The sequence below is a fragment of the Mus musculus genome, chromosome 7, assembly GCF_000001635.26.
Source record: "Mus musculus strain C57BL/6J chromosome 7, GRCm38.p6 C57BL/6J".
In the NCBI taxonomy this organism is placed as follows: Eukaryota; Metazoa; Chordata; class Mammalia; order Rodentia; family Muridae; genus Mus; species Mus musculus.
The window spans coordinates 41,818,612-41,890,700 of NC_000073.6; the positions used below are offsets into that span (position 1 = coordinate 41,818,612).

General features: G+C 38.3%; 1 protein-coding gene across 1 annotated transcript; it reads right to left on the minus strand.

The window, feature by feature from the left end:
• Positions 1-18,269: 18,269 nt before the first annotated feature.
• On the minus strand, positions 18,270-54,059 carry Vmn2r58 (vomeronasal 2, receptor 58). The gene is made up of 6 exons (NM_001105055.1): positions 53,851-54,059; positions 46,432-46,723; positions 45,299-46,105; positions 43,231-43,458; positions 41,881-42,004; positions 18,270-19,198 (listed from the first exon to the last, which is right to left on the minus strand). The coding sequence occupies exons 1-6, from the start codon at positions 54,057-54,059 to the stop codon at positions 18,270-18,272; spliced, it is 2,589 nt and encodes an 862-aa protein (NP_001098525.1).
• Positions 54,060-72,089: the final 18,030 nt, after the last annotated feature.

A 72,089-nucleotide genomic window follows, 5' to 3' on the forward strand; every position in this document is an offset into this window, starting at 1 on the left:
TTAGCATGCAGTATTCACTTAAAACTTGGACTCCTTACATTCTCTTCATCTTTATTTTAGGTATGAGGTTTTTTTTTTTGTGGTTGCAGTTTTGTTATTGTTTTACACAGATGGTGACTAAAGAGTTAGGTTTGATTTTACTAGTACAGTTATTTAATCTCTATCACTTCTAAGTTTCTTTTGTTTTACTTATTTCATGTTATGTGATCCTTTAAATGTTTCTCTCCCTTTTATTGAATATAAATTATTTTCTCTTTCCTTTCTCTCTTTCTCTCTTTCCTTCTTTCCTTCCTTCCTTGAGTTTACCCAAAGTCTTTGATTTGCCAAGTCTCTTGTTCTTGATTTTCTCATATAGATCAGCAATTCTCCGCTCAAGAAATGAAGCAGTGAGTACTGGGACTGGGCACCATTTGTATGAGTTTTTGGTTTAAAATGTCCAGTGGAATCCTGCCTGTCAAAAACCAGGCTGTTGCTCTTCAAAAATTGACAGCAATGTCCCACTGCTCAAGATAACACCACACAACTCATCAAACATGTACTGGAAGCATATCCCTGATTCAGTTGGTGGAGGACCCAAATGAAGACTAAGCTGTACTTCAGCTACATATGTATTTGGGCCTAGGTTTATCCCATGATAAAGGAGATAAATGAGATATCTCTTTCAACCACAAAATTTTGATCTACATTTATTCCTGCCTACAGTCTCTGCAAGGATATTGGTAGTATAAACCTTGAAGGAGTAACAAACCAATGTCTGATTTGACTCCATGAGATGGAATTTTTTTCTGTCATTAAATGGACACTTCAATAGGATCACCTTCATATACTATGGAATGAATTCATTGCATCAGGGTGTCATGTTGCTCTTTCAATGTCCTCTATTTGTAGCTGTTCTGGTCATCATTTCCTCCCACAGTTTAATTTCTCCACCCATCTCCTATATGTTCATTGTATTTTCATCCTCCTTGGCTCAGTCCATCCAGAAATTCTATCTTTCAATGGATATTTTTGGGAATGCCAAGTCCTTTCCTCTATTCCTAAACACCATAGGATGTATCTTGACTATTGTCTTAGTTAGGGTTCTACTGCTGTGAACAGACACCATGACCCAGGCAAGTCTTATAAAAAAAAACAACATTTAATTGGGGCTGGCTTACACACTCAGAGGTTCAGTCCATTATCATCTAGGTGAGAGCATGGCAGTATCCAGGCAGGCATGGCACAGGCAGAGCTGACAGTCCTATGTCTTCATCCAAAGGCTGCTAGTGGAAAACTGACTTCCAGGCAACTAGGGTGAGGATCTTATGCCCACACCCAGAGTGACACACCCATTCCAACCAGGTCACTCATATTCCAACAAGGCCACACCTCCAGGTGGTGCCATTCCCTGGTTCAAGGATATACAAACCTTCACATTCCACTCCCTGGTCCCCATAGACTTTTTCAAAACATGAGTCTATGGGGGCCATACTTAAACATAGCATAATGCAAAATGCATTTAGTCTAACTCTCAAAGTCCTCATAGTCTATAGCAGTCTCAACAATGTTAAAAGTCCAAAGTTCAAGGCCTCTTCTGAGATTCTCCAATCACTTAACTGTAATCTCCAAAGAAAGACAGGAAACCAGCTGGGCAAACTGCAAACTCTGCATCTCCATAGCTGATGTCAAATCGGTCTTCACATCCCCACTCCTTTTTCCTCTTTGTTGACTGCCAACAAACTGCTTTCTCCTGAGCTGGTTCGACTCCCACTTAGTGGCTTTCCTCAGCACTTATCCCATGGCACTGGTATCTTTGCATCTTTAACATCTTTGAGTCTCCAAGGCAAGTTGATGTTACAGCTTCTTGTTTCAGTGTCTGGGATTCCATTTGATCTTTTGGACTCCCCCTAAGGGCTGGCATCACTTCTCCAGCTCTACCCTCTGTAGCACTCTAAGCTCAGGTTGATCCACTCTACTGTGGCTGCATTTCTTGGTGATCATACCATGGTACTGATATCTCCAATACACTGGGGTGTTCCACTCCAAGTAGGCTTCACCAATAGCCTTTCATAGTCTCTCTTCATGGTGCCAAGCCTCAAATCTTTTGTATAACCCCTTCAGTCTTGGGCCATCAACTGCAACTGAGGCTGCACCTTCTCCAATGGCCTTCCACGACCTCACACAGTGCCAAGCCTCAGCTCTTCTTCATGATACTTTCATGCCTTCAAAACCAGTACCACCTGGATGACTCTTACACATTACCAAGTCCAGCTGCAGCACGAGGTACAACCTTGGCTATCTCTGGAACACAGCTTCTTTGTGCTCCCAGCAAACAATTTCCATATTTCACCTCAGTGATGCTGGTCTCTTCTTAATCATTGCAAATTTCTTAGCTCCAGCTAACCAGCATCAATTGTCCCAGTAGTTCCTTCCATTCATAACTCTAGAGCCACATGGCTGAAGCTGCCAAGTTCTGCTGCTTGCAGGAACTATAACATGACCCTCTTGTGCTATTACATTGTCTCTGGTTTTCTGTTTTCCAAATCCTTCACTGCCTAAACTTGGCTATTCTGGATCTTGCTCTGTAGATTGAGCTTTAATGCAGAGATCAGCATGCCTGTCTCCTGGTATTAAGGTGTGTAACACCATGCTTTGATCTAAATTTATCTGGGTAGGATCTTGCCCCAAGGTCCCACTCCCTTAATCTGTTATCTCCTAGAACACAATATTTTGCTCCATTTCACTTCCTAGTACCCCTTTAATACCATATACTTTATATTTTCCTTTCTAAGGTTACTATGCTTGTTCAAACTTCTCTTCATAAGACTTAACCAGAGAACAAAGTCTCTGCTGGGCTTTTTTGAAACTTCCTTTGTCAATGCAATTAATCTGAGTCTCTTCACCTTAGCTTCAGGTAGACTTTTCAGGCAAGGGCAAAAAGTAGCCACATTCTTCACCAAAATACCACAAAAAGTCTTTATGCCTCATTCTGAAATTCTTCTCCTTTGAAATCTCTTGGTCCAGGTCAACACAGTTCAAATTACTCCCAGCAACAAAGACTTCCATATTCCTACTAGGATGACCCATTAAGCCCCATTTAAAGCATTCCACTGCTTTCCAAATCCAAAGTCCCCAAATCCACATTCTTTCAAATAAAAACATGGTCATGCTTATCACAGCAATACCCCACTCCCAGCACCAACTTCTGTCTTAGTTGGGTACTACTGCTGTGAACAGACACCATGACCTAGGCAAGTCTTATAAAAAAAAACAGCATTTAATTGGGGCTGGCTTACACACTCAGCGGTTCAGTCCATTATTATCAAGGTGAGAGCATGGCAGTATCCAGGCAGGCATGGCACAGGCAGAGCTGACAGTCCTATGTCTTCATCCAAAGGCTGCTAGTGGAAAACTGACTTCCAGGCAACTAGGGTGAGGATCTTATGCCCACACCCACAGTGACACACCCATTCCAATCAGGTCACACCTATTGCAACAAGGCCACACCTCCAGGTGGTGCTACTCTCTGGTTCAAGGATATACAAACCATCATAACTATAGTCTGTTTAACAGCTAATATAAAGATATAACAAAAACATATAATATTTAGCATTCTAGGATTACTGTACTTTACTCAGGATAATCTTTTCTATTTTCATTTGTCTGAAAATTTCATGATACCATTTTTAACATCTGAGTGTTAATACTCTATTATGTTAATGTATCATATTTACTGTATTCATTCTTCTTTTAGAGACCATCTAGTTTGTTTCCAGTTTCTCTTTCTTGTATGTAGAACAGCAATGAACATGTTTAATCAATTGTCCTGGAGGTAGGATGATGTATACTTTGGGTATATTCCCAAGAGAATTTAAGCTGGATCTTGAGGTAGACTGATTTCCATCTTTCTGCAGAAATATCATACTGATTTCCATCGTGACTGTACAAATTTGTTCTTCCACCAACACTGGGAGAGTGTTCTCCTTGTTTGATATCTTTGTCAGCATGAGCTGCCACTTATGTAGATATTCTTAGGCATTCTGAGAGTTTTAAGGTGGCATGTCAAAGTAGTTTTGATACATAGAATATATTTTTGTGATCTTTCATCCCTAAATTCCTTTCTAGTACTCCCTATATTGGCACCCACACAAATCCATACCCTCTCTTTCTCTATCAATAGAATATACAATGATATCTAATTATAAGGATAAAATGAAATATAATAAAAGTAAACAAAAAAGATCTCCATACAACAAAACAAAGTAAATAAAATAAATAAATAAATAAGTAAATAAATGAATAAATATTAAAATTGGAAGAATCACATGCAAACATTAACACAAACACACACACACACACAGACACACACACACACACAAACACATACACACATACATTTTCACATTGGTACATCCAATAAAAAGAAAATCAGAAACTGTAACATATACTCAAAGATTAGAAAGGTTAAAATAATAAAGCCAAGACAAAGCACTGTGAGATAATAAAATCTTATAAATTACCATTGAATTAATTTTGAATTGGCTATCAGCTACTACGCCTGGCTCTTAAGTTTTATTTGATTACTGAGTTGAAATCCATTTGAAAAAATAAAAATATGTATTTCTAGCACTTATTATTTTGGAATATTTTGTATGGTAGCAATAGGGCTTATGTGTAGTTGCTATTTCTGCAATAAAATCTTATCAGACTTATACATATGTAACAAATTTACATGCTGCCAACTCTCTGTCATTTTGTATCTTATAAATCCTTGTGTGAAAAGAAGGCTTTCTTTCAGCAATGTCTTCCCTCTTCACTCTTACAATCTTTCTTAATGCTTTCCTGCTTTTTTCCCTAAGCCCTGAAGCCAGGTACCTTTATAGAGATTCCCATTTTAGAACTGAATATTTCAGTCTGCTATTCTCTGATAGTTGTCCTTTTATGTACCACAGTTTTCATGTTTATCTAGCATAGCAGAACACTTCTCTGATGAAAACTGAGAAAAATATTGACATATGTGTACAGAAAAGTGACATTATAAGCAGATTTCATTGCTGGGTTACTGTTGTAGAACAGTAGTATTTAGATTTTCCAAAGTCTATCTTTCCCTATCCAATCTCAGGTGTTTGGCTACCTAGGCATTGTCATATCATGAAGTGGGCCTCTATTTGAATCAGATAGTGGGTTGATATTTCCACACATTTTGAACCTCTACTGTACATATGCTGAGGGCTGGTCACCATCTTAGACTGCAGCATTAAAAGCTGTTTTTTTTTTTCTTTTTTCCTCTAGTAATACACAGAATACCCCCGAATACTGTGAAATCTAGTCAATGGCAGTAAAGGCTTTAGGTAGGTGCCAGTATGAATTATCTATGCTCAGTGAATTATGAGCTGCTGTCTTGAACTATTGTGTAGAGCAACCGATCGCTTGACAATAACCTGAGTTGTAGAAATTCTCATGGATCCCCTTCGGCTAAAAATTATTTGAAACTCATTTGACAATAAAACTCTCTTTTACTGGCTAGAGATGTCTTTATGTATTTTGGTTTTACCATTATTTTACCATTATTTAGGGATTACAGTTTAATTTTCTTATACACATACAGATATACATAATACTCATACACACACACACACACACACACACACACACACACACACAAATCTTAGTAACTTCAACTGTAGTTGTTTTCAAATACAATCCCTCAAATGATCCATAGATTTAGCTCTTCATTCCCATATTCCCTTCTGTAATCAATTTTTCTTTTCATTCCTCATTTTTTTCATTCTATAACAGTCTTGCATCCCATCCATCCATAACTATACATCTGTTTTCTGCTTCCTAGTGTAATTTTTCATACTCCCTGGGAATTATTTTATACAGAACATCAGTGGCTATAGGTATTATTGCTTGCTGCATTAATACTTAATAGATAAATCCTCATGTAACTGAATAGACAACACTTTTATCTTTTTTGTCTGATTATCTCACTCAGGATAATTTTTTCTTCTAGCATCATTAATTTACCTTGTAAATTTCATAGCATGCATAAGATTCAAGATTCCCTCTAACTGTCCTGCTTCACTTCAATCAAAACAGTAAACTCAAGATCATATGATCATTCTCCAATGCAAAGATCTTCAGAAATCTGTGATGCAATGCACATAATCCCTTGGGAAATACCTGAAAATCATATTCCTGATATGACCCATTATGAATAAAATCATGTTCTTTAAATATTTTCATATATTATGTTAATTTGACAGTTGGATTTCTTATGTAATTTCAATAATGAATGTCACCGATACAGATGAAGATTTTTAAACTTAAAGAATGTCATAATTATCGAAAAAGCCCCTTCCGCTCCACTCGAGCCCAGGGCTTCCTGGCCAGCGGAGTTGCCTGACACCCGCAAGGGCCCACACAGGACTCCCCACAGGATCCTAAGACCTCTAGTGAGTGGAACACAACTTCTGCCAGGAGTCCGGTTTGAACACCAGATATCTGGGTACCTTCCCTGCAAGAAGAGAGCTTTCCTGCAGAGAATACTCTGCCCACTGAAACCAAGGAGAGTGCTACCCTCCCAGGTCTGCTTATAGAGGCTAACAGAGTCACCTGAAGTACAAGCTTTTAACAGAGACAACTATAACAGCTAGCTTCAGAGATTACCAGATGGCGAAAGGCAAACGTAAGAATCCTACTAACAGAAATCAAGACCACTCACCATCATCAGAACGCAGCACTCCCACCCCACCTAGACCTGGGCACCCCAACACAACCGAAAATCTAGACCCAGACTTAAAAACATTTTTCATGATGATGATAGAGGACATCAAGAAGGACTTTCATAAGTCACTTAAAGAATTACAGGAGAGCACTGCTAAAGAGTTACAGGCCCTTAAAGAAAAGCAGGAAAACACAGCCAAACAGGTAGAAGTCCTTAAAGAAAAACAGGAAAACACATCCAAACAAGTAATGGAAATGAACAAAACCATAATAGAACTAAAAAGGGAAGTAGACACTGTAAAGAAAACCCAAAGCGAGGCAACGCTGGAGATAGAAACCCTAGGAAAGAGATCTGGAACCATAGATGCGAGCATCAGCAACAGAATACAAGAAATGGAAGAGAGAATCTCAGGTGCAGAAGATTCCATAGAGAACATCGACACAACAGTCAAAGAAAATACAAAATGCAACAGGATCCTAACTCAAAACATCCAGGAAATCCAGGACACAATGAGAAGACCAAACCTACGGATAATAGGAATTGATGAGAATGAAGATTTTCAACTTAAAGGGCCAGCTAATATCTTCAACAAAATAATTGAAGAAAACTTCCCAAACATAAAGAAAGAGATGCCCATGATCATACAAGAAGCCTACAGAACTCCAAATAGACTGGACCAGAAAAGAAATTCCTCCCGACACATAATAATCAGAACAACAAATGCACTAAATAAAGATAGAATATTAAAAGCAGTAAGGGAGAAAGGTCAAGTAACATATAAAGGAAGGCCTATCAGAATTACACCAGACTTTTCACCAGAGACTATGAAAGCCAGAAGAGCCTGGACAGATGTTATACAGACACAAAGAGAACACAAATGCCAGCCCAGGCTACTATACCCGGCCAAACTCTCAATTACCATAGATGGAGAAACCAAAGTATTCCACGACAAAACCAAATTCACACAATATCTTTCCACGAATCCAGCCCTTCAAAGGATAATAACAGAAAAGAAGCAATACAAGGATGGAAATCACACCCTAGAACAAACAAGAAAGTAATCCCTCAACAAACCAAAAAGAAGACAGCCACAAGAACAGAATGCCAACTCTAACAACAAAAATAAAAGGAAGCAACAATTACTTTTCCTTAATATCTCTTAATATTAATGGACTCAATTCCCCAATAAAAAGACATAGACTAACAGACTGGCTACACAAACAGGACCCAACATTCTGCTGCTTACAGGAAACCCATCTCAGGGAAAAAGACAGACACTACCTCAGAGTGAAAGGCTGGAAAACAATTTTCCAAGCAAATGGTCTGAAGAAACAAGCTGGAGTAGCCATTCAAATATCGGATAAAATCGACTTCCAAACCAAAGATATCAAAAAGGACAAGGAGGGACACTTCATATTCATCAAAGGTAAAATCCTCCAAGAGGAACTCTGAATTCTGAATATCTACGCTCCAAATGCAAGGGCAGCCACATTCATTAAAGACATTTTAGTAAAGCTCAAAGCACACATTGCACCTCACACAATAATAGTGGGAGACTTCAACACACCACTTTCATCAAGGGACAGATCGTGGAAACAGAAACTAAACAGGGACACAGTGAAACTAACAGAAGTTATGAAACAAATGGACCTAACAGATATCTACAGAACATTTTATCCTAAAACAAAAGGATATACCTTCTTCTCAGCACCTCACGGGACCTTCACCAATATTGACCATATAATTGGTCACAAAACAGGCCTCAACAGATACAAAAATATTGAAATTGTCCCACGTATCCTATCAGACCACCATGGCCTAAGACTGATCTTCAATAACAACATAAATAATGGAAAGCCAACATTCACGTGGAAACTGAACAACACTCTTCTCAATGATACCTTGGTCAAGGAAGGAATAAAGAAAGAAATTAAAGACTTTTTAGAGTTTAATGAAAATGAAGCCACACATACCCAATCTTATGGGACACTATGAAAGCATTTCTAAGAGGGAAACTCATAGCTCTGAGTGCCTCCAAGAAGAAACGCGAGAGAGCACATACTAGCAGCTTGACAACACATCTAAAAGCTCTAGAAAAAAAGGAAGCAAATTCACCCAAGAGGAGTAGACGGCAGGAAATAATCAAACTCAGGGATGAAATCAACCAAGTGGAAACAAGAAGAACTATTCAAAGAATTAACCAAATGAGGAGTTGGTTCTTTGAGAAAATCAACAAGATAGATAAACCCTTAGCTAGCCTTACGAAAGGGCACAGGGACAAAATCCTAATTAACAAAATCAGAAATGAAAAGGGAGACATAACAACAGATCCTGAAGAAATCCAAAACACCATCAGATCCTTCTACAAAAGGTTATACTCAACAAAACTGGAAAACCTGGACGAAATGGACAAATTTCTGGACAGATATCAGGTACCAAAGTTGAGTCAGGATCAAGTTGACCATCTAAACAGTCCCATATCACCTAAAGAAATAGAAGCAGTTATTAATAGTCTCCCAGCCAAAAAAAAGCCCAGGACCAGACGGGTTTAGTGCAGAGTTCTATCAGACCTTCAAAGAAGATCTAATTCCAATTCTGCACAAACTATTTCACAAAATAGAAGTAGAAGGTACTCTACCCAACTCATTTTATGAAGCCACTATTACTCTGATACCTAAACCACAGAAAGATTCAACAAAGATAGAGAACTTCAGACCAATTTCTCTTATGAATATCAATGCAAAAATCCTCAATAAAATTCTTGCTAACCGAATCCAATAACATATTAAAGCAATCATCCATCCTAACCAAGTAGGTTTTATTCCAGGAATGCAGGGATGGTTTAATATACCAAAATCCATCAATGTAATCCATTATATAAACAAACTCAAAGACAAAAACCACATGATCATCTCGTTAGATGCAGAAAAAGCATTTGACAAGATTCAACACCCATTCATGATAAAAGTTTTGGAAAGATCAGGAATTCAAGGCCCATACCTAAACATGATAAAAGCAATCTACAGCAAACCAGTAGCCAACATCAAAGTAAATGGAGAGAAGCTGGAAGCAATCCCACTAAAATCAGGGACTAGACAAGGCTGCCCACTTTCTCCCTACCTTTTCAACATAGGACTTGAAGTATTAACCAGAGCAATTCGACAACAAAAGGAGATCAAGGGGATACAAATTGGAAAAGAGGAAGTCAAAGTATCACTTTTTGCAGATGATATGATAGTATATATAAGTGACCCTAAAAATTCTACCAGAGAACTCCTAAACCTGATAAGCAGCTTCGGTGAAGTAGCTGGATATAAAATAAACTCAAACAAGTCAATGGCCTTTCTCTATACAAAGAATAAACAGGCTGAGAAAGAAATTAGGGAAACAACACTCTTCTCAATAGTCACAAATAGTATAAAATATCTTGGCTTAACGCTAACTAATGAGGTGAAAGATCTGTATGATAAAAACTTCAAATCTCTGAAGAAAGAAATTAAAGAAGATCTCAGAAGATGGAAAGATCTCCCATGCTCATGGATTGGCAGGATCAACATTGTACAAATGGCTATCTTGCCAAAAGCAATCTACAGATTCAATGCAATCCCCATCAAAATTCCAACTCAATTCTTCAACGAATTAGAAGGAGCAATTTGCAAATTCATCTGGAATAACAAAAAACCTAGGATAGCAAAAAGTCTTCTCAAGGATAAAAGAACCTCTGGTGGAATCACCATGCCTGACCTAAAGCTTTACTACAGTGCAATTGTGATAAAAACTGCATGGTACTGGTATAGAAACAGAAGAGTAGACCAATGGAATAGAATTGAAGACCTAGAAATGAACTCACACACCTATGGTCACTTGATCTTCGACAAGGGAGCTAAAACCATCCAGTGGAAGAAAGACAGCATTTTCAACAATTGGTGCTGGCACAACTGGTTGTTATCATGTAGAAGAATGCGAATCGATCCATACTTATCTCCTTGTACTAAGGTCAAATCTAATTGGATCAAAGAACTTCACATAAAACCAGAGACACTGAAACTTATAGAGGAGAAAGTGGGGAAAAGCCTTGAAGATATGGGCACAGGGGAAAAATTCCTGAACAGAACAGCAATGGCATGTGCTGTAAGATCGAGAATTGACAAATGGGACCTCATGAAACTCCAAAGTTTCTGCAAGGCAAAAGACACCATCAATAAGACAAAAAGACCACCAACAGATTGGGAAAGGATCTTCACCTATCCTAAATCAGATTGGGGGCTAATATCCAACATATATAAAGAACTCAAGAAGGTGGACTTCAGAAAATCAAACAACCCCATTAAAAAATGGGGCTCAGAACTGAACAAAGAATTCTCACCTGAGGAATACCGAATGGTAGAGAAGCACCTGAAAAAATGTTCAACATCCTTAATCATCAGGGAAATGCAAATCAAAACTACCCTGAGATTCCACCTCACACAAATCAGAATGGCTAAGATCAAAAATTCAGGTGACAGCAGATGCTGGCGTGGATGTGGAGAAAGAGGAACACTCCTCCATTATTGGTGGGATTGCAGGCTTGTACAACCACTCTGGAAATCAGTCTGGCGGTTCCTCAGAAAATTGGACATAGTACTACCGGAGGATCCAGCAATACCTCTCCTCGGCATTTATCCAGAAGATGCCCCACCTGGTAAGAAGGACACATGCTCCACTATGTTCATAGCAGGCTTATTTATAATAGCCAGAAGCTGGAAAGAACCCAGATGCCCCTCAACAGAGGAATGGATACAGAAAATGTGGTACATCTACACAATGGAGTACTACTCAGCTATTAAAAAGAATGAATTTATGAAATTCCTAGCCAAATGGATGGACCTGGAGGGCATCATCCTGAGTGAGGTAACACATTCACAAAGGAACTCACACAATATGTACTCACTGATAAGTGGATATTAGCCCCAAACCTAGGATTCCCAAGATATAAGGTACAATTTGCTAAACACATGAAACTCAAGAAGAATGAAGACTGAAGTGTGGACACTATGCCCCTCCTTAGAATTGGAAACAAAACACCCATGGAAGGAGTTACAGAGACAAAGTTTGGAGCTGAGATGAAAGGATGGACCATGTAGAGACTGCCATATCCAGGGATTCACCCCATAATCAGCATCCAAACGCTGACACCATTGCATACCCTAGCAAGATTTTATTGAAAGGACCCAGATGTAGCTATGTCTTCTGAGACTATGCCGGGGCCTAGCAAACACAGAAGTGGATGCTCACAGTCAGCTAATGGATGGATCACAGGGCTCCCAATGGAGGAGCTAGAGAAAGAACCCAAGGAGCTAAAGGGATCTGCAACCCTATAGGTGGAACAACATTATGAACTAACCAGTACCCCGGAGCTCTTGACTCTAGCTGCATATGTATCAAAAGATGGCCTAGTCGGCCATCACTGGAAAGAGAGGCCCATTGGACAGGTAAACTTTGTATGCCCCAGTACAGGGGAACGCCAGGGCCAAAAAGGGGGAGTGGGTGTGTAGGGGAGTGGGGGTGGGTGGGTATGGGGGACTTTTGGTATAGCATTGGAAATGTAAATGAGCTAAATACCTAATAAAAAATGAAAAAAAATAATTATCATTAACTCATCAAGACCAATATGTCTATGATATATAAACAGTATTAACAGAATGTTTGACACTTATTACATAGATTAATATCGAATCATGTCTTGTGATAACTAAGAAAAATAAAATTATTTCATGTAAGTGCATTATTGAATGTTAGTTGAATGATAAGCTAGAGATATCTACATATACTTGATCTACTGAAACTACACATTGAAGTGAAAAAAAAATGCTAGTTCTTGGCCAGGAGGTTCACCTTAGAAAATTTTTATCAAAATGCATGTATTAAAAATAATTCTTGTACAGAGTAGATGATCCAGAGAACAAGTTGAGACAATTAAGTTAGGATATTGATAGCAATAGAGAAAAGTAAGTCAACCATGTATGACATCTAAGTCATTCATCATATTGTATAGTTAGACATGGAAAATTTTATAAAATAATATTTTTTAAAAAAATTATTTCACTTTATCTTCTCATAATTTATTATTTTATTCTTGATCTGTCTATTGAGAATTCTCTGTTTAACTCTATATCCCACTTTTTAATTGGCTTATTTTACTTGTTGGTACCTAATTTCTTGTGTTCTTTGTAAATTTTGGAGATTAGACCACTGTTGAATGTACGGTTAGTGAAGACCTTTTTCAATTCTCCATGCTGCTGTTTTAAACTATTAATGTTGGCCTTAGCTTAGCAAAGCTTTTAAGTTTTATGAGGTCAAATTTATTAATTGTTGATCTTAGTCCCTGGGCTATTGTTCTGTTCACCATGTTGTCTCTTGTACCAATGTGTTCAAGGCAGTTCTCCAATTTATCTTCTATTATATTTACTGTGTCAGGTATTATGTCGAGTTCTTTGATCCATTTGTAGGTGAGTTATATGCATGGTGATAAATATGGCTTTATTAGTCTTCTTCTACATGCAGACATCCAGTGAAACCAGCACCATTTGTTGAAGATGCTTCCTTTTTTACATTGTTTAGTTTTGACTTTGTCAAATATCAAGTGTCCTTAGATATAAAGGTTTAGTATTGAGTGTTTGATTCTATTCCACTGATCATGTGTAGGTTTTTATGCTAATACCATGAAGTTTTTACTACTATTGCTCTGTAGTATAGCTTTGAATCATGCATGGTGATACTTTTAGAAGTTCTTTTCCCACACAGGACTCTTTTACATACCCTGGTTCTTTTTTTGCACATGAAGTTGAGAACCAGTTTTTCAAGGTCTGTAAAAATTATTGTGAAATTTTGGTCTGAATTGCATTAAATCTACAAATTGCTTTTAGCAAAACGTATGTAGTTACTATGTTAACCCTCCTGATTCATAATCAGGGGAAATCATCCCAATTTCTAAATATTTATCAATTTCTTTCTTCTTCAAAGGCTTAATGTTCTTGTCATACTAGCCTTTCACTTGCTCACCTTTAATTACAGCAAGATATTTTATATTATTTGTGGCTATTGTAAAGGTTGTTGTTTCCCTAATATTTTCTTAGACAATGTACTGTTTGTTTAAAAGAGGGCTTTTAAAATTTTTGACGTTGTTTTATTTAACCAGTTTTGTAAAGATGTTTTTCAGCTGTAGAATTTCTTTGGTAGAATTTCTGGGTTCACACATGTATTTTATCATACCATCTGTGAATTGTCATTATTTAACTTCTTCCATTCTAGTTTGTAGTTCCCTTTATTTCTTTTAGTTTTCTTATTGGTCTAGCTAGAACTTCATGTACTATATTGAGTAAATATGTAGACAGTGTAAAGCCCTGTTTTGTATCTAATTTCAATGGAATTTTTAATAAATTAAAAAAATAGTTTCTCTCCACTAATTTAATCTTGGCTGGAGTCTTACTTTATATTGTGTTTCCTATGGTCAGTGACTCACCTTGGATCCTGGACTTTTCCAAGGCTTCTGACATAAAGGGGTTTTGGATTTTGATAAAGAATTTAACAGCATCTAGTGAGATAATAAAGTGAATTTTTTTCAGTTTATATATGGTAGAATACCTTTACAACTTCTTATATATTGAACCTTCCCTGCATCCCTGAGATGAATCCTATATGATGATGATGGATGATGTTTGTGTTGCCATCTTGTACCCAGTTTGTGAATATTTTAATGAGTATTTTGACATCAAAGTACATTAGAGAAAGTAGTCAGAATTTCCCTTTCCTTGTTAAGTCTTTGTGTGACTTAGGTATTGATGTGACTGTGGCCTCATAGAATGGGTGTGGCAATGTTACTTCTGTTTCTATTCAATGGAATTGTTTGAGGAGTATTGGTCTTAGCTCTTCTTTGAAAGTTTGGTCGAATGCTGTGCTAAAACCATCTTGTCCTGGGCCTTTTTGTTTGGTAAACTTTTAATCACTACTCATATTTTCTTAGAGGTTATAGAAATGACTAAATGAGTTCCTGGACCTTGATTTAATTTTGGCAAGTGGTGTCTCTCTAGAAAGTTATCCATTTTGTGTGAATTTTCAGATTTTGTGGAGTGAATGCTTTTGGAGTAGCACTTAATTATTCTTGGTATTGCCTCAGTGTTTGATAAAAAGCCAGCCTTGGCTTGAAGAGGGGTTGTTGGAGAAGGGGTATCTGAGATTACCAAAACTTATGATATGAGAGTCAAATCATAAATTCCAAGCTGATACATTATCTTCTGCTTGATATTGCTCACTAGACAGCCTTCTATATATAGCTCTTCTGTCTGTAGTTTTTCTCATGACAACTCCATCCAAGATGGCTGTCTATTTGAGACAGCTTTCTCTTGCTATAAAATATTTGTAAATACTATATGGATATCTCAAAGTTTTTTTTTGACCAAAGTGACAAAAGCTTGTATCAACATATTCATGGGTTTTCTAACCAAGTCAGAAATATTGTTAGAGAATATCAAGTAACATTACTTAATATGGGATACAGAGCTAAAAAAATGAATTTTCAGCTGAGGAATACTGAATGGCTGTGAAGCACCTAAAGAAAAGTTCAACATTCTTAGTAATCATGGAAATGCAAATCAAATCAAAGCAACCCTGAGGTACCACCTCATACCAGTGAGAATGGCTAAGATCAAAACTCATGTGACAGCAGATGGTGGTGAGGTTGTGGAGAAAGAGGACAACTACAGACTTCTTATCAGAGACTATGAAAGCCAGAAGATTATGGACAGATGTCATACAGAGGCTAAGAGAACACAAATGCCAGCCGAGGTTACTATACCCAACAAAACATTCAATAACCTTAGATGGAGAAAACAAAGTATTCCATAAAAAACAAATTTACACAATATCTTTCCATGAAACTAGCTCTTCAAAGACTAATAAAGGGAAAACTCCAAGACATGTTAGGGAAACTACAACCTAGAAAAAGCAAGAAAGTAATCTTTCAACAAACCTTAAAGAAGATAGCCAAATGATTAGAATTCCAGTTCTAACAACAAAAATAACAGGAAGCAAAAATTACTTTTCTCTTACCATCAGTCAATTCCCTAACAAAAAGACATAGACTAACATTCTGGCTATTTAAAGAGAACCCAACATTTTGCTGCATACAGGAAACTCACCTCAGGGATAAAGAGAGACACTGCCTTAGATTAAAAGGCTGGAAAACAATTTTCCAAGAAAATGGTCCCAAAAAACAATCTATAATACTCATTGTAATATTGAATAAAATCAGCTTTCAACCAAAAGTTATCAAAAAAGATAAGGAGGGACACTTCGTATACATCAAAGGAAAATTTACCAACATGAACTATCAATTCTGAATATATATGCTCCAAATGCAAGGGCATCCACATTCATTAAAGAAACTTTACCAAAGCTCAAAACACATATTGCAAGGCACACAATAATAGCGGGAGATTTCAACACACCACAAACATCAATGGACTGATCATGGAAACAGAAACTAAACAGAGACAAAGTGAACCTAACAGAAATGATTAAATGAATGGTTTTTAACAGCTTTCTATAGAACATTTTATCCTAAAACAAAAGGATATATCTTTTTCTCAGCACCTCATGGTACCTTCTCCAAAAGTGACCATATAATCTGTCACAAAACATTCCCCAAAAGATACAAATCTATTGAAATAATCCCATACATCCTATCAAATCACCACCGACTATTGCTGATCATCAATAACAACATAAATAATACAAAGCCCCCACACACATGGAAGTAAAATAACACTCTATTGAATGATAACTTGATGAAGTCAGAAGTAAAGAAAGAAATTAAAGACGTTTTAGAGTTTAATGAAAATGAAGCCACAGCATATCCTAATTTATGGGACACAATGAAAGCAATTCTATGAGGAAAACTCATAGCTTTGAGTGCCTCCAAAAAGAACCTGGAGAGAGCATCCACTAGCAGCTTGACAGCACACCTAAAAGCTCTAGAAGAAAAGGAAGCAAATTCACCCAAGAAGAGTAGCCAGCTGGAAATAATCAAACTCAGAATTGAAATCAACTAAGTGGAAACAAAAAGAACTATACAAAGAATGAACAAAACCTTTCAAGAATACCAATAAAATGGATAAACACTTTGCCAGACTAACTGGAGGGCATGGGGACAGTATTCTAATTAACAAAATCAGTAATGAGAAGGGAGATATAACAGAATCTGAGGAAATCCAAAAAAATCATCAGAACCTACTACAAAATTCTATAGTCATCACAACTGGAAAACCTGTATATAATAGACAATTTCTATACTGATACCACATATAAAAGTTAAATCAGGATCTGATTAATGATCTAAACGATTCCATATTTCCTAAAGAAATAGAAACTGTCATTAATAGTCTCCCAACCAAAGAAAGCCCTTGGTTTAGTGCAGAGTTTTATCAGATCTTAAAAGAAGACCTAATTCCAATTCTCCTCAAACTGTTCCATAAAATAGAAACCGAATGTACTCTACTCATTTCATTCTAAGAAGCTACAGTACTCTGATACCTAAACCACATAAAGACGCAACAAAAAAAAAGAGAACATCAGACCAATTTCCCTTATGAATATCAATGCAACAATACTCAATAAAATTCTCACAAACACAAGCCAAGAACACATCAACACGATCATCCATCATGATCCAGTAGGCTTTATCCTAGGGATACAGGGATGGTTTAATATATGGAAATCCATAAATGTAATCCAGTATATAAACAAATTCAAAGACAAAAATCACATGATCATGTCATTAGATGTTGAGAAATCATTTGACAAAATCCAACACCTATTCATGATAAAAGTGCAGTGTAACCATAAAAGCCCATGAAACATCTGATCAGTCACTCACATCCTTTTCACAAGCTCTAAGTTTCTACACAAATGCAAGTTCCAACTCAGTCACCGTTTGTAGTTGTCCAGAGTAAGTTGATAGATTTTCTCTCATGTAATAAAATGATTATATATTAAAATAGAAGGAAGTTCTGTTGTCATTTGAAACCACTGCATGTTATTTCTGATCACTAGAAATAAGAACTTCTTAAATTGAATCTTAGAGACAGTTTGATCTAATATTGTTCACTTTACATTGTAGAATATAATAGAATATCCTAGAGTCCAAAATCAAATAAATCAATCACATGATTTGTTTTTAAATGAAAGAAGGACAAAATGACTGAACATTGTTACACATCTTCAACAGCAGCACATTGTATACAGAAAAAGTACTTTATACCCATCAGGTTATGCCACACTAATATAATCACGGGACAAAAGCCCAACAAGAGACTCTACTAAAACAATGTTACAAAAACCATTTAATGTATCTAAAACATGAAAGAAAACTAATCATTTTATTACAGAGAGTTTAACACAATAACAAAAAGAACTATGAGCATACACAATCACATGCTATAATACCAGAATAAGACATTTAGAATGCTGTGACACTGGTGTAAACCATAATATTTAATTTACAATCATAGATAAGTTTTAATTTTTAAGTAAATAAATTGATGTTCCTCCTTGAATGTTTTTTGTGCCTGACATTGTGACAGGAGTTTTTTTCAGGCCTTAACAAAATGATGTAGCACTTGGGGGCAAAAATCAATATAAAGAGTGCTACACTGGAAGCTAAAATGGAGAACACTTCCATAACTACCATGACTTTCCCCTTACTGCTATGGTAGACAGGGAGGAAAGTGATCCAAACACAGAAGAATACCTGCATGCTGAATGACAGGAACTTGGCTTCATTGAATGTGTCAGGCAAATTCCTGGACAAGAAGGCCATGGTGTAGCTACCAAGTGCTAAGGAGCAGAGGTATCCCAGTACAGTGTGGAAGGCAACTGTTGAACCCATGTTGCATACAATGATGATGTGGCCATGTTCAGTCTGAGTATCTTGATCAATGAAGGGTGGAGAGGTAACCAGCCAGATTCCACAGATAATAAGTTGGATCAGTGTACAGATGGGAATGATGAAATTAGGGGCTCTTGATACCATTAACCATCTCACCATTCTAGCTGGAACTGTGGCCTTGAATGCAATAACTACTGTAATAGCTTTGGCCAACACTGTGGAGAGAGCCACAGTGAACAAAATTCCAAATGCTGTCTGCTGCAAGATGCAGGTTGTTGTGTTGGGCTGTCCAATGAAGAGGAAGGAACTGAGTAAACAGATGAATAGTGTCAAGAGCAGGATGTAACTGAGAGTCCTGTTATTGGCCTTGACGATGGGTGTGTCTCTGTGCTTCACAAAGACTACAAGAACCGCAGCTATTAGTAGAGAGAAGCACAGTGCTGTGATGATGAGTGCCATTCCCAAAGGCTCATCATAGGCCAAAAAGCTCACAGATTTTTGGAGGCAGTGGCTCTTCTCTGAGTTTGCATAGTGACTTTCTGGACACTTCATGCACTGATACATATCTGTTCAGAAATTAAAGGGACTATGAATCAATCCTCTGCTGTTCCTTTTGCCTTTACAATTTTAATTATCTACAGCTCATTGTATTGCTTCTTGTGTCAACTTCCTTTAATGTTTCATATAGACATTTTTTATAAGTACTCTAATTTCAAATCTATAGTGCTTTTTGCCAATGGTGACAAAAATTACAAAAGCCTATTGCCTTTCTTTGTTTTTTATGCTTTGTGTAATTTTATGATTGTGTTGCATATATTTTATGAGCCATAACATTTCAGAACAATATAATAAAAGTGCCATTTGATTCGATATCACCTTATGAATAATGTCTAATTTTGGACATATATTTTCTACAATACTGTCAGTATTTGTTTGAAATTCTTAAATGGTCTTTGGTTTTACCAATATTTATTCATATTGTATAAAATCTCTTTGGTACTGCAGTTTGATTAACAGTGTGTATGATTTCATTCTAATAAATGCCATTACATTCTTAAAGCTTACATCATTCATTAGTATTATGTTGGTACATTTAGCTTTAGAATATATTTTAACAAAGGGATAGAACTATCATTAGGTATTAAAAATAGGTTTTGAGTAATTTTCTGCTACACATTTGTGAGTTTTACGTCGAATTAAAAAACATATGCATTTTTGAAGGATGACTTTCTTGCTTTTTCTAGGACGTGGTTTCCGTCCTTTTATTGTTCTTTTTTTTCTGTTATTATCCTTTGAAGGTCTGGATTCTTGGAAAGTTAATGTGTGAATTTGGTTTCTTTTTGGAATACGTTGGTTTCTCCATCTATGGTAATTGAAAGTTTGGCTGGGTATAGTAGCCTGGGCTAGCATTTGTGTTCTCTTAGTGTCTGTATAACATCTATCCAGGATCTTCTGGCTTTCATAGTCACTGGTGGAAAATCTGGTGTAATTCTGATAGGCCGGCCTTTATATGTTACTTGATCTTTTTCCTTTACTGCTATTAATATTCTATCTTCATTTAGTGCAGTTGTTGTTCTGATTATTACGTGTTGGGAGGAATTTCTTTTCTGGTCCAGTCTATTTGGAGTTCTGTAGGCTTCTTGTATCTTCATGGACATCTCTTTCTTTATGTTTGGGTAGTTTTCTTCTATAATTTTGTTGAAAATATTTACTGGCCCTTTAAGTTGAAAATCTTCATTCTCATCTACTCCTATTATCCGTAGGTTTGGTCTTCTCATTTTGTCCTGGATTTCCTGGATGTTTTGAGTTAGGATCATTTTGCATTTATCATTTTCTTTGATTGTTGTGCCAATGTTCTCTATGGAATCTTCTGCACCTGAGATTCTCTCTTCCATCTCTTGTATTCTATTTCTGATGTGCGCATCTATGGTTCCAGATTTCTTTCCTAGGTTTTCTATCTCCAGTGTTGCCTCACTTTGGGTTTTCTTTATTGTGTCTACTTACCTTTTTAGGTCTAGTATGGTTTTGTTCATTTCCATCACCTGTTTGGATGTATTTTCCTCTTTTTCTTTAAGGACTTCTACCTGTTTGGTTGTGTTTTCCTATTTTTCTTTTATATATATATATATATATATATATATATATATATATATATATATATAATTATGTATTTTCCTCAACTACATTTCCAACGCTATCCCAAAAGTCCCCCCTCTCCTCCCCCCCCCACTCCCCTACCCACCTATTCCCACTTTTTGGCCCTGGCGTTCTGTACTGGGGCATATAAGGTTTGCCTGTCCAATGGGCCTCTCTTTACAGTGATGGCCGACTAGGCCATCTTGTGATACATATGCAGCTAGAGACAAGAGCTCCGGGGTACTGCTTAGTTCATAATGATGCACCTACAGGGATGCAGATCTCTTTAGCTCCTTGGATACTTTCTCTAGCTCCTCCATTGGGGGCCCTGTGATCCATCCAATTGTTGACTGTGAGCATCCACTACTGTGTTTGCTAGGCCCGGCCTAGTCTCACAAGAGACAGCTATGTCACGGTCCTTGCTTCAAACGCTTGCTAGTGTATGCAATGGTGTCATCGTTTGGAGGATAATTATGGGATGGATCCCTGGATATGGCAGTCTCTAGATGGTCCATCCTTTTGTCTCAGCTCCAAACTTTGTCTCTGTAACTCCTTCCATGGGTGATTGTTTCCAATTCTAAGAAGGGGCAAAGTGTCCACACTTTGGTCTTTGTTCTTCTTCAGTTTCATGTGTTTTGCAAATTGTACCTTATATCTCGCTATACTAAGTTTCTGGGCTAATATCCACTTATCAGTGAGTACATATCATTTGAGTTCTTTTGTGATTGTGTTACCTCACTCAGGATGATGCACTCCAGGTAAAACCATTTGCCTAGGAATTTCATAAATTCATTCTTTTTAATAGCTGAATAGTACTCCATTGTGTAAATGTACCACATTTTTTGTGTCTATTCCTCTGTTGAGGGGCATCTGGGTTCTTTACAGCTTCTGGCTATTATAAATAAGGCTGGTATGAACATAGTGGAGCATGTGTCCTTTTTACCGGTCGGGACATCTTCTGGATATATGCCCAGGAGAGGTATTGTGGGATCCTCCGGTAGTACTATGTCCAATTTTCTGAGGAGCCGCCAGACTGATCTCCAGAGTGGCTGTACAAGCTTGCAATCCCACCAACAATGGAGGAGTGTTCTTCTTTCTCCACATCCTCGCCAGCATCTGCTGTCACCTGAATTTTTGATCTTAGCTATTCTGACTGGTGTGAGATGGAATCTCAGGGTTGTTTTGATTTGCATTTCTCTGATGATTAAGGATGTTGAACCCTTTTTTCAGGTGCTTCTCAGCCATTAGGTATTCCTCGGGGAGAATTCTTTGTTTAGCTCTGAGCCCCATCTTTTAAGGGGCTATTTGATTTTCTGGAGTCCACCCTCTTGAGTTCTTTATATATATTGGATATTAGCCCCCTATCAGATTTAAGATAGGTAAAGATCCTTTCCCAATCTGTTGGTGGCCTTTTTGTCTTATTGACAGTGTCTTTTGCCTTGCAGAAGCTTTGCAGTTTCATGAGGTCCCATTTGTCAATCCTCAATCTTACAGCACAAGCCATTGCTGTTCTATTCAGGAATTTTTCCCCTGTGCCCATATCTTCGAGGCTTTCCCCCACTTTCTCCTCTATAAGTTTCAGTGTCTCTGGTTTTATGTGGAGTTCCTTGACCCACTTAGATTTGACCTTAGTACAAGGAGATAGAAATGGATCAATTTGCATTCTTCTACATGATAACAACCAGTTATGCCACCACCATTTGTTGAAAATGCTGTCTTTCTTCCACTGGATGGTTTTAGCTCCCTTGTCGAAGATCAAGTGACCATAGTTGTATGGGTTCATTTCTGGGTCTTCAATTCTATTCCATTGGTCTACTTGTCTGTCACTATACCAGTACCAGTTTTTCTCACAATTGCTCTGTAGTAAAGCTTTAGGTCAGGCATGGTGATTCTACCAGAGGTTCTTTTATCCTTGAGAAGAGTTTTTGCTATCCTAGGTTTTTTGTTATTACAGATGAATTTACAGATTGCTCTTTCTAATTCCTTGAAGAATTGAGTTGGAATTTTGATGGGGATTGCATTGAATCTGTAGATTGATTTTGGCAAGATAGCCATTTTTACAATGTTGATCCTGCCAATCCATGAGCGTGGGAGATCTTTCCATCTTCTGAGATCATCTTTAATTTCTTTCTTCAGAGACTTGAAGATTTTATCATACAGATCTTTCACTTCCTTAGAGTCACGCCAAGGTATTTTATATTATTTGTGACTATTGAGAAGAGTGTTGTTTCCCTAATTTCTTTCTCAGCCTGTTTATTCTTTGTGTAGAGAAAGGCCATTGACTTGTTTGAGTTTATTTTATATCCAGCTACTTGATTGAAGCTGTTTATCAGGCTTAGGAGTTCTCTGGTGGAATTTTTAGGGTCACTTTTATATACTATCATATCATCTGCAAAAAATGATATTTTGACTTCATCTTTTTAAATTTGTATCCCCTTGATCTCCTTTTGTTGTAGAATTGCTCTGGCTAGGACTTCAAGACCTATGTTGAATAGGTAGGGAGGAAGTGGGCAGCCTTGTCTAGTCCCTGATTTTAGTGGGATTGTTTCAAGCTTCTCACCATTTACTTTGATGTTGTTGACTGGTTTGCTGTAGATTGCTTTTATCATGTTTAGGTATGGGTCTTGAATTCCTGATCTTTCCAAGACTTTTATCATGAATGGGTGTTGGATCTTGTCAAATGCTTTTTCCGCATCTAACGAGATGATCATGTGGTTTTTGTCTTTGAGTTTGTTTATATAATGGATTACGTTAATGGATTTCCATAGATTAAACCATCCTTGCATCCCTGGAATAAAACCTACTAGGTCAGGTTGGATGATTGCTTTAATGTGTTCTTGGATTCGGTTAGCAAGAATTTTATTGAGTATTTTTGCATCAATATTCATAAGGGAAATTGGTCTGAAGTTCTCTATCTTTGTTCGATCTTTCTGTGGCTTAGGTATCAGAGTAATTGTGGCTTTATAGAATGAGTTGGGTAGAGTTCCCTCAACTTCTATTTTTTGGAATAGTTTGTGCAGAACTGGAATTAGATGTTCTTTGAAGGTCTGGTAGAACTCTGCACTAAACCCAACTGGTCCTGGGCTATTTTTGGCTGGGAGACTATTAATGACTATTTCTATTTCTTTAGAGGATTTTGCGACTTTTTAGATCGTTAACTTGATCCTGATTTAACTTTGGTACCTGGTATCTGTCTAGAAACTTGTCCATTTCGTCCAGGTTTTCCAATTTTGTTGATCATAGTCTTTTGTAGAAGGATCTGATGGTATTTTGGATTTCTTCAGGATCTGTTGTTATGTCTCCCTTTTCATTTCTGATTTTCTTAATTAGGATGTTGTCCCTGTGCCCTCTAGTGAGTCTAGCTAAGTGTTTATCTATCTTGTTGATTTTCTCAAAGAACCAACTCCTCATTTGGTTAATTCTTTGAATAGTTCTTCTTTTTTCCACTTGGTTGATGTTACCCCTGAGTTTGATTATTTCCTGCCCTCTACTCCTCTTGGGTGAATTTTCTTCCTTTTTTTCTAGAGCTTTTAGATGTTTTGTCAAGCTGATAGTGTGTGCTCTCTCCAGTTTCTTCTTGGAGGTACTCAGAGCTATGAATTTCCCTCTTAGAAATCCTTTCATTGTGTCCCATAGGTTTGGGTATTTTGTGACTTCATTTTCATTGAACTCTAAAAGTCTTTAATTTCTTTCTTTATTCCTTCCTTGACCAAGGTATCATCGAGAAGAATGTTGTTCAGTCTCCACTTGGATGTTGGCTTTCCATTATTTATGTTGTTATTGAAGATCAGCCTTAGTCCATAGTGGTCTGATAGGATGCATGGGACAATTTCAATATTTTTGTATCTGTTGAGGCCTGTTTTTTGACCAATTATATGGTCAATTTTGGAGAAGGTCCTGTGAGGTGCTGAGAAGAATGTATATTCTTTTGTTTTAGGATAAAATGTTCTGTAGATATCTCTTAAGTCCATTTGTTTCATCACTTGGACATATTACTACTGGAGCATCTCTCAATACCTCTCCTGGGCATATATCCAGAAGATGTTCCATCTGGTAAGAAGGACACATGCTCCACTATGTTCAAAGCAGCCTTATTTATAATATTCAGGAGCTGTAAAGAACCCAGATGCCCCTCAACAGAGGAATGGATAAAAAATGTTGTACATTTACACAGTGGAGTACTACTCAGCTCTTACAAATTATGAATTTATGAAATTCCTAGGCAAATGGATGGATCTCGAAGGCATCATTCTGAGTGAGGTAACCCAATCACAAAAGAACTCTCATGTTATGTACTAACTGGTAAGTCTATATTAGCCCAGAAATTTAGAATACCCAAGATATAAGATACAATTTGCAAAACACATGAAACTCAGGAAGAAAGAATACCAAAGTGTGGACACTTTGCCCCTCCTTAGAATTGGGAACAAAACACCCACGGAAGGAGTTAGAGAGACAACGTTTGGAGCTGAGATGAAAGGATGGATCATCCAGAGACTGACATATCCATGGATCCATCCTATAATCAGCCTCCAAATGCTGACACCATTGCATACACTAGCAAGATTTTGCTGAAAGGACCCTGATATAGCTGTCTCTTGTGAGGCTATGCCAGAACCTAGCAAACACAGAAGTGGATGAGCTCAGTCAGCTATTGGATGGATTACAGGGCCCCCAATGGAGGAGCTAGAGAAAGTACCCAAGGAACTGGGGAGATCTGCAACCCTGTAGGTGGAACAACAATATGAACTAACCAGTACTTACTGAAGCTCGTGTCTCTAGCTGTATATGTATCACAAGTTAACCTAGTAGGCCATCAGTGGAATGAGAGGCCTCTTGTTTTTGCACAGTGTATATACCTCAGTACAGGGGAACGCCAGGGCCAAGAAAGGGGGGTGGGTGGGTAGGGGAGTGGGTGGGGAGGGTATGGGGGACTTTTGGGATAGCATTGGAAATGTAAATGAAGAAAATACCAAATTAAAAGAAAACATATGCAATCTTCCATATGAACCTGGCAGAGGGCACCAAGAGCCCCAGAGGACTCTACACACTTCAGGACCCTTAGCATACCCAGGAGCTCAGATTAAAGCAAGTGGAATGCAACATCAGCTCTAAAGAATCCCAGAGGGTCTTGTGCCAGAAGGAACAGGGGCATAGGAACTCTGCTTGGCCAGTGGCTGGATTTGGTTCTGGTTGGGGCCAGCCCTGCCATCTTCTACCAGAACCCAGCAGAGGGAGCCAAGGTCCCCAGAGGACACTCCACACAGCAGGACCACTAGCAACCCAGGACCTCCTGATCACTGGAGAGCACATGGGCCACAGAAGCAATAGAGCTTCTTGGCCTGGGTCCTTTTGGACCTTAATCCTCAGCCAGGAGGTAGAGCTGAGATCCAGACCCCAGGGCACATTCCTTGCCAGAGGAGAGTTGGCCTACAGGGAGGGCTCAGATCCCAGGACTCAGGAGGTGGATCAGAGCTCCAGACTTCTGGTCAAAAGCCCTGCAAGAGGAGAGCTTGCCTACAGAGACTGGGACTCAGGTGAGAGTTGGACTTCCAGGAGTGCTGACAGAGGCTAACAGAATTACGGCAGGCTCAAACTCCAGCCAGAGACAGCTAGAACATTAACACCAAACATTACCAAATGGTGAAAGGCAAAGGTAAGTATCTTACTAACAGAAAGCAAGAACACTGGACAGAATCAGAAGCCAGTATGCCCACCACAGTGAGTCCTGTATATCCCAACACACCTGAAAAGAAAAACTCGGATTTAAAATAATATATCATGCCCTTCCGCTCGACTCGTGACTCGAGCCCCGGGCTACCTTGCCAGCAGAGTCTTGCCCAACACCCGCAAGGGTCCACACAGGACTCCCCACGGGACCCTAAGACCTCTGGTGAGTGGATCACAGTGCCTGCCCCAATCCAATCGCGCGGAACTCGAGACTGCGGTACATAGGGAAGCAGGCTACCCGGGCCTGATCTGGGGCACAAGTCCCTTCCGCTTGACTCGAGACTCGAGCCCCGGGCTACCTTGACAGCAGAGTCTTGCCCAACACCCGCAAGGGCCCACACGGGACTCCCCACGGGACCCTAAGACCTCTGGTGAGTGGACCACAGTGCCTGCCCCAATCCAATCGCGCGGAACTTGAGACTGCGGTACATAGGGAAGCAGGCTACCCGGGCCTGATCTGGGGCACAAGTCCCTTCCGCTCGACTCGAGACTCGAGCCCCGGGCTACCTTGCCAGCAGAGTCTTGCCCAACACCCGCAAGGGTCCACACGGGACTCCCCACGGGACCCTAAGACCTCTGGTGAGTGGACCACAGTGCCTGCCCCAATCCAATCGCGCGGAACTTGAGACTGCGGTACATAGGGAAGCAGGCTACCCGGGCCTGATCTGGGGCACAAGTCCCTTCCGCTCGACTCGAGACTCGAGCCCCGGGCTACCTTGACAGCAGAGTCTTGCCCAACACCCGCAAGGGCCCACACGGGACTCCCCACGGGACCCTAAGACCTCTGGTGAGTGGAACACAGCGCCTACCCCAATCCAATCGCGTGGAACTTGAGACTGCGGTACATAGGGAAGCAGGCTACCCGGGCTTGATCTGGGGCACAAACCCCTTCCACTCCACTCGAGCCCCGGCTACCTTGCCAGCTGAGTCGCCTGACACCCGCAAGGGCCCACACAGGATTCCACACGTGATCCTAAGACCTCTAGTGAGTGGAACACAACTTCTGCCAGGAGTCTGGTTCGAACACCAGATATCTGGGTACCTGCCTTGCAAGAAGAGAGCTTGCCTGCAGAGAATACTCTGCCCACTGAAACTAAGGAGAGTGCTACCCTCCAGGTCTGCTCATAGAGGCTAACAGAGTCACCTGAAGAACAAGCTCTTAACAGTGACAACTAAAACAGCTAGCTTCAGAGATTACCAGATGGCGAAAGGCAAACGTAAGAATCCTACTAACAGAAATCAAGACCACTCACCATCATCAGAACGCAGCACTCCCACCCCACCTAGTCCTGGGCACCCCAACACAACCGAAAATCTAGACCCAGATTTAAAAACATTTCTCATGATGATGATAGAGGACATCAAGAAGGACTTTCATAAGTCACTTAAAGATTTACAGGAGAGCACTGCTAAAGAGTTACAGGCTCTTAAAGAAAACCAGGAAAACACAGCCAAACAGGTGATGGAAATGAACAAAACCATACTAGAACTAAAAGGGGAAGTAGACACAATAAAGAAAACCCAAAGCGAGGCAACGCTGGAGATAGAAACCCTAGGAAAGAGATCTGGAACCATAGATGCGAGCATCAGCAACAGAATACAAGAAATGGAAGAGAGAATCTCAGGTGCAGAAGATTCCATAGAGAACATCGACACAACAGTCAAAGAAAATACAATATGCAAAAGGATCCTAACTCAAAACATCCAGGTAATCCAGGACACAATGAGAAGACCAAACCTACGGATAATAGGAATTGATGAGAATGAAGATTTTCAACTTAAAGGGCCAGCTAATATCTTCAACAAAATAATAGAAGAAAACTTCCCAAACATAAAAAAAGAGATGCCCATGATCATACAAGAAGCATACAGAACTCCAAATAGACTGGACCAGAAAAGAAATTCCTCCCGACACATAATAATCAGAACAACAAATGCACTAAATAAAGATAGAATATTAAAAGCAGTAAGGGAGAAAGGTCAAGTAACATATAAAGGAAGGCCTATCAGAATTACACCAGACTTTTCACCAGAGACTATGAAAGCCAGAAGAGCCTGGACAGATGTTATACAGACACTAAGAGAACACAAATGCCAGCCCAGGCTACTATACCCGGCCAAACTCTCAATTACCATAGATGGAGAAACCAAAGTATTCCACGACAAAACCAAGTTCACACAATATCTTTCCACGAATCCAGCCCTTCAAAGGATAATAACAGAAAAGAAGCAATACAAGGACGGAAATCACGCCCTAGAACAACCAAGAAAGTAATCATTCAACAAACCAAAAAGAAGACAGCCACAAGAACAGAATGCCAACTCTAACAACAAAAATAATAGGGAGCAACAATTACTTTTCCTTAATATCTCTTAATATCAATGGACTCAATTCCCCAATAAAAAGACATAGACTAACAGACTGGCTACACAAACAGGACCCAACATTCTGCTGCTTACAGGAAACCCATCTCAGGGAAAAAGACAGACACTACCTCAGAGTGAAAGGCTGGAAAACAATTTTCCAAGCAAATGGACTGAAGAAACAAGCTGGAGTAGCCATTTTAATATCGGATAAAATCGACTTCCAACCCAAAGTTATCAAAAAAGACAAGGAGGGACACTTCATACTCATCAAAGGTAAAATCCTCCAAGAGGAACTCTCAATTCTGAATATCTACGCACCAAATGCAAGGGCAGCCACATTCATTAGAGACACTTTAGTAAAGCTCAAAGCATACATTGCACCTCACACAATAATAGTGGTAGACTTCAACACACCACTTTCTTCAAAGGACAGATCGTGGAAACAGAAACTAAACAGGGACACAGTGAAACTAACAGAAGTTATGAAACAAATGGACCTGACAGATATCTACAGAACATTTTATCCTAAAACAAAAGGATATACCTTCTTCTCAGCACCTCACGGGACCTTCTCCAAAATTGACCATATAATTGGTCACAAAACAGGCCTCAATAGATACAAAAATATTGAAATTGTCCCATGTATCCTATCAGACCACCATGGCCTAAGACTGATCTTCAATAACAACATAAATAATGGAAAGCCAACATTCACGTGGAAACTGAATAACACTCTTCTCAATGATACCTTGGTCAAGGAAGGAATAAAGAAAGAAATTAAAGACTTTTTAGAGTTTAATGAAAATGAAGCCACAACGTACCCAAACCTATGGGACACAATGAAAGCATTTCTAAGAGGGAAACTCATAGCGCTGAGTGCCTCCAAGAAGAAACGGGAGACAGCACATACTAGCAGCTTGACAACACATCTAAAAGCCCTAGAAAAAAAGGAAGCAAATTCACCCAAGAGGAGTAGACGGCAGGAAATAATCAAACTCAGGGGTGAAATCAACCAAGTGGAAACAAGAAGAACTATTCAAAGAATTAACCAAACGAGGAGTTGGTTCTTTGAGAAAATCAACAAGATAGATAAACCCTTAGCTAGACTCACTAAAGGGCACAGGGACAAAATCCTAATTAACAAAATCAGAAATGAAAAGGGAGACATAACAACAGATCCTGAAGAAATCCAAAACACCATCAGATCCTTCTACAAAAGGCTATACTCAACAAAACTGGAAAACCTGGACGAAATGGACAAATTTCTGGACAGATACCAGGTACCAAAGTTGAATCAGGATCAAGTTGACCATCTAAACAGTCCCATATCACCTAAAGAAATAGAAGCAGTTATTAATAGTCTCCCAACCAAAAAAAGCCCAGGACCAGATGGGTTTAGTGCAGAGTTCTATCAGACCTTCAAAGAAGATCTAATTCCAATTCTGCACAAACTATTTCACAAAATAGAAGTAGAAGGTACTCTACCCAACTCATTTTATGAAGCCACTATTACTCTGATACCTAAACCACAGAAAGATCCAACAAAGATAGAGAACTTCAGACCAATTTCTCTTATGAATATCGATGCAAAAATCCTCAATAAAATTCTCGCTAACCGAATCCAAGAACACATTAAAGCAATCATCCATCCTGACCAAGTAGGTTTTATTCCAGGGATGCAGGGATGGTTTAATATACGAAAATCCATCAATGTAATCCATTATATAAACAAACTCAAAGACAAAAACCACATGATCATCTCGTTAGATGCAGAAAAAGCATTTGACAAGATCCAACACCCATTCATGATAAAAGTTTTGGAAAGATCAGGAATTCAAGGCCCATACCTAAACATGATAAAAGCAATCTACAGCAAACCAGTAGCCAACATCAAAGTAAATGGAGAGAAGCTGGAAGCAATCCCACTAAAATCAGGGACTAGACAAGGCTGCCCACTTTCTCCCTACCTTTTCAACATAGTACTTGAAGTATTAGCCAGAGCAATTCGACAACAAAAGGAGATCAAGGGGATACAAATTGGAAAAGAGGAAGTCAAAATATCACTTTTTGCAGATGATATGATAGTATATATAAGTGACCCTAAAAATTCTACCAGAGAACTCCTAAACCTGATAAACAGCTTCGGTGAAGTAGCTGGATATAAAATAAACTCAAACAAGTCAGTGGCCTTTCTCTATACAAAGAATAAACAGGCTGAGAAAGAAATTAGGGAAACAACACCCTTCTCAATAGTCACAAATAATATAAAATATCTTGGCGTGACTCTAACTAAGGAGGTGAAAGATCTGTATGATAAAAACTTCAAATCTCTGAAGAAAGAAATTAAAGAAGATCTCAGAAGATGGAAAGATCTCCCATGCTCATGGATTGGCAGGATCAACATTGTAAAAATGGCTATCTTGCCAAAAGCAATCTATAGATTCAATGCAATCCCCATCAAAATTCCAACTCAATTCTTCAACGAATTGGAAGGAGCAATTTGCAAATTCATCTGGAATAACAAAAAACCTAGGATAGCAAAAAGTCTTCTCAAGGATAAAAGAACTTCTGGCGGAATCACCATGCCAGACCTAAAGCTTTACTACAGAGCAATTGTGATAAAAACTGCATGGTACTGGTATAGAGACAGACAAGTAGACCAATGGAATAGAATTGAAGACCCAGAAATGAACCCACACACGTATGGTCACTTGATCTTCGACAAGGGAGCTAAAACCATCCAGTGGAAGAAAGACAGCATTTTCAACAATTGGTGCTGGCACAACTGGTTGTTATCGTGTAGAAGAATGCGAATCGATCCATACTTATCTCCTTGTACTAAGGTCAAATCTAAGTGGATCAAGGAACTTCACATAAAACCAGAGACACTGAAACTTATAGAGGAGAAAGTGGGGAAAAGCCTTGAAGATATGGGCACAGGGGAAAAATTCCTGAACAGAACAGCAATGGCTTGTGCTGTAAGATCGAGAATCGACAAATGGGACCTAATGAAACTCCAAAGTTTCTGCAAGGCAAAAGACACCGTCAATAAGACAAAAAGACCACCAACAGATTGGGAAAGGATCTTTACCTATCCTAAATCAGATAGGGGACTAACATCCAACATATATAAAGAACTCAAGAAGGTGGACTTCAGAAAATCAAATAACCCCATTAAAAAATGGGGCTCAGAACTGAACAAAGAATTCTCACCTGAGGAATACCGAATGGCAGAGAAGCACTTGAAAAAATGTTCAACATCCTTAATCATCAGGGAAATGCAAATCAAAACAACCCTGAGATTCCACCTCACACCAGTCAGAATGGCTAAGATCAAAAATTCAGGTGACAGCAGATGCTGGCGAGGATGTGGAGAAAGAGGAACACTCCTCCATTGTTGGTGGGAGTGCAGGCTTGTACAACCACTCTGGAAATCAGTCTGGCGGTTCCTCAGAAAACTGGACATAGTACTACCGGAGGATCCAGCAATACCTCTCCTGGGCATATATCCAGAAGATGCCCCAACAGGTAAGAAGGACACATGCTCCACTATGTTCATAGCAGCCTTATTTATAATAGCCAGAAGCTGGAAAGAACCTAGATGCCCCTCAACAGAGGAATGGATACAGAAAATGTGGTACATCTACACAATGGAGTACTACTCAGCTATTAAAAAGAATGAATTTATGAAATTCCTAGCCAAATGGATGGACCTGGAGGGCATCATCCTGAGTGAGGTAACACATTCACAAAGAAACTCACACAATATGTATTCACTGATAAGTGGATATTAGCCCCAAACCTAGGATACCCAAGATATAAGATATAATTTGCTAAACACATGAAACTCAAGGAGAATGAAGACTGAAGTGTGGACACTATGCCCCTCCTTAGATTTGGGAACAAAACACCCATGGAAGGAGTTACAGAGACGGAGTTTGGAGCTGAGATGAAAGGATGGACCATGTAGAGACTGCCATAGCCATAGCCAGGGATCCACCCCATAATCAGCATCCAAACGCTGACACCATTGCATACACTAGCAAGATTTTATTGAAAGGACGCAGATGTAGCTGTCTCTTGTGAGACTATGCCGGGGCCCAGCAAACACAGAAGTGGATGCTCACAGTCAGCTAATGGATGGATCATAGGGCTCCCAATGGAGGAGCTAGAGAAAGTAGCCAAGGAGCTAAAGGGATCTGCAACCCTATAGGTGGAACAACATTATGAGCTAACCAGTACCCCGGAGCTCTTGACTCTAGCTGCATATATATCAAAAGATGGCCTAGTCGGCCATCACTGGAAAGAGAGGCCCATTGGACTTGCAAACTTTATATGCCCCAGTACAGGGGAATACCAGGGCCAAAAAGGGGGAGTGGGTGGGCAGGGGAGTGGGGGTGGGTGGATATGGGGGACTTTTGGTATAGCATTGGAAATGTAAATGAGTTAAATACCTAATAAAAAATGGAAAAAAAAAAAGTAAAAAAAAAATAAAATAATATATCATGATGGTGGTAGAAGATTTTAAGAAGGGCATTAATAACTCACTTAAAGAAATACAGGAGAACACTGTAAAAGAGGTAGAAGTCCTTAAAGAATTACAGGAAAACACTGCTAAACAGGTAGAAGTCCTTAAAGAGGAAACACAAAAATCCCTTAAAGAATTACAGAAAAACAAAACCAAACAGGAGGTGGAATTGAACAAAACCATCCAAGATAAAAAAAAAAATGGAAGTAGAATCAATAAAAACCCAAAGAGAGACAACTCTGGAGTTTGTAATCCTAGGAAAAAAATCAGGAATCATAGATATGTGCATCAGCTACAGAATATATGAGATGGAAGAGAGAATCTCAGGTGCAGAAGTTTCCATAGAAAACGTTGACATAACAACCAACGAAAATGCAAAATGCAAAAAGATCCTAACTTAAAACATCCAGAAAATCCAGACACAATGAGAAGACCAAACCTACAGATAATAGGTATAGATGAGAATGAAGACTTTCAACCTAAAAGGCCAGTAAATATCTTCAACAAAATTATAGAAGATAACTTCCCAAACCTAAAGAAAGAGATGTTCATGAATATAAAAGAAGTTTACAGGACTCCAAATAGACTGGACCAGAAAAGAAATTCCTACTGACACATAATAAACAGAACAACAAATGCACTAAGTAAAGATAGAATATTAAAAGCAGTAAAGGAAAATCATCAAGTAACATATAATGGCAGACCTATTAGAATTATGCCAGACTTCTCAACAGAGACTATGAAAGCCAGAAGATCCTGGACAGATGTTATATAGACAGTAAGAATACACAAATGCCAGCTCAGGCTACCATACCCAGTAAAAATCTCAATTACCATAGATGGAGAAACCAAGGTATTCCATGATAAAACCAAATTCACACAATATCTTTTCACAAATCCAGTCCTTCAAAAGATCATAAAGGGAAAACCCCAACAAAGGACAGAAATTATGCCCTAGAAAAACCAAGAAAGTAATCCTTCAACAATCCTAAAAGAAGACAACCACAAGAACAGAACCCCAACTCTAACAAAAAAAAAATAACAGGAAGCAATAATTACTTTATAAAATATCTGTTAATATCAATTGACTCAATTCCTGAATAAAAAGAAATAGAATAATAGACTGGTTATGTAAATAGGACCCAACATGTTGCTGAAACACACCTCAGGGACAAGGACAGACAATACCTCAAAGTAAAAGGTTTGAAAACAATTTTCCTAGAAAAGAGTCCTAAGAAACAATCTCAAGTAGACATTATAATATCGAATAAAATCAACTTCCCACCCAAAGTCATCAAAAATGATAAGGAGGGGCACTTTATACTCATCAAAGTTAAAAATCTTCCAAGATGAACTTTCAATTCTGAATATCTATACTCCAAATGTGAGGGCATCCACATTTATTAAGGAAACTTTAGTAAAGCTCAAAGCACACATTGCACCTCACCAAATAATAGTGGGGGTCTTCAACACACCACTTTCCTCATTGGACACATCCTGGAAACAGAACCTAAACAGAGACACATTGAAACTAACAGAAGCTATGAAAGAAACGGATGTAACATATGATATCTACAGAATATTTTATCCTAAAACAAAAGGATACACATTCTTTCTCAGCATCTCATGGGACCTTCTCGAAAATTGACCATATAATTGGTTACAAAACAGGCCTCAAAAGATACAGAAATATTGAAATTATCCCATGCATCCAATCAGATCACCACGGACTAAGGCTGATCTTCAATAACAACATAAGTAATAGAAAGCCAACATTCACATGGAAGGTGAATAACGCTCTACCCAATGGTCAAGGAAGAAATAAAGAAAGAGATTAAAGACTTTTTAGAGTTTAATAAAAACGAAGCTATAACAAACCCAAACTTATGAGGTACAATGAAAGCAGTCCTAAGAGGAAAACTCGTAGCTCTGAGTGCTGCCAAAAAGAAACTAGAGAGTATACACTAGCAGCTTGATAGCACACCTAAAAGCTCTTGAACAAAAGGAAGCAAATTCACCCAAGAAGAGTGGACAGTAGGAAATAATGTAACCAAGGGCTGAAATCAACCAAGTAGAAACAAAAAGAAGTATACAAAGAATCAATCAAACCAGGATCTGGTTCTTTGAGAAAGTCAATGAGGTAGATAAACCCTTGGCAATACTAACTAGAGGGCATAGGGACAGTATCCTAATTAACAAAATCAGAAATGAAAAGGGAGAAATAACAACAGAACCTGAGGAAATCCAAAACATCATAAGATCCTAATACAAAATGCTATACTCAACAAAACTGGAAATGCTGGATAAAATGGACAATTTTCTAGACAGATACCAGGTACCAAAGATAAATCAAAATCATATTAATGAGCTAAACAGTCCCATATCCCCGAAATAAATAGAAGTAGTCATCAATAGTCTTACAACCCAAAAAAGCCCAGGTGCAGATGGGTTTAGTGCAGAGTTCTATCATACCTTCAAAGAAGACCCAATTCTAATTCTCCTCAAACTATTCCAGAAAATAGAAACAGAAGGTACTCTACCCAATTCATTCCATGAAGCCACAATTACTCTGATACCTAAACCTCATAAAGACCCAACAAAGAAAGAGAACTTCAGACCAATTTCCCTTATGAATGTCAATGCAAAAATAGTCAATAAAATCCTTGAAAACCGAATCCAAGAACACATCAAAAAGATCATCCATAATGATATGTAGGTTTCATCCAAGGTATGCAGGAATGGTTCAATATATCGAAATCCATCAACATAATCCTCTATATAAACAAACCCAAAGACCAAATACACGTGATTATCTTGTTAGATGCTGAGAAAACATTTGACAAAATCCAACACCCATTCATGATGAAAATCATGGAAAATCAGGAATTCAAGGCCCATACCTAAAAATAATAGAAGCAATATTCAGCAAACCAGTAGCCAACCTCAAACTAGATGAAGAGAAACTTGTAGCAATCCCACTAAAATCAGGGACTAGACAAGGCTGCCCAATTTCTTCCTCCCTATTCAATATAGTACATGCAGTTCTAGATAGAGCAACTAGACAACAAATGGAGTTCAAAGGGATACAAATTGGAAAGGCAGAAGTCAAAATACCACTATTTGCAGATGATATGATAGTATATATAATTGAACTGAATAATTCCACCACAGAACCCCTAAATCTGATAAGTAGCCTCAGTGCATTAGCTGGATATAAAATTAACTCATACAAATCAGTGGACTTTCTCTACTCAAAGAATAAACAGGCTGAGAGAGAAATTAGGTAAACAACATCTTTCACAAAAGTCACAAAAATTATAAAATACTTTTGTGTAACTCTAACTAAGGAAGTTAAAATATGTATGATAAGATCTTCAAGTCTCTGAAGAAAGAAAAAAATGAAGGTCTCAGAAGGTGGAAAGATCTCCCATGCTCACGGATTGGCAGTATTAATATAGTAAAAATGGCTATCTTGCCAAAGCAATCTACAGATTTAATTCAATCCCACAAAATACCAACTCAATTCTTCACTGAGTTAGAAAGGGAAATTTGCAATTCATCTGGAATAACAAAAATCTAGGATAGTAAAAGCTACACTCAACAATAAAAGAATGTCTAGGGGAATTACCATGCTTGACCTCAACCTGTACAACAGAGCAATTGTGATAAAAACTGCATGGTACTGTTACAGCGACAGACAGGTAGATCAATGGAATAGAACTGAAGAACCATAAATGAACCCACACTCCTATGGTCACTTGATACTTGACAAAGGAGCTAAAACCATCCAGTAGAATAAAGACAGCATTTTCAACAAATGGTGCTGGCTTAACTGGTGGTTATCATGTAGAAGAATACAAATTGATTCATTCTTATCTCCTTGTACAAAGCTCAAGTCTAAGTGGATGAAGGAACTCTACATAAAACCAGAGACAGTAAAACTTATAGATCAGAAAGTGGGGGAAATACTTGAAGATATGGGCACAGAGGAAAAATTCCTAAACAGATGAGCAATAGCTTGACTGTAAGATCAAGAATCAACAAATGGGACCTCATAAAATTGCAAAGTTTTGTAAGGCATAAGATACCATCAATAAGACAAAAAGGCCACCACCAGATTGGGAAAGGATTTTTTCCAATCTGAAAACTGATAGGGGAATAATATTCAATGCATAAAAGGAACTCAGGAAGCTGGACTCCAGAAAATCAAATAACCTTATTAAAAATGGGACACAGAACTAAACAAAGAATTCTCAACTGAGGAAATAACAAAGGGGTGAGAAACACTTGAAAAAATGTTCAACATTCTCAATCATCAGGGAAATGCAAATCAAAAGAATGCTGAGATTCCACATCTCACCAGTCAGAATGGCTAGGGTCAAAAATTCAGCTGACATCAGATGCCGGTGAGTATGTGGTGAAAGAGGAACACTACTCCATTGCTATAGGGATTGCAAGCTTGTACAACCATTCTGGAAATCAGTCTGGTGGTTTCTCAGAAAATTGGACGCAGTACTATTGGAGGATCCAGCAATAGTTCTACTGGGTATTTACCCAGAAGATGTTCCAACTGGTAATAAGAACACATAATCCACTATGTTCATAGTAACCTTATTTATAATAGCCAGAAGCTGGAAAGAACTCAGATATCCCTCAACAGAAGAATGGATACAGGAAATATGGTATATTTACACAATGGAGTACACCTGAGCTATTAAAAACAATGAATTTATGAAATCCTTAGGCAAATGGATGGATCAGGAGTATATCATCCTGAGTGAGGTAACCCATTCACAAAAGAGCTCACATTATATGTATTCACTGACAACTGGATATCAGCCCTGTACTGGCTAGTTTTGCGTGTCAACTTGCCACAGGCTGGAGTTATCATAGAGAAAGGAGCTTCAGTTGGGGAGATGCCTCCACTAGATCCAACTGTAACGCATTTTCTCAATTAATGATCAAGGGAGAAAGTCCGCTTGTGGGTGGGACCATCTCTGGGCTGGTAGTCTTGGGTTCTATAAGAGTGCAGGCTGAGCAAACCCGCATAAGCATTCCAGTGAATAACATCCCTTCATGGCCTATGCATCAGCTCCAGCTCCCTGCCCTGCTTGAGTTCCAGTCCTGACTTTTCATGATGAACAGCAGTATGGAAGTGTAAGCTAAATAAACCCTTCCCCACCCCCCAACTTGCTTCTTGGTCATGATGTTTGTGCAGGATAGAAACCCTGACTAAGAAAAATTGGTACAAGCATATTGGGGTGTTCCTGTGACAACCTGACCATGTTTTGAGGAGGACTGTGGGAGGACTTTGGGACTTTGGGCTAGAAGATCTATTTGGTGTTAAGAACTCTGTTGGATGTTGTATAGGAGCTTGGAAGATAATGTTGAGAACAGTGTAGAAGATGGAGGTCTGGTTTGTGAAATTTCAGAGGGAAGATTAAAGGCTCTTTTTAGAGCCATTCCTGTTTTGATTGTAAAAATTCTGTGGTTCTGGTTAGTTGGGGCAGAAGAATCAGCTGTGATTAACAAGATAGCAGAACTACTAAAGCAAAAGCTTTCCATTACTGAAACTATTGATGCTAGTTAGCTGGAGCTAAGAAATTAGCAGTGACTAAGAGACCAATATCATTGAGATGACATCTTCTGGAAAGTGTTTTCTGAGAGCACAGAGGTTGTGTTCCAGAGATAGCCAAGGTTGTACCTTGTTCTGTGGCTGGACTTGGTAATGTGTAAGGGTTACCCACTGGTACTGGTTTTGAAGGCATGAAAGAGTCATGCAGAGCAGTACTTTGAGAGGCTCAGTACTGCAAGAGGCCATGGAAGGCCATTGGAGAAAGTGCAGTCTCAGTTGTAATTGATGACCCAGAACTGAAGGAGTCATGCAAAGGGGTTGAGGCTTAGCACCATGAAGATTGCCAATGGGAGTCTATTGTTGAAGGCAAGTTATAGTGAAAGAGAGCACTGTTTCAGAGATGCCAGGACCATGAGATGACCACCAAGAACAGCAGCAGCAGTCAACTACAGGCAGCTGGAGCATAAAAGACAACATATGTGTTACAAAGGGCATGGCTGGAGAAGTGACCCAAGCACTTAGAGGAGACCACAAAATCGTGAATTGGATCCCAGACACTGGACAGTTGGAGTTTAATTTTTGCTATTGATTGTGACTGTGCACTGATATGTTTCCCTCTTGAAGGAAGAAAATATTTTAGTGGATACGACAGTTAAGAGACTTTTAATTGTAAAAAAGACTTTGGATTTTAAAAGATATTGGATATTTTTAAAGGATTGATCTTTTAATATGTAAAGACTGTGGGACTTTTAAGGGTTGAGGCTTACTAGTGATGTGTTTGTGTGTCAAATTGACAAGGGGTCAATTGTACTGGCTAGTGTTGGGTGTCAACTTGACACAGGCTGGAATTATCACAGAAAAGGAGTTGCCTTCAATTGGGGAGTTGCCTCAATGAGCTGTAAGGCATTTTCTCAATTAGTGATCAAGGGGGAAAGGCTCCTTGTGGGTGGGACCATCTTTGGGCTGGTAGTCTTGGGTTCTATAATAGTGCAGGCTGAGCAAGCCAGGGTAAGCAATCCAGTAAAGAACATCGCTCCATGGCCTCTGCATCAGCTCCTGCTTTCTGACCTGTTAGATTTCCAGTCCAGACTTCCTTTAGTGATGAACAGTAATGTGGAAACATAAGCTGAATAAACCCTTTCCTCCCGAACTGCTTCTTGGTCATGATGTTTGTGCAGGAATAGAAACCCTGACTAAGAAAAGCCCAGAAACTTAGAATACCCAAGATACAATTTGCAAAACACATGAAACTCAAGAATAAGGAAGACCAATATGTGGATACTTCCTCCCTCTTTAGAACAAAAATTCATGGAAGAAGTTACAGAGACAAAGTTTGGAGCTTATATGGAAGGAAAGATCATCCAGAGAATTCCCCACCCGGGGATCCATACCATAATCAGCCAATAAAACCAGACACTATTGCATATGCCAGGAAGATTTTGCTGACAGGATCCTGATATAGCTGTCTCTTGTGAGGCTATGCCAGTGCCTGGCAAAAACAGGAGTGGATGTTCACAGTCATCTATTGGATGGAACACAGGGGCCCCAATGGAGGAGCTAGAGAAAGTACCAAAGGAGCTGAAGGGGTCAGTTACCCTATAGGAGGAACAGCAATATAGACTAACCATTACCCCATGAGCTTGTGTCTCTAGCTACATATGTAGCAGAAGATGGCCTAGTCTTCCATCATTGGGAGAAGAGGCCCTTGGTCTTTCAACGATTATATGCCCCAGTAAAGGGGAAGGCCAGGGTCAGTAAGAGGGAATGTGTGGGTTGGGGAGCAGTGCCGGGGGAAGGTATAGGGGACTTTTGGGGTAGCATTTGTAGTGTAAATGAAGAAAATATCTAATAAAACATTGTGAAAAATGAAATAAATAAATAAATAAATCTATCTTTAAAAAAGAAAAAAAATCTGAACACTCCATAGAAGGCATAGCAACAGTACACAGGAGTCACATGAAAAAGAGGACACCAGTAGAACAATACTTTGTATAACAGATATGCACTGCTTACATGAACACCCAGAGTCTTCAGCAGGAATCACAGTGTCTACACAGGTCTGTACTAGGGTCTCTGTATATATACTAGAGATTTCAGTTAAGGGCTTTAATGGGATCACTATGCAAGTGAGTCTCTTTTTCTTGAGTGCTCTTTGGAACTTCAATTTTTCTAATGTCTTTTCCTCCATAACTTCAAAATTTTAAAACATATTATACGTCATTTTATACCATTTTCTTTTTATATCATAGAAACATGTTCAATTCTAATGAGAGACAGATAAACATGTTCAGTTCTGGACAAGAGAGAAGATGGAAAGGAATCTGGAGAAATGGAGGAAGGCGAAATATATTCAGATTATATTGTGTGAGAAAAGAATCTATGTTCAATAAAAGGTAGGCAAACATTTTACATGAATACCTAACTGGAAATAAGTAAAATAAAAGAAACCTAGCAATTATAGAGATTAAATATATGTACTGGAGAAAAAAAAACCCTAACTTCTTAGTCATCTACTTTGTAAAAGAACAACAACAACAAAGCAGCCACAAACCCTGTACTGGAAATAAATATAGAGGATGTGAGGAATCCAAGTGTTAAGTGAATCCTACATGTGAGTGAGTATTGTTTTAAAAAGTAAAGAAATGGTGCAACTTCACTGTCTGTGTGTCCATGGTGAAATGAAAGAGACTATTAATTTGTGGGAAAGGTGAGTATTCAAGGAAATACATGTGCAGTGGATCTGCAATGTAATTCAAGGATGATTTTACTATCTAGAGTGTGTGATCAATGCTTAAATTTCTAAACAGGGAATAAGAGATAATTTTTTACTTATCTCCAGTATTGTCCCATTGGCTTAGGCATATCCAACTCATGAGGACAAGCTGGAACATTCTCTGTGAGCCTGTATTTACCTGTCTCATTGGAAATCTCATTGTCGGCACAGGGAATACAATCAAAGCAGCAGACAGCCTTGCCTTCCTGGACAGCTTTCCTGAATCCAGGCCTACAGCTCTTACTGCACACAGACTGAGGAGTCTAAGAGAAATGAAAGCTATTAACAAGCCGGGTGTGGTGGCACATGCCTTTAATCCCAGCACTTGGAAGGCAGAGAGAGGTAGATTTCTTAGTTCGAGGCCATCCTGGTCTAAAAAGTGAGTTCCAGGGCAGCCAGAGCTATATAGAGAAACCCTGTCTCAAAAAAAAAAAAAGTTACTATCAAATTTCTAGGCTTCTCTGAATAATTTGAGTAAATATAGCATTTTTGAGTACAATAGAGTAGTTTGTTTTCTAATGCTTATACCTGCAATTGAATCTACCAGGTTTTGATATTGCTATTTTTATCAGGTTTTGGGCTACACAACCCACATTTTTAAGTCTTGTTTGAACCTGAAGATACTGATAAGTATATGTGTTTAAAGTAGTGATAAAGAAAGTCATGACATGCATATAGATTTAATTGGTCTCTATGCTTACTGAGTACTAACAGGAACTCTTATATTGAAAGTGGTTGTTAATGTTGACTGACAGTTTAACAGGTCTTGGATTCATTATGAATGTAAATCTTAGGCATCTCCATGAATAGTTTTATACTTGCACCTACCAGAGATAAGAAAAACCATGAAAAGTTGGCTCTGTTGCTCACAGAATGTAAATATGATAGGAGTGAGCAACCACATTTTCATTTCCAACTTCACTCTAATTCTAGTATATGAAAACATTGTCATCACCTCCTCTGGCTTTTAAAACATCCTTTGCCCCAATATAATGAGTGCTTACAGAATGAGCAAGAACAACCTATCTTCTCCTTAGTTGCTTTTTTGACAATTTACATGAAGTAGCAAGTCAAACATTAAACACACACACACACACACACACACACACACACACACACACACACACACACACACACTGTCATACCTTTAAGCCTTTTTAGAGGTTGGGGAAGTAAAATGCCGCCTTACCTTCCTGTAATTTCTACATCTTGTTGACAAAATGAACTTATCAGTGTTCTGAGGCAGCAAATATTAGACAGTCTCCTTTTAAGAAACATATGGGCATTAACAAAGTTAAAATAAACATATCCGTTGATCAGAGTCTAGGAATGAGTAGTAGTCTCTGCTATCTCTTTTTTTATGTGAAAATCCTTATTGGTAATTGGTAATTGGTTGTTGGTACTGAGTGAGAGTTCAATGATCATGACATCCTGAGATTTATCTTAGTTTTTATGATAGGTCAAAGCAGTGAGGGAAGTCACAACTCACCATTGTAAACCCTGTAGGCCACTGTATCATCTGTTCACATAAAGAGAATTGTGGACCCTGCTGAGCACTTAGAGAATAGGTTCCTACTTTCACCTTTAATCCAAGACCACTTGGAAAATTCCAAAAATTAAGAATGTCGTACTGTGCATCTAAGTTTCCTCCCCCATGCGTTGCTGTGTGTCTTCCTATATGACTTCTCATTATCGTGTTCTTTAGGAAAGGGTGAAGCTAAAATAAATACAAAAACATATGTTGTAAAACATAGGATGTAATAAAAGATTTTTAAAAAGTATTACAAAGAATCTCATTTGAAACAGCCATTTCCAATGGAAATAGTGAAAGTCATGAAGCCAGGACAGCTGTTTGTCACAGTTCCAACAAAGGTAAACCAAATGCCTGAAACACTGTCCTTCAGTTTCTCTTTTGGTTTTGGTCTCTGCCTTTTGCATTCTTGAAAAATTTTTGCATTTTGATTTATTATATTTTGTTTCCTGAGAAAATTATGTCTAAATTGTTAGGAAAGTCACAAACTTAATATTCCTTCTGTTTTTTAAGGAAATAATTGTATATGGCACTATTTGGAAGTGTTCCTTATGTCCTAGAGCTCATGATAAGCATGAGTAAGCACAAACATAGAAAAATTATAAATGAGGCCATGGTTCCCGAGATCTTCTTGGGTATATGCCCCAAAGCACACCCAAATATTATATATGGAACAGGTTAAACTTAGAAATATTAGACAAACTCTTACTGGGCAGGAAAACTGTAACTGTCTCAAGACCAATTTTTTACAATACACTTAGAGCTCTCTGAAACCGTAGCTTTAGAATAGGGAATCATATAACATATACACCTGGACAGATAGAACTCACTAAATAAGATAGATTGACTAAAATACACTTTTACTATTTGATAGGAGACACAATAAAATTATATAAATAAAACTTTACATATTAGTAATTACTATTCATGTAAGAACGAGTTTAAATGTTTTCTTTGTGTGGAGGACTCTAAAACTGCAAATACTGCCAGCTTAAATGCACGGTGTCATATAATAAATATGTTTGATTTGCTGGAAACATTCATTAAAATCTTTGAAATGTAGTTCTAGGGTAGATAGTAAAAATAATATCTATTCTATTTGTACTTTCTAATTTTGATTGAACTTCTAACCCCAAACATGTAATGAAAAATAAAAAACATGTTTGGAGAAAAAATGATATACTCTGTATTTTTCGATAATTATTAGGCTGTCTATCTTCTGTGGAACCTGTATAAATGAAGAACATACCAGACTGCTAGTTAGTCAGAGCTTTGTGATTCCCCTGAAAATGATGCCTGGGATTCCTCTCTCACTGAAATGCTATATTCTCTTGAGGAACCCTGACAACTCGTAGCGTTGATCCCTGGCCCTCAACTCTTATAAGCCCAGGTCATAAGAATCATCGATACAGGAGCAATCAAAGATGCTGAATAGATAAAAGATACTTGAATTGATGTGCATTAAATTTCAAAGATCTCATTCCATACAAGATTAATCATCGAACTAAATACAGCTAAGTCACCAAGACACCAATTTACATTGATTGAACAATTTCCTATTTCTTTAATAAGCTTACTCAACCTAGTCACTTGTGGAATAGAGCTTCTGTCCTTAAAAAGAGGGCTTAAAAGTCTGAAGTTTACTTTAAACTGATCTTCACTTTATAACGATTTGTTATAAATGCTCAGGAGCATTTTAACACTTAAAGATTTACTGCTCTGTCCTCTTTCCTAAGAAATAAATATGGGAAATATCAACTTTTCATGCTGAAGATATTATCAAGAAAATTGTTAGATAATGTTTTACATAATTCAATATTAATTTAAGTTTGTTTTTGTTCCTGGCACTCTATTCATAAAGAACACTTACTCAGGATTTAGAATTTACCTCCAGACAGAGGAACAATATTCCCTCCATTGCTTATTGACAGCTTAGTGTAAAATATGTGATGCTCAATTTGAATGCCTAAAGAAATAACGAAAATGCCACATTGTTGACATTATATAACACAGGAATGAATATTACCTGCCACTGGAAGAATACCATTTCTTCACCTTTGGCATATGGTTGGGTCTGTATTTTTTGAAGATTCATCTCATGGATACTATAGGCAACAGCACGCACAGCATTGTAAATATTGTAGCCTTCTTCATTCATGGCTGGGTCAAAATGGTGTCTTGGAAGTAAATCCAAAGAAGCATTGGGTTGGCAGTTCTCCAAAAGTTGACAATTAAATTCAGAAAATGAGCACTTGAAAAACAAATGCCAAAACTTAGGAAGATAGTTGTCCTCTGGGTATTTGTAGGGATTAACTGTTTGGACAAAATTCATAAACTCAACCATCTCGTCATGGTGGTGTGAAAAAACTAGACTCCCATGAAATGACTCTACCATAAAATAATCAGAGTGGGTATCAACATCCCATGAAGAGCTCAAGACCCAGACTTTCCATGTCACTAACAGTTGTGCAATATGTCGCATTAAACCTTGTACAGAAATAATGTCTCCATAAATAACTATGACATTTGCTGATGATTCCTCAATCTTATACATATTTTTCCATAGTTCATTGGAAAATGCATTCCATGCACTAGAGATAATTTTCAAAAAGGCTATGCAGATACCATGGTTTTCCATATTTTCTCTTAAGTCTGATAGTATCTGAGTCCCTCTGTGATCATCTGGTATGATCAGACCAACCCAGGACCATCTGAATTGAAGCAACAAAAAGACTATAGCAAGCGACAGAGATGTGTCCTTGGGGGACATCTGATATAGAGAATTAAACTGACCTCGGTCATTCAAGATAGAATCAAAAGGGCCAAAGGTGACCTGAAGAGATAACAAAATACATTGGCATTAGACACAGTCTTAGTCTTAAATCAACAGGTAGGAACAGTCAAGATGAAGATGGACTTGTCCTGTAAATCCACTACTTTCTTTCCAAAAAATTGCTGACAGATCTCCAATTGCAATTACATAGCTGGTCTTTCCCACTCCTACTTTCATTCTTAGTAATGTAAATATGAATTTAATAAAAGTATATTCATACTTTACTTTGATAGGTGACTAAATACATTGCCGCTATTTTAAATTTACAGACACTTATAATGTCAAAACGGATACTTGTCTTTTAGGTCCCACATCCAATTCCTCACCTGAGGTATTTTATAGAGTTGTAGAAATGTTCCAATGTGGGCAGATGCTGACCATGATGGTCCTGTGAGTACAACAGGTGACTTTCTCTTCTGTCCACAGTCACAATTAGGAAGGGGATTAATTATTCTTGTGCGCCAAAGAAAAATACTACGAAGAATATTCTTTTCAGTAAATGGAATATTATAGATATCATATCCAATAGTTGTATTGGGTAAAAGATCAGGGTTTCTGTTGATCTCTTCAATAGCAAACACCAGGGCCAGAACAAATTGGTAGTTCTTAAACTTATACCTGCACAGATTTCATAAAATTACACAGGAGGAAGCCATAGATCATACAACTTTTCTATTTAGTGCAGTGGTTTTGTAATGTAAATGCCAATGTTTCTATGAAATCATTATTACAATATCTTCTCATGAATTCCTGGAATTAGAATGTGTGTTTTAAGCAGATGAGATTAGAAATATCCTATACTCACTAAGTATTATCTCTTGGACTCCAGTTTATCATCATATTGCTTTATTTATCTTTCATATGTAGAAAAATACCTGTCTGTGAATAAGGAATTAGGTTCTAAAAAACTTCAGAACTCTTATGGTTTGGATCTTGCCCTTTTAGTCTCTATAACTTTGAAAGGACAATATATGTTGATCCAATCACCCACTTCTCTGTGACAATAGCCACCTTAAAAATTAGCACAAGGTGGGAGCCCTAGGGGATCCATCTTAATCCCTGAGACTAGTCTGCACAGGTGAGAGTGTGGATTACAGAATCTACCATCATCTTGGACAGGTGGAAGCCACACAGCTTCTGAGGCAGACCCCTTTTCAGTCTCCAGACATCCAGGCACCTTCCCTGCCTGGAGGGCTTTGTCTGAGCACCTGGGGGAGCCATCTTGGTTCCCGGATCCCTCTGAGACTGGTCTGTACAGGTGAGAGAGTTGACTACAGAAGTTACCAGCTTCTGGGACAGGCCCTGTTTCAGGCCTTCATTTTCTGTCAGGAGGCATGTCTGAAGCCAGATATCTGTGTACCTTCCCTGCAAGAGGAGAGCTTGCCTGCACAGAGTGCTCTGGTCACTGAAACTCAGGAGAGTGCTAGTCTCCCAGGTCTGCTGATAGAGGCTAACAGAATCACAAGAGGAACAAGCTCTAACCATGAACAACTATAACAAGTAACTCCAGTGATTCCCAGATGTTGAAAGGCAAAAGTAAGAATCTTACTAACAGAAACCAAGACCGCTCACCATCCTGAGAACCCAGCACTCCCACCTCAGCCAGTGCTGGGCACCCCAACACACCCAAAAAGCTAGAACCAGATTTAAAAGTATATCCCATGATGATGGTAGAAGAGATCAAGAAGGTCTTTAATAATTCACTTAAAGAAATACAGGAGAACACTGCTAAAGAGTTGCAAGTCCTTATGGTAAAACAGGAAAACACGTCCAAACAGGTGATGGAAATGAACAAAACCATACTAGATCTAAAAAGGGAAGTAGACACAATAATGAAAACACAAAGTGAGGGCACGCTGGAGAGAGAAACCCTAGGAAAGAAATCTGGAACCATAGATGTGAACATCAGCAACAGATTGCAAGAGATGGAAGAGAGGATATGAGGTGCAAAAGATTTCATAGAGAACATCAGAACAACAATCAAAGAAAATGCAAAATGCAAAACGATCCTAACTCAAAACATCCAGGAAATCCAGGACACAATGAGAAGACCAAACTTACGGATAATAGGGGTAGATGAGAATGACGATTTTCAACTTAAAGGGCCAGCAAATATCTTCAACAAAATTATAGAAGAAAACTTCCCAAACCTAAAGAAAGAGATGCCCATGAACATACAAGAAGCCTACAGAACTCCAAATAGACTGGACCAGAAAAGAAATTCCTCCCAACACATAATAATCAGAACAACAAATGCACTAAAATATAGAGTATTAAAAGCAGTAAAGGAAAAAGGTAAAGTAACATATAAATGCAGACCTATCAGAATTACACCAGACTTTTGACCAGAGACTATGAAAGCCAGAAGATCCTGGACAGATGTTATTCAGACATTAAGAGAACACAAATGCCAGCCCAGGCTACTATACCCGGCCAAACTCTCAATTACCATAGACAAAGAAACCAAAGTATTCCACAAAGAAACCAAATTCACACATTATCTTTCCACTAATCCAGCACTTCAAATGATAATAACAGAAAAAAACAAAACAAACAAACAAACAAACAAAAAAACAAAAAACAATACAATGACGGTGTCTACACCCTATAAAAATCAAGAAAGTAATCCTTCAACAAATCTAAAAGATTGTTGAAGATTAACAGCCACAAGAACAGAATGCCAGCTCTAACAACAAAAATAATTCGAAGCTACAATTACTTTTCCTTAATATCTCTTACTAACAATGGACTCAATTCTCCAATAAATAGACATAGACTAACAGACTGGCTACACATACAGGACCCAACATTTTGCTGCTTACAGGAAACCCATCTCAGGGAAAAAGACCCAACCTACCTCAGAGTGAAAGGCTGGAAAACAAATTTCCAAGCAGATGGTCCTAAGAAACAAGCTGGAGAAGCCTTTCTAATATCGAATAAAATCGACTTTCAACACAAAGTTATCAAAAAAGACAAGGACGGGCACTTCATACTCATCAAAGGTAAAACCTTCCAAGAGGAACTCTCAATTCTGAATATCTATACTCCAAATGCAAGGGCAGCCACATTCATTAAAGAAACTTTAGTAAAGCTCAAAGCACACATTGCACCTCACAAAATAATAGTGGGAGACTTCAACACACCACTTTCATCAATGACAGATCGCGGAAACAGAAACAAAACAGGGACACAGTGAAACTAACCGAAGTTATGAAACACATGGATCTAACAGATATCTACAGAACATTTTATCCTAAAACAAAAGGGGGCATTTTCTTATTGATGTTCCCACTTTCAGATGACTTTAGCATGTCTCAAGTTGGTACAAACCATTGCAGCACATTTAGCTTATACTTCTTCACTGCTGTTCATTATTGAAGGAAGTCATGGCAGGTACTCAAGTATGTCAGGATTCTTCACACAAGAGATGATCCACTTGTCATGGAGCAACACTGTTTTTTGGTTTGATCACTGTTCAGTGTCCTTTATTATGGAAACCAAAAACACAGTTGCAGAAGTGGCACACAACCAACAATGGAATGCACACTCCCACATCATGAATGATTAAGAAAATAGCCTACAAGACTGCCTATTCCCTGATCTCATTGAGGCAGCTACTCCATAGAGTCTTCCTCCTCTATAATGACAATAGGTTGTGTCAAGTTGATATAAAACTAAACACCACACCAAGAAATATGAGATAAAATTTCTACAACTGTCTTAGAGAATATGAAAATAAAACCAGATACACTGAAAAGTATAGAGGAAAAAGCCAAAAGTGCCTTGAACACATAGGCACAGGGGAACTTTTTCTGAGCAGAACACCAATGGTTTTGCTTAAAGATCAAGAAATGATAAATCTGACCTCATAAAATTGCAAAGCTTCTATAAAGCAAAGGACACTGTCAATAAGACAAACCAGCAACCAGCAGATTGAGAAAATATCTTTCCCAATCCTACAGCAGGTAGAGGGCTAACATCCAATATATACAAAGAACTCAAGAAGGTAGACTCCTGAGATTCAAATAACCAAAATAAAAAATGGATTAAAATGCTAAACAAAGAAGTTTCAACTGAGAATTATCAAATGGCTGAAAAGTACCTAAAGAAATGTTTAAAATCCTTAATCATCAGGGCAATGCAAATCAAAACAACACGGAGAATCCACCTCACTCCAGTCAGAGTGGTTAAGATAAAAAACTGAGGTGATAGCAGGTGCTGGCAAGGATGTGGATAAAGAGAAACACTCCTCTTTTGCTGGTATGATTGAGAGCAGGTTCAACCACTCTGGAAATCAGTTTGGCACTTTCCTCAGAAATTTGGTCATAGTACTTACTGTGCACCCAGCTATACCGTTCCTGGGCATATTCCCAGAACATGTAATAAGGACACATGCTCCACTATGTTCATTGCAGCTTTATTTATAATAGCTAGAAACTGGAACTAACCCAGATATTCTTCAACATAGGAGTGGATACAGAAATGTGGTACATTTCATCAATTGAGTTCTACTCAGCTATTAAAAATGATGAATTTGTGAAATTCTTAGACAAATGGATGGAACTAGAAAATATCATCCTGAGTGAGGTCACTGAATCACAAAAGAACACACATGGTATGTACTCACTGATAAGTGGATATTAGCTCCAAAGCTCCAAACACTCAAGATACAATTCACGGACCATATGAAGCTCAAGAAGAAGGAAGACCCAAGTGTGGGTGCTTTGGTCCTTCTTAGAAGTAAAACAAAATACTCACAGGAGCAAGTATGGAGATAAAGTGTAGAGCAGAGACTGAACGAAAAGCCATCCAGAGACTGTCCCACCTGGGGATTCATCCCATATACAGTTAGCAAAGCCAGACCGTATTGTAGATTTCAGTAAGTGCATCCTGACAGGAGCCCAATATAGCTGTCTCCTGTGAGGCCTTCCAGATCCTTACAAATACAGAGACAGATGCTCACAGGCAACCATTGGACTAAGCATGGGGTCCCCAATAGAGGACTTCGAGAAAAGACCTCAGGAATTGAAGGACTTTGCAACTCCATAGGAAGAAAAAGAATGTCAACAAACCAATCCTCTAGAACACTCAGGGACTAAGTCTTTAACAAAGGAATACACATGGCTCTAGCTACATATGTAACACATGATGGCCTTCTAAGGCATTAATGGGAGGAGATGTCCTTGGTCCTAAGAATGCTCAATAGATGCCCTAGTGTAGGGTAATTAAAGGTGGGGAATTCGGAGTGTGTATGTGAGTTGAGGAAAATCCTCATAGAAGCAGGGGGAGAGAGGATGGAACCGGATCTTTACAAGAGGGATGTACTTCAATAAAGGGGATAACTTTTGAAATATAAATAAAGAAAATATCCAATAAAAATAAGGAATTGGTAATAATAGTTTAATAGCTCATGTCTCTAGCTGCATCTGTATCAGAGAATGGCCTGGTCGGCCATTAGTGAAAAGAGAGGCCCATTGGTCGTGCAGACTTTATATGCCTCAGTGCAGGGGAACGACAGGGCCAGGAAGTGGGAGTGGGTGGGTAGGGGGAGGGTGGGGGGGACTTTTGGGATAGCACTTGAGATGTGAATGAAGAAAGTACCTTAAAAAAAGGTATAAGCTAATGAATACTTAAAAAATCCGAATGAATGGTTATTTACAAGATTCTTATTAGAATAATGATTCTAACAGAACATGTAGAAAAATCTGCAGAAAAGTTCAGAATTTTGAGAAATTTCTTGTATTATTTCTACACGTATACCACATCAGATAACTTTTATTGAAAATTAGAGAATACTTCATGAATTATTTATTTATTCAATTAGAGTCAGATAAATTTGAAACATCATACAGTTTAATAATTTCTTAATCTGTTACTTTAAAAGTAAATTTACCTGCATCTAGATATTTTCTAAACATATTTCTGGAGTCTTTATTTATATCTGCAAGTGATAGTTTGAGGTAAATGTTAGAAAATTTTCCACAGTGTTTTCAGTGATGTCTATCAACACCTAAGCAAACTATGAAAAAATCTTTCAAATCAGAAAGAGTGGTACACACTTGAAGTGCTGTTTGTTTTTGTGTTTTCAGCTATGCTGGAAATTACCTTTGTATATCAAAGCTTGGTTATTAATTATCCAGAGAAAAAGGAACCTAGAAAACACAATCCAAGTGCCAGTTAAAGAATAAAGTTTAGATGACAAAATATCACTGAATACAATAAAGTGGACACCACAGTTTTAACAAACACAGCCCCAATACATGATAGGTCTCCATGAAAAGATTTAGAGTATAATTAATGGCCATTGTGACTGTGTATGAAGGAAAGATTACAGGGCTGCAACTGATGGAAGCAGAGACCTCAATTATGAGGCCACAGGCAAGAGTGGAGAAATGTACTCAGGATAAAGATGTATTTAGGGTTAGAATTATTTCCACTGTTAAAACACAGAAGGATAAAATCGACAAAGCCATCTTGGATCACTTATAGACACCAGAGAAATGTCTAAGAAAAGTTGCAGCAGCTCCATTTTTTCTACTCTCTTACTAGGGAAAATATAACACCAATATAAGTGCATGCAGAATAATATGTCTGTGAATTTTATAAGACAAGATTGTTAATATTTTATATTGAAAATACATCTTGCCAGTAATAAACTTCTTTGATTTTCCTTTTGACTATAAAAATTTAGACTACAAAATGAATGAATTTTTCCTTCTGAACATATTTCTTTGTCTACTGTCCTTGATTTTTTTAATAAGTACCACACCAAGGATTTAATAATTACACAGCGATGTGACACTGAACACAATTCACATTCATAAGTATGCTTTTTTCTTCCTTTTTATCCATTTTCTTCCTACTGATTTTCTCATATGTTCACAGACATTTACAAGGTCTATTTTTCTTTTTCGTTTTCTTTTTTTCTACTTCATGGTCTTTTACCATTGATCCATAGAGATTCCGGATATATACTTTAGATAAGCAGTCTATCTCCTCTATAATGAGAAATAACCTAATTCTTGTCATTAGTTTCCTAGGACTTCTATAATGCTATTTCCTAATACTGCAGATTTCAGAAAATTTAAAAGTGCCCTTAAGTAGCTATCCCCCAAGACAGAATATTTTGGAAACACGTACACAGAAAGAAGGAAAAGCACTAGGAACATATGGGAAGCAGATAAAAATTTTGCATCTTTCTGAGAATTAAAAATTTAGGACAAAACATCAAAACCAAAACAATTAAATGAAAAAAAGAAAAGAAAGATTAGAAAAAGTCATGTCTAGATGAGATAGTGCTCACAAATTTTAAGGGTGAGTGTCCTCTTCTGAAGTCAGCTGTGTACAAAGTCAGTATTTGTCATTCTAGCAACATTCTAGGCACTCAGGTGTCTCTTAACTCAGTTACATCTTCTCTTCCCTCAAGTATATCTAGACGTCAAGAAGTTCAAGGTAATTCTTAGTTTAACATATCCATACTCTGAAATCATAACACTGAAAATATTCAAATTATCTTGTAATTCACACATTACAAAAGATCATGTATATTGAATAACAACAGGGAAAACAAGATGAACAATATCAAAATTACCTTTTTTCCTTATAAGAAGAAAAAGAAGTACACAAGAAAATATACTTGAAGGGATTTTTGAATGGAAAAGAAGGATTTTAAAAAACTAAAGCAAGTTTTATTCCCTATACCTAATAAGTCATAAGAATTCTGAAGTCTTAGAATAAGTACTTACTGTACACGATAGTCTTGGAAACTGTATGGCAGATATTTACCAGGAACTTTGTTTCCTGTGTAATAAATATGAAGAGGGAAAAATGCACCAATTGTCACATCTCCTTCACGGTAAAAGTAATCACTGCATGTTACATAGCATTCATTGTCAGTAAAGGCACACACAAAAATGGGAATACATAGGAGCCCAAAGGTAAAAATCCAGAACATCCTATTAAGATGTGTATCTGTCCATCCCAAAGACAGACGGAGACATGTTCAATGATGCCCAGTAAGTATATATTTAGTTCACATGTTTGTGAACATTTGTGCTTCTGATTGTTAGTGAGTGCAGCTGTCACATTAATTACCCACACGTTTTTTTCAGGACATTTCCTCCACTGTCAATGAGAGTTTTGGAACTCTCTTCCCTAAGGCTCTGCATCTGAGGCCCTGCGTTCTGCTTAAAAACAAGTGAAAAATATATTTTGGATCTTCTACTCTAGCCAGAGGCACCATGATTTCATCCAAAAGACAGCAGGAGCTAAAGTACGCGAACTTCCTGACTGTGTTGTTTGGCCAAGTTTGAAACTTTTAGTGAAGAATTTTGGCTGATGAAATAATGCTCCATCAGAGATTGCAGTAGTAGATAAATTGGAAGAAAGCCTGAAAATGTCCATGCTCATCAAGCACAGGATAAATCAGTGGGCCATGCTATCACAATCAAATGACAACTTTGGCTTTTACTCCTCCTATTTACTTTTTCTTGTCTCAGAATTTTCTTCTATGATATATTTTCATTTACAGAAAAATATGAGATCTCAACCCAACACAACCCGTTTCTTTCTTACTTTGGAAAAGCCAATAGTCCTGCTGCATTTTTCACTTTCAAATTATCTACTTAATTTCAATGAAAAATAAAAATCAATTCTGTTTATTTTCGGATTTGAACTTCTCTTCTCTTATTCTTTTCTTCAATCCAAGATTAATCTTTGAGTAGAGATATCATTGTGATCAATTCCTTCATCTAGAGCAGTGTGATCACCCACTGCTTACTATGCTTTGAAAACATTAGGGAATTTCTCATTTATAGAAAATGTAAATTTAAAGGCACCATAGTGTGTCTTTTCACCTAAATACTAAGGGAAATGATCTTGAGTGGGGTTTTATATTTAGCCACCAGGAGTTTAGGACAGTGAATGTAATATATATTTTGATATTGTAATGAAAGTATGCTTCCCCAATAAGTTGACTTGCTTACACAATAATGGGAGAATAGAGTGAACAAAATCCCAAATGAAGCAAAAATGAAAAGAACTACCATAAGAAAGGTAAACTGGTCAAACTGTGGCTTGTTGTGACTGTCTTTGCTTTAGATTAACAATATACAATGAGTACATAGTAGACAGGACCTGTCTATTATAAAACTGAAGGCAATGAACTGGCCCAGAGAACCCTTCTTCTCAGTAAGTCACACTTCAGTGCAATCATGGGCAATAGAGCAAGCCTTTGAATCACTAAATTCAAATATGTTCCTCCCTTTATAACTGAGTACTTGACCTGTAGGTTAATAGGATGAATTCTTCAACAAGATTCTTTAATGGAGGATAACCATAATACTTAAACACATGTGGTTGAGGAATTGTCCTGGTAACAGGACTGGACATCTATAAAATCTTTTTTACCTTGGCATGTTCTGACAAAACCGTTGTTGCAATGTCTGAAATGAGTGACTGTTTAAATGTAATCTCATCATTACTGACATAGACATCATAATACAAGCAGAATAAAAAACTCTGTTTTCTCAAGTAGTAAAGGATAAACATTAGAGAAGAATGAGTTTGTAAGCAGATGAGATTACCTATGAAGAATGTGGACATGTCCTAACTTCTATGGTGCAGCGGTGCAGCCTTGATCCTCATATCCTCATCTCTAGCAAGAACATAGTTTCTTGTTACCTTGCTTTCTCTCATATATATTAATTTACGAGTTGTGAAAGTAAATTTAACATTTTAAATTTATACTTCCTCTAAACCTGTATTCCTCTGGATCACATTTAAAGCTGCATAAAATGACACACCTTGTAGATATTCCAACCAGCATTTGTAGGGAATCTGTAGGCACCATATATGACAGAGTCAGAGACAGAGACAGATGCAAGATGCCTAACTAGCATTCTTTTGTTGCTCTATCCACATTTGATACACAGAAATACTTTTAACTACCAGGGAAATTTTTTGAAGGTTCTTTTTTCTTTTTCTTTTCATTTTGTTTTGTTTTATTTTCTTTTTCTCTTTCTTTCTTTCTTTCTTTCTTTCTTTCTTTCTTTCTTTCTTTCTTTCTTTCTTTCTTTCTTTCTTTCTTTCCTTCCTTCCTTCCTTCTTTTTTGCTTTTTGTTTAGAGTGTTAGAGATGATTCCTTTACTAGCTCTATAAAATGTATCAAAGCAAAAAAATAACATCATATCCAATAAAGCATCATTTATTAGCCTTATGACTTAAAGTGCAGTCTGGGGAACAGCAGCAGTGATCACCACCTGGAGCTCACTATAACTGTGCAATCATAGGCTCCACCCACGATTGGCTCCACCTGCATAATCTGCATCACCTGCATCTAACTATCTGTTAATATTTGTCTATTATCTATCTATCTATCTATCTATCTATCTATCTATCTATCTATCTATCTATCTATCTATCTATGTATCTATCTATGTATCTATCTATGTATATGTATCTATCTATCTATCTATCTATCTATCTATCTATCTATCTATCCATCCATCCATGCATCTACAGTCTACCTATTTTGTTTTAATTTTAATAATATGCTGATTTGAATAAGAATGGCTCCCATATGTTTATATATTTGACTGTTTGGTCCCTAGTTGATAAAACTGTTTGGGAAGGATTACAAAGTTCCCCATTGTTGGTGGAGATGTGTCACAGGGGCAGGCTTTGTAGTTTCAAATGATTCCCAACATCCCTGAGTACTCTCTACCTTCTGATTGATCCCAAATTTTCTTGCCACTATGCCTTTTGCTTGACTATCATGAACTCTAACCCTTTTCAACTGTAAGAGGGATTAATTATGTTCTTTCATAAATTGTCTTGGCTGTAACTTTTTATCACAGAAATAGAAACATAACTAATGATACTCATACACACATACACTATGGATGAAATCATTTTTTCCTTACAGTTTCTTGTAGATATGGGGAAAAGCTATTGAATGAGAAAGGATTTTATAGAAAAATATTCTTCCCATGGAAAAGAATTTTTATTACATTTTACTTCTATGTAGTAACATAATTTAAGAAATGTAGTGTCATGACCAAAAGATTAAAAAATATTACGTGGAAACTTTAATTAAAATATCTTGTGACACTTATAGTAATTTTATATTTTAAAGCACACATAACAGGGGGTGGGGTAAACAAAAGCACACATAACAAATATAAATGTACATTTATAGTGACTGATTTCATGGATTACTTACAGCAATTTTGTATTTGCATTTAATCTTATTTTTACATGTGACACTATATGTGGACATTCAACCTTGGATTTCTGGAACCATAAACTCAAATCTCTCTCTTTGTTGAAACTCAGTGTGTTATCTTAAGGAATTTGCAACAGAAAACAGACCAATGCACAGGATATTAGGTAATTCACAGAACCTAGAGTACCAAAGATGATTTGGCTGCATACCAGAGGAAATATCAGGAGATTGGAGAGACTACAATGACCAATCCAGCAGTGATCTTGCAAACCCTCCTATCCTTCCATTAAAACCTAACACTATACTAAAAACAGACATAAAATGCAGTTTCCTGTACATGTCAAGTAAATCAGATTACTTTTTTTGTTATTTTCAAATCTTAGACTAAATGATTTGTTTGACAGTCTCTTAAGTTCCATGCAAAATCCTAGTTACAATAGGATCTAAAAATGTCTTCAGCTTTTTAGGATCTGTGTTGCAGAAATCCATGCTGTGAGGCAAATAGAATGACTTTTTGAAGAGTTGAATTTTGGTACCTCAGGTGAGAAATAATCAGTGAAGAAAAATGAGAATAATGAATGGAAAACTTATTATAAGAAACTGCAAACTAGTTCTGTGGTGTATGTGTGTGCATGTGTGTGTGTGTGTGTGTGTGTGTGTGTGTGTGTGTGTGTTTGTGTGTGTTTGTACTCTTTAAACAAATGCCATTCCCAACCCCACTTTTTTTGTATGATTGGTTTTTAATTTGATACCATAATGTAACAGAGCTCACAGTATAAAATAGCATAGTTTGTACTGAGACCACCAGGCCTCATCAAGAGGATCATGGAAACCCACCTCCAATCCCTGTTTATCATTCACTGGAGCTCTTTCAGGGCTTGCTACACATCTTTTTTTTTAATATATATATTTTACATTTCCAATGCTATCCCAAAAGTCCCCCATACCTTCCCCCCCCCACCACTTCCCTACCCACTCATTCCCGTTTTTTTTAGCCCTGGCGTTCCCCTGTACTGGGGCATATAAAGTTTGTGTGTCCAATGGGCCTCTCTTTCCAGTGATGGCCAACTAGATCATTTTTTGATACATATGAAGCTAGAGTCAAAAGCTCGAGGGTACTGGTTAGTTCATAATGTTGGACGGAAATCACGCCCTAGAAAAACCAACCCCACTTTCAATCGATTGATATGTATATATCATACAAAAAAAAGGTAAGTTGATCATGAACAATAATGGCACTTTGTGCAACTATATGTAAACAGCAATGACATGTCAGCTCAGACAGGATGAAGAGGCAAAGGAAAGTAATAACGTTTATAATATAGTTCAGTTGGTTAAGTGACCAGGTTGACCACTAATATAATTGCCTCAAATTCTGGTCTTCTTTCATGTGTTCTATTGGAGGGTGATGTGCATCACAGTTGTGAGTATGTATTATTTTCTAAGGAGCATTAAAATATTTGACTAAATTCAAGTGAGCAGACTGACCTGTTTGCTTGGAAATGGAGCTTTGTGGTATATGGAATTTTAATTATAAAGATTTTTTTTTCTATCTATTGAAAGGAAGAGGCTTAAGATCAAAAAGGAGATCTGAATTCAGGTGGTATCCTTAAACACAAGACACAATAAATCATGGCCTCAACACTATTGATGAAGATGTGCCTCAGCACTTAAAGCTACTAGCTGCTATTTCAGACGTCTTGGGATCTATTTCCAGCACTGAAATTGTAGCTGACAACTATTGGTATCTCTAGTTCGAGGGAATCAAAAGCCTATTTCTGGTCTTTAAAGACCACAGGCTTGCATGAATTTCACAGACTTAACTGTGCACATAATGCCAATACCACAAAATAAAAATAGTAAATTGCTCAAATCTTCAAAAGACTGTTTAGATTTGCCCCATTCAGAACAATGTAAATGCTTCTTATGAAAGATCAAAGGTGATATGGGAAAAAATTTTCCCCACAAATAACCCTAACTCAACGTGTATAAATTCCAATGCAGAAATGATATCACTATGTTTTAACTGAAAATAACAAAATTTGAAGACATGAAAAACTAAACTAACAATTCATTTCTAAAGATTTAAAATCATTAGGGAATGACAGAAGGAGAATAGTTGGAAGAAATTACATAGAATTCAAAATAGTGACTGTACATAAAGTTAAAATACTTGAAGAACACAAAGTCAAGCACATTTAATATGGAAGTCAAACTCTGATATGAAAATAGAGTGTGAATTTTTCAAAAAATGAAAGCAAAACTGAAACTATTCTTGAAGATAAAGTCTAATAAAGCAAATACAAACCTCAGTGTAATACCACTTTAACAACATCGATATTGCAAACAGAAAGTTAAGGATAGAAGACCAAGTAAGTGTGAACTGGATCACTCAGTAACAGGCATTAAGAAACTCAACACTGTATATGAAGGGAACATAATAGTGTTTAGGGATACCAAGAAAGAATGAATCTTGGAATGATGATCAGGGAAATAGGAGAAGAAAAAATTGGCAAAGACTAAGAAAATGTCTCCAGTAAAGGTATACATTAATATTAGAAATGCCAGAGTTACATTTGCACAGGGGGAAAATTCCTAGACAGTATTCTAATAGCTCATATTCTAAGATCAAGAATTTATAAATGGGACCTCAAGAAACTGGAAAGCTTCTGTAAGATAAAGGATATAGCCCATAGGAAAAATTGGCAGCCTATAGATTGGAAAAAAAAATCCTCACTAACCCCACATCAAATAGAGGCCTAATATCCAAAATATATAAAGAACTCAAGAAATTATCCACCAAAAAAAAAAAACCCAAACAACATAATGAAAAAATGGGATATGGAGCCTAACCAAGAATTCATAACAGGGAAATCTTAAATGGCCGAGAAACACCTAAATAAGTGTTTAAATCTTTAGTGATCAGAACAATGCAAATCAAAACTACCCTGAGATTCCACCTTACAGCAAGCCAAATGGCTAACATCAAACCCTCAGATGACAGCATATGTTGGTGAGGATGTGGAGAAAGAGGAACACTTCTTCACTGCTGGTCAGACTGCAAACTGGTACAACCACTCTGGAAATCAATATGGAGTTGTCTCAGAAAATATGAAATATATCTACCTGAAGACCCAACTATACCATTCTTGGAACATACCCAAAAGATGCCCACTATAGGCATACCACAGGGGCACATGTCCTACTATGTTCATAGTGCCCTTGTTTGTCATAGCCAGAAGCTGGAAAGAACCCAGAAGTTCCAAAAAGAAGAATGGATACTGAAAATATGCTTCATTTACACAATTGAATACTACTCAGTGGTTAAGAATGAGGACATCCTGAGTTTTGCAGGTAAATGGAAGGAACTAGAAATTATCATGCTGAGTGAGAAAACTCAGACCCAAAGGGACATGCATGGTATGTACTCATTAATAAGTGGATATTAGCCAAAAATCATACAAAATACCCAAGACACAGTTCACAGATCTCAGAAAAGTTAACAACCCAAAGGGCCGAAGTGAAGATGCCTCAGTCCCACTTGGAAGGAAGAAGAAAGCCGTCACCAGAGTTGGGGACAGAGGAAGGTACCTGGGTGGGAAAGGGGACAGGGAAGTGAAGAGGAGAACATGGTCATGTATTGGGTGGAGGAAAATGACTGAAGCCATGAGTGGCAGCAGAAAGAATGGCAACAGGGAACCTTGCGAACTACAGTGTGAGTGGACCCTGTAGAATATACCAGAGACCTGGGAGGTGAGAGTTACTTAGGACTCAAAAGGAGGGATGTTAGATGAAATGCCCTACAGTGAGGAGAGGGAACTTGTATTGCAAGTCAGGCCATTGAGTGAGAGATTGTGCTGCCATCCCCTTGACCTGTAATTGTTCCTGTCTGGAAGAATTGCAAGGACACAAATGGGGAAGAGCTTGAGAAAAATCAGGACCTATGAAAGGCCAAAAGTGGGATACACCTCAAAAGGTGACTCCAAGGCATGACACTATTACTGAGGCTATGTAGTGCTCACAAAAGAGATCATATCAAGATTGCCCTCTGAAAGACAAACTAAGCCAATGAAAGAGTCAGATTCAGAGACTTACACTCAATCAATTGGCAGAAGCTGCTGACCCCTTAGGTTGAATTAGGGAAAAACTAGAATTAGAGAAAGAGAAGGGAGACCTGTAGGAGAACCAGCAATTTCAATTAACCTGGACTCCTGGAATCTCTCAGACCCTGGACCACCAACTAGGCAGCATACAGCAGCTGATAAGAGGCCTCCAACACACATACAGTAGAGGACTGCTGGATCTGGGTTCAGTCAGAAAAGATGCATCTAACATTCCATAGACTGGTCGCCCCAGGCAGTTGAGAAGTCTGGTTGTGTGGGGTTGGGGTGGAGACGTCATCATAGAGAAAGGGGTCGGGGGAGGAGTTTTGGGTTTTGGAACAGTTAGTGGATAGAGAGGAGGATAAAATCTATATTGAAAAAAAAGATTAAATAAAATCAAAAAAGAAAAAAAAGAAAAGAAATGCCACAGTTAAAAGACATAGGCTGTGTGCACATAACAGAAAGGAGGATACTTTTAAAACACTGAAAAAGGGCCAGAAATAGAAAGAGTACAGATGTTTATGGATTGGCAAGGATAAACTTGTGAAAATCTCTACCATAGAAATAGCAAGTTATATATTAAATGCAATCTCCACAAAATATTCAAGTCCTCAAAAAAGTGAAAATCATCTTGAAGTTCATGTGTAAAAAAAGACCCTGGGTAAGAAAAACCCCTCAATATCACAAAGAATGAAGCAGAGACTGAAGGAAAGGCAATCCAGAGATGAGTTCACCCAGGGGTCTATCCCATCTTAGTACACCAAACTCAGACACTATTGCTGATGCTAAGTATCTCTTTCTAACAGGAGTTATGACTGCTGTCTGAGAGGCACTGCCAGAGACTGACCAATACAGGTGAGCATGCTTGCAGTCAACCTTCCTACTGAGCTGACATAATGCAAAGGAAGAGTTAGAGGAAGGACTCAAGAAGCTGATGGAGTTTGCAATACAATAGGAAGAACAACAATGTCAACCAGCCACACCCCTCAAAGCTTCCAGTGATTAAACCACCAACCAAAGAGTACACATGGAGGTCCATTGCTCCAGCTGCATATTTAGCAGAGGGTTGCCTATCTGACATTAATGGGAGGGGAGGGCCTTGGTCCTGTGGAGACTTGATGGCCTAATGTAGCGTAATGCTAGGGCAGTGAGGCAGGTGTTGGTGTGTGGGTGGGGGAACACTCTCATAAAAACAGGAAAGAGGGGTTGGATAAGGCTTTTGTAGAAGGAAAAGTGGGAAGGGGAATAATATTTGAAATGAAAATATATAAAATAGCGAATATAAAATCTAAAAAAATATAGGTAAAGGCATCTTCATTACATGTTTTATGTTAAATTCAAGATTTATAGTATTAAAAACTGTATGGTACTGCCTTAAAAATGAGCTCACTAACAAATGAATGAAAACTGAGGACCCACACACAAATTCACACTTCTACAGCCATATGATCTTTGAAAAAATGATGTGAAATTGCACGAAGCTCAAGTCCAATTGGATCAAGGACCTCAACATAAAAGCATGGAATCTAATAGAAGAACATATGGGAATGAGTCTTGAACTCGTTGCCACAGTGGGAGGTGTCCTAAACTGAACTCCTATCACTCAAGCTGTAAGTTCAAGAATTGATAAATGGGACCTCATGAAACTAGAAACACTCTGTAAGGCAAAGGGCATAGTTAATAGGACAAATCAGCAACCTACATATTTTGAAAGAATCTTCATAAACCCCACATCTCATAGAGGGCTAATATACCAAATATATAAAGAACTCAAGAAGCTAACCACCCCAAAAGCCAAACAACCCAATCAAAAACATTGTATAGAACTAAACAGAGTGTTCACAACAGAAGTATCTCGAATGGCTGAGAAGCACATAAAGAATTTTTCAGGTGCCTGAAGCTGATCTTGTGCCACAGTACTCCATACCCAAATTCTGTCAGGAGTGTGGACATGCCTGTGAGCTTGAGTAAGACCACCACTGCTGATCACCAGAGACCTCAGTACAGAGGAACCAGGGAGCAGCCTGAGAAAGGATCTTTCTGGATTCCATCTGCATGGGTGAGCTGAACCTGTGCCACACTGGCCCATACCCAAATAATGACCAGAGAGAGCTGGTCTCCCAGGAATGCTGACACATCTGTGAGCACAGGTAAGACCACCACTTCTGCTCAAATTCCTGGCCAAAGAGAGACCCACCCAGACCCATCAGGGCACATTTTACACCTGAAAGTGGAAGAACATGATGATCTAAAATCATGTAGTAAATCAAAATGAATAACAGCAAAATGATCACTTTTCCCTCAAAAGAGGAAACACATGAAAATAGCCTTTAATACTTTGTTGATGTAAAAGCATGATTTTGAAATATCTAAGGAAGTTTTAATCCATAAGTTCACTAAGTCAACAAAATTCTGAACTTTTAGAATGAATAATAATATTTACTGTGTGTGAATATCCTGGAAATAGTATGAATTCTTCAAGTTAGGTATTTTGTTCCATGCATAGAAAATATGAAGAAGGAAAAACATATCAATCATCACATCTCCTTCATGGCAAAAATATTTCTTGATAATTACATAAGAGTCATTGTCAGTAAAGGAACACAAAGAGATTGGGTATATAAAGAAGCCCAACGATAAAAATCAATAATCTTCTATTAATGCATGCACATGATCATCCATAATACTGATGAATACAGATCTAATGACAGCAGGAGGTATATATTGAGTCTAAGAGTTTGTGATCACAAATGCTTAATATGGCTAATGAGTTCAGCTGTCATACTACTTTTCCTGAGTTCTTCCTGACAATTCTTTACTGCCAGTGAGAGTTCTGGTACTCTATTCTTCCTTAGGTTTTCATATCAGGCTCCATGTTCTGCTTAAAAACAAGTTGGAAATATGTTTTGTATCTTCTCTAGACATGGGCCCCATGATTTAAGACAAGAGCATAGACAGTAAGAGTTCAATAATTGACTTCCTTATTAGGATGTTCTGGTTAAGTTTGAAGCAAGAAACTTTTCTTTATTTTTCATATATATATATTTATATATTAGATATACTTTACATTTCAAATGTTAATATATAAATATATATATATTAGATATACTTTACATTTCAAATGTTATCCCCTTTCCTGGTTTCCACTCCAAAACCTGCCTATCCCTTCCCTCCTCCCCCTGCTCACCAACCCACCCACTCCCAATTCCTGGCCCTGGCATTCCCCATTACTGGTGCATAGATACTTCACAGGATCAAGGGCCTGTGCTCGCTCTGATGACCGAATAAGCCACCCTCTGCTACAAATGCAGCTAGAGCCATGAGTCCCACCATGTGTTTTCTTTGGTAAGTGGTTTAGTTTCAGGGAGGTCTGGGCTTACTGGTTAATTCATATTGTTGTTCCTCCTAGGAGGCTGCAAACCCCTTCAGCTCCTTGGGACTTTCTCTAGCTCCTTCGTTGGGGACCTTGTGCATTATCCAATAGATGGCTGTGATCATCCACTTATGTATTTGTCAAGAACTGGCAAAGCCAGACAGCAAAATCGCATTGGCATCCACAATATAGTCTGGGTTGGTGGTTGGATATAGGATCGATACCCAGGTAGGGAAGTGTCTGAATGGTTATTCCTTCAGTCTTGCTTTACACTTTGTCTCTGTAACTCCTTCCATGGGTGTTTTGTTCACCCTTCTAAGAAGGATTGAAGTATACACACTGGCATTCCTTCTTCTTGATTTTTACATGTTTTAAGAATTGTATCTTGGGTATTCCAGGCTCCTAGGCTAATATACACTTATCAATGGATGTATATCATGTATGTTCTTTTGTGATTGGGCTACTTCACTCACGATGATACCCTCCACATCCATCATGTAGTCTAAGAATTTCATAATTTTATTATTTTTAATAGCTGTGTGGTACACCACTGTGTAAATCTACCACATTTTCTGTATCCATCCACCTGTTGAGGGACATCTGGGCTCTTTCCAGCTTCTGACTATTATAAATAAGGCTGATATGAACATAGAGGAGCTTGTGTCCTTACTACATGTTGGAGAATCTTCTGGGTATTTGACCAGGAGTGGTATTGCTGGATTTTCTGGTAGAACTATGTCCAATTTTCTGAGGAACTGACAAAATGATTTCCAGCCTGGTTGCACCAGCTTGCAATCAAACCAGAAATGGGGGAGTATTCCTCTATATCCACATCTTCAACAGCATGAGCTGTTACCTGAGTTTTTGTTCTTAGCCATTCTGACTGGTGTGAGGTGGAACCTCAGGGTTGTTTTGATTTGCATTTCCCTGATGACCATGGATGTTCAACATTTTTTTGTAGTCTTTCACAGTTATTCACTATTTCTTAGTTGAGAATTATTTGTTTAGCTTTGTACCCCAGTTTTAATAGGGTTATGTATTTCTCTGGAATCTAACTTCTTGAGATCTTTGTGTATATTGGATATTAGCCTTCTATTGAATTTAGGATTGGTAAAGATCTTTTCCCAATCGGTTGCTTCCTGTTTTGTCTTATTGACTGTGTCCTTTGCCTTACAGAAGCTTCACAATTTTATCAGGTCCCACTTGACGATTCTTGATCTTTCAGCACAGGCCAGTGCTGTTTTATTCAGGAATTTTCCCCCCTGTGCCCCTATCTTCGAGGTCTTCCTTACTTTCTCCTGTATAAGTTTCAGTGTCTGTGTTTATGTGGAGCTCCATGATCTACTTAGACTTGAGCATTGTACAATCAGCTAAGAATGGATCAATTTACATTCTTCTACATCCTAACCACCATTTGGGCCATTACCATTTGTTGAAAGGGCTACCTTTTTTTCCATGGATGGTTTTAACTACTTTGTGAAAGATCAAGTGAACATAGGTGTGTGGATTCATTTCTGGGTCTTCAATTCTAGTCCATTGATTTACCTATCTGTCATTGTACCAGTACCATGTTTTTTTTTGTTTTTTGTTTTTAATCACAATTGCTCTGTAGTTCAGCTTGAGGTCAGTCATGGTGATTCCACCAGAAGTTCTCTTATTGTTGAGAATAGTTTTTGCTATTCTAGTTTTTTTTCTTTTTTCTTTTTTGTTATTCCAGTGGAATTTGCAAATTGCCCTTTTTAACTCTGTGAAGTGTTGTCACTTGAGTTTTTGATCATAGCTATTCTGATTGTGTGAGGTGGAGTCTCAGGGTCATTTTGAGTTACATTTCTCTGATGACTGGGGATGTTGAAAATTTCTTTCAGTGTTTTTCATATGTGGAGCAATGGACTGTGCACAGACAGCCTGGTCTCCAGATGAGCATAGGTCTTGAACCCCGGTAGGACCCAGTAGGATGTTATTTCCCCCTGCGTGGGACTACGGAGGTAGGCAGGGCTTCATCTATGAGTTTTGAAGGTATTTTGTTTTTATGGCTTGGAGAAGGGAAAGGATAGATACGTCTTTCTGGTTGGATGGGGGGAGGTGAAGGTGGTAGCTCCTTTGGTTTTTGTTTGTTTGTTTGTTTGTATTTTTGTGTGTTTTAAAGGAGCCTTGCCTTTGAGAGGGAGAGGGAGGGACCAGAAGAGCAGATGGCTTATTTAGTGTTTCCCCTGAGACCATATGTTCTCCACCTTTGCCATCACAGGCATTCCTCAACAGATAAAAACTGATAATGACCTGGCCTTCACTAGCTCTCAATTCAGAACCATCTGAACACACTGGGAAATTGGTCATCATTCAGGAATTCCCCACAAACCCCAGGGCAAAGGAATAATAGAAAGAACACATCAAACTCTAAAAGCCCAACTCCTAAAATAAAAGTCAACCACCTATCCCATAATGTACAATTAATGATGGCTCAGACTTCCCTAAACATATTTAACATCTACAAAAACTCCAAACATTCTCCTATCTCCCTCAATTGGCACACACAAAAATTACCCCCCCCCAATCCTACTATGATGGCAAGATATTTTGGATGGAATTTGGAAGGGACCAGATCCCCTCCTTATAACCGAGAGGGGTTTTGCTTGTGTCTTTCCACAGGACCAGCTTAAGCCTATCTGGGTTTCTGCCAGAAATGTCCTACACCACTCCCACGACCAAGAAGATGGTCTGCCTCACACTGGCAGATCAAGGGCAGAAGAAGATAAGGAGGAGTCAGAGGAAATGCCACACCCAGAAACAACAAGATCTCCTAGAAGGACATCCATGACCTGGTGACTGCTGCCCAGGCCATATACCCTCCACAAGCCTCCATTTCCTCTATTCTCTTGGCTGTTTTTGTTGTTCTTCATGCTAAATCTGCTGCTGCCCAGCCTCTCCTTAGCCTTCCTAACACCTACCATTGGAGATTCTTTGGTGGGGAAACCTACAATGGACACAACAAAGTTATAGGGACCCAGGTCTGTCCACTAAATGGATGTCGAACCAGGATTGAGATCCCTCTACACCCAGATTCCATCTCCACTATGCTCAGGCCTTTTCTCTGCTTTCCTTACCAAAACACAGGTGAATGTCTCCAGGAAGTCTACACATATGGAGCTTATAGATACTGGAGCTGCAGAGTGGAACCCACCAGTCATGGTGGCACAATGCTCACCAACCTTAAAACTCATTTCAGCTTTCCATCAGCATTACTTGGGATGAACATTGGCAGAATGGAGTCATGGGTAGACTTAACCTCAATGGCTATGCCAAATATCCAGTTGGTGACCTGCAAATCTCCCATGAGCTTGTTCCTATCTCCAGTTCAGCCTTTACCCATACTAATATTATCCAACAGGAAAATCAGTCTCAGAAGGATCTTCAAGCTACCCTCTCCTGGCTATCGTACATCCAATATACAGCTGACCTACTTCCCTTAACAACCCACCCCAACTCCTCCCAATGCTTTTTCTGTCCTTCTCTCTCCTGCCATTATTAGCTGTTGTTCCCATTAACATTTCCCCCATGACCTCCATGGAATCCTACCCATGAGGAAAGCATAGGACATTCCTTTCTTTGACCTACACACCCCTCTATGCCTTGTAGGACACTCCTCAAACCCCATCTTACATGGGTCCATGACATCACCATCACCAAATCAGTATGTGTTAACTCTCCTGCTCTCCTCTGGTGCAAAGGCACTACAAATGCCTTTATTAACTACCCTTTTCAAGGCTCCTTCACCCCAATGATAATTATCCTGAGGTTATCTCTTTGAACCTGAAGAACTTACCTTGCAGATGAGAGAAAGCAGAATGAAGAGAGAGATCTTCATCCCTCTGCTCATTGGACTAGACCTTGCTGTCTCACTGGGTGCAACAGGAACTGCTGGAGTAGCCCTCATCCAAACACAACATCTGACCAGCGACTTCCAAGACAAGCTTGATCAGGCAATGGCTTCCACTACAGACAGCCTTGAGTCTCTTCAATGCCAGATAACCTCCTTAACAGGAGTTGCTGTACAAAACTGGAGAGCCATGGACTTACTGACTGCTGAAAAGGGAGGGACTTGTGTTTTGCTGGGGGAGAAATGTTGCTTTTTTGTCAATAAATCTAGGCTAGTAGAACAAGATGTACAAATGCTCAAAGAACTCTGAGGAAACCTCTGTGCACACTATACTCCCAACACTCCCAACACCTCTATCCCTTGCTACTCTAACCCCACCCCAGCTCAACTGGAGACTAGATTGTCTGTGCATAGCCAAATCCCCCACAGGTATCAATCACTTAGAATCAGCACCAAGCCTTCCCACATTCAAATAAGGTTTTCCCCAAACTCTCTGTGTAAGCCAATGGGAGGTACCTGCTGTCAAACCCTGAATCACCCCCAAAACTGTATATAAATCCATCCAGGGGATTAAAGGTGCAAGAGAATTACTTTATCTGAGTGTTTTGTTCCAAGAGCTCTATTAAACAATTGTGAAGAGGTCTTCTCTCCTGAAGATCCACCTGAGGTCCTGCTGTGTTCCTCACTGGATAGTTGGCTTCTCCTTGGCCCAGCCGGATCAGACTCAGTTCAGAACATCTAGGAGTTACAGAGCGACCTGGAAGGCACAGCAAAGACTGTGTCTTTCTGCCTGCACTTGCTTCCCTTCGCTGGAACCCTAGCACTAGGCCTGGACAGAGATCTCCATGGAAAACCTCTATTACCCAGGCCCACACTCAAACATCCAAGATTCCTCTACTGAGAATTCTGCCTTTAGTTCTATACCCCATAGTCATTGTAGCTGGTGAATATTTCACTATATTCATAGCAGCCTTATTTGTGATTGCCACAAGCTGGAAATGACCCAGATATGCCACAATGGAAGAATCTATACAATCTTTCGTTTTCTATGCATTTGGTGTTGTGATTATTATGTGACAGGAGATATTTCTCTTCTGGTCCATCTATTTGGTGTTCTGTCGGCTTCTAGTATTTTTATGGGCATCTCTTTATTTTAGGGAAGTTGTCTTCTATAATTCAGTTGAAGATATTTACTGGCCCTTTATGTTCAGAATCTTCACTCATTTCTATTCCTATTATCCTTAGGTTTGGTCTTCTCATTGTGCCCTGGATTTGCTGAATGTTCTAGGTTAGGTTGTTTTTGCATTTTGCATTTTTTGACAGTTGTGTCAGTGTTTTCTATGGTATCTTCTGCACCTAAGATTCTCTTTTCTATCTCTTATATTCTGTTGGTGATGCTTACATCTATGATTCCTGATCACTTTCCTTGGTTTCCTATCACCAGGATTGTCTCCATTTGTGATTTCTTCATTGCTTCTATTTCTATTTTAAGGTCCTTAATTTTTTTTTCAAGTCCTTCACCTGTGTGGTTGTGTTTTCCTTAAATTCTGTATGGGATTTTTGTGTCTCCTCTTGAAGGACTTCTACCTGTTTACCTGTGTCTCCTATATTTGTTTAAGGGAGTTATTTACGTCCTCCTTAAAGTACTCTATCATCACTATGAGCTGTGATTTTAAATCAGAGTCTTGCTTTTCTAGTGTGTTAGAATATTCAGGGCTCACTTTGGTAGGAGAACTGTGTTCTGATAATACCAAGTAGCCTTGGTTTCTGTTGTTAATGTTTTTGCCCTTTCCTCTTGCCATCTAGTTATCTCTGGTGTTATCTGGTGTTGCTGTCTCTGACTATGGCTTGTTCCTCCTGAAAGCCTATGAATCAGTACCCCTGAGAGACCAGTTCATCTTAGAAGAATTTGAGTATGGAGAGCTGTTGTACAGGTTCAGTACAGAGTGAATCCGGAAAGATCTTGTGCCTGGCTGTTCCTTGCTTTCTTTGTCCTGATGGCTCTGGGAGGTTCCCTCTTGGGCCAGGAATTTTATCGGAAATAGTGGTCTTACTTGTGATTACATGTGTGTTGGTACTCTTGGGAGACCAGTTCTCTCCTGGTGGTATTTGACTATGGAGCGCTTTAGCACAGGATCAGCTCAGGGCATTGTGTCAGGGGATCAGCTCCCAAAGCACTCAGAAACCAGAAAGGTCCTTCCCTCTATTCTTCTTGGGTGTGTTTACTTCTTTTTGTTCTTGAGCTTTTACTTGTGCTCTTAAGATGCTAGTAGTATCTCCCCAATTTCATTACCAGGACATTCAGTGCTATGAATTTTCTTCTTAGTAGTGCTTTCATTGTGTCCATAAATTTGGATATGCTGTGATGTCTTTTTCATTGAAGTAGGAAGTCTTTAATTCCTTTATTTCTTCCTTGACCAAGCTATCATTGAATAGAGAGTTGTTCAGTTTCCATGAGTATGTGGGTTTTCTGTTGTTTTTGTTGTTATTGAAGTCTAGCCTTAGTCTGTGGTAATCAGATAGGGTAGATGGTATTATTTCAATCTCTGTATCAGTTGAGGCTTGTTTTTTGACTAATTATATGGTTACTTTTTGAAGAAAATACCAGGAGGGACTGAGAAGATTGTTTTGTTTTTGGAATAGATATTCTGTTAAATCAATTTGTTTCATCACCTCTATTAGTTTCAATTTGTCTCTTTTTAGTTTCTCTGTCAATGACCTGTCCATTAGTGAGAATGTGGTGTTGAAGTCTCTCATTATTATTGTGTGGTGTTCAATGTCTGTTTTCAGCTTTAGTATAGTTTCTTTTATGAATGTAGGTTCTCTTTCACTTAACACATAGTTGTTCAGAAATGAAACTTTCTATTTTGTCAATTTTTTCCTTTGATGAATGTCCTTCCCCATCTCACTTGTTAACTTTTGGTTGAAAGTCAATTTTATTAGATATTACAATGACAACTGCACCTTGTTTCTTGGGACATGTGCTTGAAAGCCTTTTTTCTAGCCTTTTACTCTGAGGTAGTATATTCCTTTGTCATTGAAGTATGTTTCTTTTTTTTCCCTCTTTTTTATTATTTATTTTCCTCGTTTACATTTCCAATGCTATCCCAAAAGTCCCCCATACCCACCCCCCCAGTCCCCTACCCACCCACTCCCCCTTTTTGGCCCTGGTGTTCTCCTGTACTGGGGCATATAAAGTTTGCAAGTCCAAAGGGCCTCTCTTCCCAGTGATGGCTGACTAGGCCATCTTTTGATACATATGCAGCTAGAGACAAGAGCTCCAGGGTACTGGTTAGTTCATATTGTTGTTCCACCTATAGGTTTGCAGTTCCCTTTAACTCCTTGGGTACTTTCTCTAGCTCCTCCATTGGGGGCTGTGTGACCCATCCAATAGCTGACTGTGTGCATCC

Excerpts from the sequence above, each read along its gene's own strand:
- Vmn2r58 (NM_001105055.1), bottom strand. The coding sequence starts at position 54,059 with ATGTTCTGGATTTTTACCTTTGGGCTCCTATGTATTCCCATTTTTGTG. Across the intron at positions 46,724-53,850 it reads TTCCAAGACTATCGTGTACA|GTATAAGTTTAAGAACTACC; the intron begins GTAAGTACTTAT and ends AAATCTGTGCAG. Across the intron at positions 19,199-41,880 it reads TGAGATTTCCAATGAGACAG|ATATGTATCAGTGCATGAAG; the intron begins GTAAATACAGGC and ends ATTTCTGAACAG.